This window comes from Elgaria multicarinata, chromosome 3, assembly GCF_023053635.1.
Source record: "Elgaria multicarinata webbii isolate HBS135686 ecotype San Diego chromosome 3, rElgMul1.1.pri, whole genome shotgun sequence".
Classification (NCBI taxonomy): Eukaryota; Metazoa; Chordata; class Lepidosauria; order Squamata; family Anguidae; genus Elgaria; species Elgaria multicarinata.
Genome location: NC_086173.1, coordinates 91,710,616 through 91,771,563, shown reverse-complemented (window position 1 = coordinate 91,771,563; position 60,948 = coordinate 91,710,616). Strand labels below are relative to the sequence as shown.

Here is a 60,948-nt window from a genome sequence, read left to right as displayed (position 1 = left end):
TTACAGAGCTGCTGCCTCAGCAGCGAAGCCCGACGCTGGCTTGCTACATTCCTGTTACTTAACAGACGCCGATTCCGCCAGATCGGAAACTGAAGCGGCGGAGGCCTCAAGTCCTACGAGCAAAGCACAGGGAAGGCGACAGAGCGGCGCCCCTCTCCACCTGCCTTCTCCCCCCACTTCTCTAGTTTCCCTCCCCACAAACTCGCCCTCTTCCCCCCCGCAAAGCCACAAACTCCCCATTCTTCCTTTCGGAGGTTACGAAACGCGCTGGGCCAGGGCTGTTTCACAACAGGGGCGGGCCGAAGCCGGCAGCCAATGGGGCGGTTCTCCGGTTTCATCACATGGGGCCGCTCCAGATTTTATGTAATATTCGGAGGAGGCTTTTTCCTTTTAATGCGTGTGTGTTCGGTTTTGTTTGTTTGCGCGCGCGCGCGTGTGTGTACGGAAGCTAACAACAAAAAAAGAGGTGGGCTGGGCTGGGCTGATGGAAACGATGCTTCGCCGTCACGGAAAAGTTATGGCTCGCTCTGTATCCTGTTTTGTACCTGTCCTCCTCCTTCCCCCTCCCCCACGCCGTCACCACTCCCCTCCTCCTTTTGCTAAGTAAGAAAAGGCTCCAGCCTCCTTCTACGCATCCCCGGGTTGGCAGAGGGAGAGGAGGGCAACCGGTGGGAAACCCAGGAGCCCAGAGGCGGGGGAAGAACTCGGAGGACTTCTGTGGCCATTCTGCGAAATGGTCACAGAACCAACCCGTCCGCAGTTTCAAGAGAGAGAGAGAGAGGAAGAAAAAAGGACTTAAACCCTCCATCAAAGCCCCGGGACCGACATCTCTCCAGAAGTTCACCTGTCACCTCCATTTCCCCAACCAACCAGAAGCCGGATACAGCGAGCGAGGTTTAGGGAACGCTGAGTAGGGAACAAAGGACCCATTCCTTTTTGAGGGTTCACATTAGAATAAAATGAAAAGAACTGTCTGGATGGATGTTAAAGCAGGATAGTTGGATCTCGGTGTGGGGTGGAGGGCAAGAGCTTTGAGCCGGCGGCTTTCCTGGAAAGACCTCCCCCCCCTACTTTTCCAAGTGTGACAAAGGAGGCGGAGTAGATGGCCTCCCCTCGCCGCTCTCCCTCGAGAAATAAAGGAACGTGAAACCGGAGATCGCTTTCCTGGACCCGGCGACGGCTTCTCGATCCGTTTGAAGAAGGTGGGGAAAAAAAAAAAGGCCCCTAACAAAGCCGGAAAGTTCTCCGGCGAGAACCGTGCCGCGCTGCCCTGCGGCTTTAAGAGCTCGCTGCCACGCTTGCCGAGAAGGCACCCAAAGAAGGCAGGCTCGCCCATCCCAGCCGCCTGCAAAGTGTCCCCGGTCCCGGCAGGGGAAAGGACGGCGCGGAGTTCGCGGCTGCAAGCGCCGAGGTTGCTCCCGGGGACTCCCCGCCCCCCTCCGCCCCCCTTTCTGATGTCCCTTTTCCGAAGCGGTCGCCCTTTGCACGTTGCCCAGGGAGGATCTCCGTAGCCAACCCGCCTCCCGCTCCGGCTGCAGCCCTGCCGCCCCTCCGTTCTCTCTTACCAGAGCGGCAAGAGCCATGGAGCTTTTCCGCTGCTCCTCTTGCCGCTTGGTCCTGTGGGACCCGGTGACTGTGTCGTGCGGCCATTCCTTCTGCCGCCGGTGCCTGGACGAAGATCTGCCTGCTAAGTGCCGCCTTTGTGGGGGAAAACTCGCCCTGCTGGGCTCCAGGACGGTGGCCAGCAACGTCCTGCTCTCCAACTTGTTGGAAAAGTGCTTGGGGAAAGACGCCAAAGTGGCCCGGCTGAAGATGGGCTTGCAGGAGCTGCTGAGGACCCGGGACTACCGGGGAGCTCTGAGGACCCTTCAGAAGGCGGTCGGATTGGGTAAGGATGGGATGCTCCCCAGAGATGCTTAGGGTTGGGGTTTTGGCCAAGGTAGCGGTGGGGAGAAGGCTGAGCTGATACGGGGCTAGTCGGCTTCTGGATTCTTGGGATGCAAGCCAATGGCCCCCTACTCAGAGTAGACCCATTGAAATAAATGGGATTTCGGTTAATTGCGAGTCACTTAAGTTCCATTCATTTCATTGGGTCTACTCCAAGCAGGGCTAACATTGGATTCAAGCCTTGCATTGGGAGACACCCACCCCAACAGTCGCCGGGTTATGCAACTTGTCGCCATATCGCACAGGCTGCATTGTATAAGCGGCAAGGGACAATTCTTGATAGCAGTCTCCAGCTGAGTTACTCGCTTCCTGTTCTTTACTACAGCGGGAGACTTTACTTTCAGGGGCTGGAACTGAATTTTGCATGTGCCACTTCTGCCTCTCATATCCCTGACTGGCAAAAGGGATATTGTATTTGATTTTCTTCAGATAAAAAGTGTTCACTACTACTTCTTTTAAGTTTGCTTCTATTGCAACTTTTGTCATGCATATATCAATGATCAAGACACTTCTGATGGCATGGCAAAATTACTTATGCAACCAGTTTTTTTTAATAAATAAATAAATAAATAAATGTCTTCCTCTGCCTATATGAGGCACTTCTGGAACTTTTCAAAGTTCAGCTATGCAACTTGTACTGTCAAATTTGTTGTTCTGCGCAGAGGGTCTGTGGTCACCTTTTAGCTTATCTATATTCATTCTACACAAAATAAGGCAGGGCAGATCTTTATAGGAGTTCAGGATTATTTCTCAGTTTTGCAGCTTTGCTTTCTAAACAATTTTTTAAAGTAAGTTAATGTGTGGTGCTGTGTCATACCCAAGGCTGTGAGGATTTGAACCCAGCATTTTGCCTGCTGCACTAAAACACAAGAACAGAGTGCTCAATTGCAACTCCATTTGTTCCCTACAGAAGACTTTTTTCTCTTCTTGATTGAGCTTTTGTTCCTTTAACAGTTTCCTGATAGGCAGAAATTCAACAGATGCTGCTTTCCTAGTATGGAGATGCAATGATGGGGGAAACTGCACCTAATGAATTTGCTTGACATGTCTCTATTAAAAGCGTAGTGTCTCTGTCAGGAAAAAAGAGAGAGAAAGAGAAAATAATCAGTATTGTCTTCCAGGGATCAAGGGGCATCCTCCAACTTATTCCCTCCTTAATAAACCTAAAGCATAACGTAACACTTGCATTGAAGCTGGCAAAATCCAGGGTCACCTAGACCTTGTAGGATTTAGGAGTGACCTGAGTGTCCATGCTTCACTGATTGAAACCTCTCTCCATGTGGAAATGTTGAAGCTCTCTTGTTATTCATCACCTCTTGACAGCCTGTTATAAAACACCAAGCTCTGAGTTTGCAATGACTCAGAAAGGGAGTACAGGTGTTTCAAAAAACAGGTGAGACTTATACACTAGAATCTTCTTATCCAGCGTCCACTGCTCAGTTTTTCCATTTCAATTTGAGGGTTCTCCCAATGGTTAGGGGTAGAATCCCCCCTGCCCATTTGCTTTTAATTGAAGAATTTACAGAGATGTAGAGCTACAACATAGCCTTTATCTGGCACAAATTTACTTGCACAGTCATACAAAAAAGGTCTCAAAATTTCAGTCACTTACCAATTACAGTTTTGTTTCTGTACAATAAAAGTTCCTGGGACAAACCCCCCCCCCCAATCCTCCCAAATCCCAACTGAATTTTGTGTTTGGGATATCTTTAGTCCCAGACAACATAATGTGTTGGGTTAAAATATTTTCCTACAAAAAATGATCCGGAGAAGCAAAGCTTTATTTTGGGAAACTAAAAACAGCCTTGGACAAACATTATTAAAAAAATGCATTGCTTTTTCCCATTGGAGTGCTTTTTTGTCCCAACCAGTGGATTGTATAAGGAGAAAAAAAAAGTCCCACTGATCCAGTTGTTTTTGTGACATTTTAACTATCCTGAGATACATTTGAATGTGGCTTGGAGTACTAAAATATTCCAAAATCTGTCTAGGAAAGTTTCTTTCTTTCTTTCTTTCTTTTTTTTTTTGAAGGATTATTAAATATATGCATTTACCTCAGATTAAGTCCTATTGAACTCAGTGGGACATATATCTGAGTAGGCAAGTATTGGGTTGCACTGTAATTTAGCACTTAGAGGGTGGTTTTGAAATCACAGCACTAAGATTTTGATCACTGTAATAACTAGTGGGCTGTATGAAAGATAACCCCCTCACTTTGGGTCATAAATTTCTTGTCAGGACTTGTATGTAGACATCATGTTCTGTTTTTCAACAAGAAATGCATAACTAGGCCATGAGGATTTCTTCAGGAATTAGCTGAATGTTTATTAAATGCTTCATAAGGGAGAGAACTACTTTTATTGTGTGTATACATACTCTCTGTTCTCCCAGTGGAAACAGATCTGAAATTCAAACTCTCCAAATCTTTTAATTCAGCCATAGGCAGGGGCTAGGATGTTGTTGGACTCCAACTCCAGTCATTTCCTGACCATTGGCTATGTTTGCTGGGGCTCATGGGGATTGGACTCCCCATCTTTGCATAGAGGATTCATCTTCCTGTGTCTGTAATTGTCTAAAAGTGCACGTTTATATGCATCTACTCAGAAGTAAGACCCATTGAGCTCACTGGGTTTTACTTCTAGGTAAGTGTGTAGCGTAGACTGGTCCCAGGTCACATAATTACTTATCTGTCATACATTTTTTTAAAATTCTTATATAGTGTTGAGAAAGACTGACTGACTGGCTTCCTTGCCCAAGGTAGCAATCTGTAGTATAGCACAGGTGATATTTGCTCAAATGTAAAACTCCTCACCATGTCTGCCAGTTACTAGGCTGAGCTGATAGTTACATACTTAGCTGAATGTTGCCTCCCTTTTTTCTCATGCTGAGACAGGCAAAAATTCAACAGGTGTAGCTCTCCCAATCACTGCAACTTCCTGCGAGGAAGGTTTGCACATAGTTGAATTTCTGCATGTCAGGCTGGGAGTAGATAAATGGAGATAAATATCTCTAAATGGAGATAGCAGGGAACTATATGTACCTAGCAATAAAGTGCTGTTTTATCAGCTTACATTTTTCACCAATAATTGTAAAGGTCACATAAAGTACAATAGCATCTTCAAAACTCAACAAACCAGCCTTTAGTTGTTTTCACAGCTGCATTTATTATTCTATTGTTCTTCACTTCATAATTTCCTTCTGTTATTGCTTTGGTTTGTGGTAGCACCAAGGGAACTTGCATCTCAATAAACTAGATAGACATAATTTACAAAAATGACAAGAAATACAATCGGTATCATCCAAGGATTTTTTTTGTTAAAAGTTGCTTGAATATTTGTTCTGTTTTCACCCCCCCTTCCCTCCATGTTTTCCTGAAGACTAAACTTCTTTTTTTTAAAAAAAGTTCTACTTTGGGAACTTTTTGGACTATCATTAACTTTAGCTACAAGTAAATCATTGGCATCTTTTCTGTCTAAGCTGCAATCTAATATTTGCATATACAAGTGAGTAAGCCTCATTGAACACAATGGGGCTTACTTCTGAGTAGACATGCACAGGATCGCACTGTTAATTTCTGAAGAGAAAGGAGTACGATTTTACTTGCAAAACCCAGAGAGCTTCAGCTATTGGGCGGTTTAAAAATGTAATAAATAAATATAAATAGCTTCACCTAAAGTTTTTGTTTTTAAAATGATATTACATCTATTTAGATCACATGTACATAGATTTAGTTTGAAGTGTACCCACATGGCCTTGTCTTATGTCTTTCCCAAAAATATTTTGTAAATCCTTTTGGTAAAGGAATGATTCCATCAAACTATATCCAGTGGTTTCTGTGTAAGGTTTAAATCCTACATCACACTGGTACTTGTATAATGATTGGATGTATAATTGTACTTGTATAATTGTTATGCCTTATATAAATTTTAGATCACACATGGTAAAAAGTGTTTTTGAGGAGTCCATGACTAGATGCTTAGATCTTTGACAAACAAATTAATGGACTATTCTAGCAAAAGACTATTAATCTTAGAACCTAGAGGATGGAAGAAAGTTCTGAAAAGGTGTCAAATTGTGCTTAACTAGTAGGCAGGTGTCACTAAACCCCAAGTATAATAATAGATTTTGGCACAGGAAAAAGCATTTTAAAATAATAAGAATGAGAATAATATATTTCATCCCCATAGATAAACCATCATAAAGATATTCAGAAAGAACTATTTTGTAGGGCAAGTTGTAACTATAGTGTATTGCAAACCAATGATTATAGACTGCAGTGGCAAGTGGTGGTAGACAAAGAATGAGTGCAATAAAAATTGATTCAGAAAATGGAATGAGAGCTACCCCATGTGCAGCATAGTTCAGTGGAGAACCCATAGTCTTTAATTATATAAGAGACATCTTAGCGCACCAACAAAATAGCGTTGAAGCAGCTTATTGCATTTCTGATATTCTCCTTTCCCCTCCATTTTCTGCCAACATGGAAGACCATGCCTGCCTCCAACTGTCTGAGCATTTTCATGTGCTCAGCAAACTCATGGGAAGGAGAGGGATAAAAGTAATTCTCAGTGCCTCCATTTCCAACTTCCACGGAAGAGAGCCTGCTTGCATGAGAACATAAGATGAGCCATGCTAGATCAGATAAAGGGTTCATCTAGTCCAGTATTCTGTTCACACAGTGGCCAACCACGTGCATGTGACAAACCCATAAGTACAACATGAGTGCAACAGCATTCTCCCACTCATGTTCCCCAGCACACTGCCTCTGATTTCAGAGGTAGCATATAGCCATCAGAACTAATACCAATTGATAGCCTTATTCTCCATTAGTTTGCCTCCCCTTTAAAGCCATACAAATTGGTGGCCTTCACTACATCTTGCAGAACTGAATTCCATAGTTTGTGTGAACAGTATATACACTCAGGGATCCTGCCTCTTGCCCAATTCTTGATTGGTTAGCTTTCATGCATGTACAACCTTAAGATGAAGTGCCTAAGCAGGGGGGCAAAACCATATTGTGCCGGTGGGTTGAATTGCCCCTCACCGAGCCCTCCATGGATGAGTGACTAAAGTGTGTGTCTTTGAATACATTGAGTGTGTTTGTGGAACAATGCTTGTTCCAGCAGTCTGCTTCACCTGAGATATACATTGGGAGCGTATTGTTGATGAGGTCTGTGGGTACCAGGGTGTTGTTGTTATAAGTCCTTGGAAGTACTAACAACTTTCGGACTGCTGGATTCTACCATTGAGGGTTGATCATGGGCAATTGTAAATGTCCAGCTCTAAAAGTATTTCTGTGAACTTTTTTGGCAATTGACTTTTAGATGATTTAGTTTAAAGTTTCCAGGTGTAAAGACAGATGCAGGGGTCACATTTTTAGCTGATTTATGCCAGGGGAAATGTGACCCGTAGCACACTGAATACAGACTCCCTGTGTTCCATGTCCCTCATTCTTTCAACATCTCTGCAATGGAAACTGCTGTTGTGTAATCACTTTCTGCAGCACTGATAGGTGAATCACTTACTGCAGTACTGATAGGTGAATCACTACAGCAAATGCAGCCATGTGCCTTTTTTATTATTATTGCAGAAATTAACTTGGTGGGGGGATTCATTTACAGCCCAAGTGCCATACAGGCTAACAGTTCTAATTCCTTTCCCTGCATCCCTGGTGATATAAGTAGGGCTGTGTGTCTCTAGCCCCAAACCCAATAGGTCCTGTCCTTAAGCACACTGAGCTGATAGGCAGTGTCATATTCTGCTGAGCTGCATAATTGCATGCTTGCATAAGACTAGGTTTGAAAAAGAGAAATTGGCATGCCTCTGAACAAAGGGAAAGTTGGCTGAGAGATGGCAACTATTTTATTGTAAGTATGAAGGGGCCAAATCTGGTTCTGCGGGGTCTAGGTTTCGAGTGTTTCAACAGTGGGGTAATAATCAACTCGACAGTTGTCATGCTCAGCTGACTCATTCATCCTCTGTCCTCTCCCCCCCTCCTCCCACTACTATCCCATCAGCCATTGCTGCTTAAATAAATTGATCCTGCCACCTGGACTAGAGTGGCAGCCGCTACTTTGACCGTTATTTCTTTGCAACTCTGTGGCTGATGAAATAACAAACAGTGGCTGAGGAAATAACTAGTGCTGCCCTCCACACAACATGATAACCAATGGTGATGACCAACTCTGCACAATGCTTGTGTTGGTTATTTTGGCCAAATAACCAACTGTTGACCAAAAAACTCCCTCCACACAACACAATGGCCCATGGTGGGTTAAATAACAAACCGTTGACTATTTAAACCACCTTTGGTTATTGTGTTGTCTGAACCCAGTCTGAGAGTATGATGCTAGTGATCACAACTCTCTGAGTGTCAGCCCAGTCTTCCACAGGAGAAGTATTGGCAGCCAATGACTTTCTTTAGCCTCTTTTCCATCTGACTTGGGAGAACCCCAAGGTTTGCAGAGGTACAACCCATCTTTAGGTGAAAGGCTCTTGGGTGAATTCCACCCCCATAACCCAGTGAGAACGGGCATGCTTACTGGGCACAGAAAGCTGACTGTTTGGCGGTGGCGGTGGAGTGGGGGAATGGAAAACCAGCCGGGAGGAGGAATCAAATGTAGCGGCTGGAATACTGGCTGGGCAGCACTCCCTCTGGTAATATTTTGTTGAAGCTCCCAGTAAATAACCAAATGTTACTTATATAATGTTATTAATACATGTAGTCAGTGGAGGCTGGTGGCTCTGATGGCAGGGGGGCAGTGAATCCACTTTGCACCTTGGATAGCTCCTTTAGAGCTATTAGAGTTCTGAATGAACCCCAGAGCAGATTCACCACCCCACTGAAACAGGATCCACCAGCCTCCACTGCATATAGTGCCTCTTGAAAACCCATTGACTTTCCTATCTTCGTGTATTAATACTGATTTCTGTCCCCATGCCCTGTTGTGTATATCATGCCTACTCACTTACTCTGCAGTCCTAAGCACCCTTATTGTAAATAAGCTTTGATCTCCTGCATACCACTTCATGGGATTGCACTGTTGACCTGGCTCTGGAACAAAGGTTTTTCTGAAAGCTCAGTGATCACAGAGAACTGGGAAGAAATAATTCCATAGCCAGAAGCTATAGCACAGCCTCTAGTGTGTTTGCACATACTGAGCTTCTTGTGACATTTATTTTATTTAAAATTTTGATTTATTTAACATGATTTTTTTCGGCCAACTCTTAAGGGTACAATCCTACCAAGGATAAATCTAAGATGGCTGCTTCTTGGGTTTCCTAATAGTGGTTATTGTAGCACAAAAGCAGGTGCTTGGAAAACGGGTGCTCTGTGAGGAGGGAACTATACAATGTGCAACCATCTTTTTCTTGTCCCTATCTGCCCTATTGACTGGCAGAGGACCATCACAAGTGAAAGCACATTTGTCATGTGTCCTAACTATAGGGTCAGTGCCTCTAATTTCCTAAAATTGTCTGGATTCCACAACCACCTGGAAATTAACACACAATTGCTCCTGGCATCTGTTTCCCTGTGTGTGGTTTGAACCCCAGCTGGTTCTGGTCAGTGGTTCTGTCTTGTAGGTTTATGCCATCTTACAGTCACTTGGAGTGTTGAGTCTTTGTACTGCAGTTTCATCAGCAACAGTTCTGAAGTGATCTGCTTCTTCCTGTAGCTCCAGACGATCTTATGCTGAGGATGTGTCGATCAGAGGTGTATGTGGCTTTACAGCGATACCCAGAAGCTCTGGAGGATTTGGAGGTGGTGTGCAGCCAAGAGCCAGAAGAGTGTGAGGTGAGTAGAGTTTACAGATTTGGGTTGTGGTCCAGGGAAATATGTATTTACCAAAAGAGAAGCTGCGAGATAGGGCTGGGATTTTGCAAAAGGCTAAGCTTGAGCTGAGATGCTGGAGCTCTCTGATCAGGTGGAAAGGGAATGGTTTCCTTCATGGAAGTTCTTTATTTAATTGATTGGATAGCCCTTCCCCTAAACCCTGAGGTAACAATGTTGACACCATAAAACCTATTAGAATGATTGAAATCACACTCCTTCCTGTTCCCGGTCTACCAAGAGCCAACAAATGCAAAATGTTTCACACTGCTTCTAGAAGATTCTCAGAAGGAAGCCATTCTACAGCTGAGGGGCAGCCACCATCTACACCTCTCAGTATGCACAGAGTCCGATAGTAAACTTAAGGGAGTTTGCATGGAAGATCTGGCGGTCTTTGAATTATGGTGGGAAATGTACATGAGATCGTAGTGAAATCAAGCCAAATCATGCCCCCTGATGTATCAGACTACATCTCCCATCTTCTCCAGTCAGTGTGATCTTGCTGGCTGTGGATAATGGAAGTTGTAGTCTGACAATCTGGAGAGCACCAGGTTGTGGGTGCCTGACCTATAGGTATCTACGGGCAATAGCTGAAGGGGCCATCACAAAAGGCAAGAGTGCTACCCCGCCCCCGGTAATGGGAGCACTGAGATCTTGAAGGTCTTCCTTTGGGCCTACTGCCCTTGTGTACAACGTTGATTCCAGAGACGAGCAGAGTCTTCATCTACACACCAAAAGCACTGCTTAAGTATGTGAATTCATTGAAACATTTCCTAAATGCATCTTTTGCATCCCTTGATGTTTTTGTGTATGGAAGAGTTTGCTGTAATGCTTTCCAGGGTGAAAGACATCGATGGGGAAGTGTATGTAACAATATAGATCTTGCAATACTAAGAATATTGCAAAATCTAAATCCCACTATATTATTTTTATTTTGATCAGGGCCAATTCCCTCTGCATTTTCAGGTAGATCTCTTTTTCTTTCCCACTTCTGATTTCTTCATAATAGAGAAGTTGGGGCTATACCTTTGCATTACAGAACTTTAAGCTAGTTCACGATACCATGGAGTTGTCATGCTCCTCTCTTCTTATGATTACATACAAAGAAATATAGATTAGGGAAGGATTTTAGCTCCATGTAGGGTGCATGCCCTGAAGCCACAGTATCAATGAAAGGGGTACATAGATCATCGCCTTGTAAACTTCTATCAGAAAACAGGCAGTTTTGGCCCTGAAGAGCAACGGCGGATGTGTTCACTCATTACTGTGAATCTCACTTTTAAATATCAGCACCTTGCCTATAGCCTGGTGCAGCTCTTCATGGGTAATCCCGAACTTGGAAATTATCCTGGTGGCTTTGTGGGGTGGATCTTGTTCGGAAACACACTAACCAAATCTGTCAATGAAGCATTTGGTTTCAAGTGTGGAATGTAAACATCGCATTATGCTAATGGGTTCATCTGCCAATTTCATATTATGTTCAGTGTGCCTAGACAACTCTATTGGGTTTAAGAATAATATATATATATATATTCTCCCCACTTTTAGAGCTGTCTGGCTTCCTGTCATATACAATCTTTATTCAGTCGATCTCATTGCTTCTATGTAAGAAACATAGTAAGACAGAAAGCTAAGAAAAAGCTGGAAGAATAGGCCCAAATGGTTAGGGAGCACATGTTGTGGAGGTGTGCTGGACATCAGCTAGGTAATTGTCTCTGGTTTCTTTAATTAATTAAAGGACTACTTTTGAAAGCCAATTGGGAAAGTAATGATAAATCATTCCATTGAATTAGAGTAAAATTACCCTTGTTGTGAGGGTAGTTGAAATTCTCTTTCTGTATTGTGTTGATGTTGTATTTTACTCTTGGAAGCATATTTTAATTTATTTATATCACACCTTCCTGCCCCCCTCCCAAAAGAAGTCATTCAAGGTGGCGATATATTTTAATATAAATTATTTTTACATTTATGCCAGGGACTTGGAGTGGGTGACAATGCATGTGAACAGAGTACTACTCTTGGCTGATAGATTTGTGTGGCACTTGCGCTGCCATTTAGACATGAAGTTAAGACCATTTGGTTCACCAATATTTTTAACTGATTTACCCTCTTGATGTTTTATTGGGTCTGTTGATTGCTACTCTACTGATATTTGTTTGTTGCTCAAACAATTTTTTTTTTTAAAAAAAATATAGCATTGTAATTCAAGATTTTCTTCTGTCCATTACTTGTTTGGAGTTTTTCCTTGGAAAAGAGACTTAGAAATAGTTTAAACAGAACTTATAAACAGGAACATGTATTAAGGTCAGATAACTCCCTTTCTGTAAAATCCTAATCTAAGATTGTAAAAACTAATAGAAAAGACATGCATTTCAGGAAACCTGAAAGCTTCTGTTTAAAACCATTTGTTATTTCCTTCTTCGCAGGGCTTTTTTAGGAAGGGGAAAGTGCTCCTGGAAATGGGGAAACAACCAGAGGCCCTGCTGCAGTTCCAACATTGCCTCACACTGGATTCCAGTTTTCATGCTGCTCAGTATGAGACAGAAAAGGTAAATGCCCAATGGCCATTTAGCTCCGAATTATACTTCTGGAGTTGAAATCAATTGGTTTCAATGGCAAGTCCTTGGACTTGGCTTTCCGGGTTCCAACAAAGTACGATGAGATTGGTCTTCTGTTATAGACCATATAATGTATAGGTCATGCCAGGTCAGATTGCTCAAAACAGGGAATGTTAACCTGTTTTCTCATGGTTAAAGCAATGGAAATTTTCTTTGACCAATCATAAAACCAAATTGACACTTTAACTGAATTGGCACTTTGTGTATATTGCCCTCCACCCCAAGCATTTCTTCTCAGATGGTTTGTTTTAGGGGTATATGACAACTGTTGAGTAAAATGGCATATGTGATAGATGACTGCTAATATATATTTTACTAGGCATGCTGCTAGTGAACTGTTAAGAGTTACAAGAATGAAAGGAAAAACATTTTAGGATGCAATTCTATGGGTTGCACCCTTGATGGTCATAAGACCCCAAACTTGAAGGTTTATGATCATCCTTTGCTGGGCAGGAGGAGCAGTGGCAGTAATCATCATCACCTCCTTTTCCTCCTGCCCTGCATATTTTGCTAGGTGGGCTACTTTTCCCGTCTAGCTGGGCTGCTTCAGAGGGAGAGGAAAGGAGGCCCAGGGAGGCCTCGGGATAACTTGTATCCCAGCCTCTCCAGTCTCCTCCCTTCCCCACTAACCAAACACCCCCTTCCCCCCTTTTCTGAGGTTGAGTTCCTGACCTCAGAGAGCAGCCAATGCAGTTCTTCCTGTGCTGGCAGGGAGGGGGAGGAGTGGGTGCTCCTGATTCCTCCTTCCAAGGTTGGAGCCCTGTCTTTGACCTAATATGGGAGAACCTGAAATATCTTATTGCCCCTCAGATACTGTCTAGGAGCCATTGAATTGCTCCTTCCAAAAAGAAGTTTTAGCTGTAGCGTCAAAGACTATTGAAATCTATGTTCGGCTAACTTAACAAATATCCAACTGATGGTATTACTTAAAAGCCAAGTTCTACCTTGCCGTATCACAAATGAAGTAACATGTTTTCTTCTTATCAGATTCTCATGAATGATGCGTCCCCTCTTCCAGGGACTGTTGTGGAGCTAAAGAGTGACATCAATCAGAACTTGAAAGGATCTAATTCAGGGAAAGAGGTAACTTTACTTGTTTGTCTTAAAGGAGAACCCCTACAGGTAAGCAACACGGGATGGTATCTCTACCAATGACAAGGATGCTTCCAGATGTAGGTGTTTGTTCTTTTTCCTTTTTTATCATGCTATCGCCCTGACTCATTCATGGAAACTTAAAGGGACAACCTGGCCTCCCACTCTTAAGCCTCCTGTGTTATCCCACTACTTCTGTCATTTTTCTTGCCACTGAAAGTCCATTGAGGAAAAGAAGATGGAATAGCTGCACACTGTCTTCTAATGGCCAGGGCTTGGGCGACTAGGGATGAGCGAATCAGGAAGACTCACACTTGCCAAATTTCTCCGAATTCCACCCTGAAACTTGTTCGTCTTGAGTTTGTTTCAGATTGCAATCTTTATTCCCACCCACTCACCCTTTTCATGTGAAAATCCATGCATATTTCCCCAAATGTACTCTTCAGTTGTGTGCTTCTTTGAAATGTGCACATTCCTCCCCATTGTATTTGTGGAGCTAAAGAGTGTATTTGTGCTCATTTTTCAAAAGTAAGCATCTTTCATGTGCTTTTTTCAAGTGTATGCATGCCGCTGAACACATTTCAGGTTTGGTCTGGGAATCACATTGCGAGCTCAGAAATGCATCTAAGTACGTGTGCTTCCAGAAAGTGCAAACTAGGTCAATCCTGGATCAAAACCGAACCGAAACAAATTTCTCATACATCTCTAGCTAGAAGCCTTCCTCCTGGAAGCACTTCCGAGTCAAGTAAAAGGAGTAATGCAATGGAATGTGGTTATAGGGGCCTTCACTTGAATCCTTTCATGCCTTGAATGAGGGGATCATGGGCTGCATGGGCTTCCCCTGCTTGCTACTAGAACTGCACGCTGCCTCTCTCCTCCCCTGGCAGAGTGCCGACTCGGTTGTAGGCGCTCTCCGCACATACATCTATGCATGCATGTAGTAGTATTTATCCACAGACCTTTGTAGAAGGAGGGGGAGACAATGCATGGTTCTAGCAGTAGGTGCCCCCCCCCACAGGGCCCTGTGAACTCTTCCACTTTCACTGGCCTGGTTCAGACAACACGCTAAACCATGCTGCTTAACCACAAAGTGGTAAAGGGAATGCGTTAACCTTAATGCATTCCATTAACCATTTTGTGGTTAAGCAGCATGGTTTAGCGTGTTGTCTGAACCAGGCCATTGAGACTGTAGAGAGTTTGTGTGGAGATACCTTATGTATGTGTGCATCATATGGGCCAGTTGCCCAGTGTTGGAACAATTGCTTTCTACATCTGTCCCCTTTGAATAGGATCTAACCTCATTCGAGAGCTGAGGGTCTTATAGAAAGCAGGATAAGTAGAAAAGTACCCCTAACAGGGTTTTATATTGCAATAAAACACCTGTATTTTGCATGTTTGCAAAATACAGCAATGTTGGATACCTTAATATTTCAGAAATATAAATAAGCTTTTAGAACTGACATCTTATTTTCTTTCATGTGTATCTCTTTCTCTCCTTTTTCTCTCTACTCATAGTCTTGACTCTTGGGCTGTTCTTGAAAGACGTGTTTATCATGTTGCTTTTCTTAAATAGGACTTGAAGGGAAAAACGGAATTTTTTTTGGGTGAAACTGCATCTGATCACACCCAAGCAGCACTTCCTGTGTCAGACTGGTTGAGGCAGAAACCAAGCTCAGGTTTTTCTGCAAAGAAAGAAGGTGGTGAGAATTTTTCTTCTTCAGCTCACTTTCATCCAGTCCTGTAAGTAGGGATGTCACAAGCGCCTCCCACCCCCTGGACCCAGGCGGGAGATCCTGGCATGAGCATGGACCCCACTTGAGCACCCATGAAGCCCCTAGAGTGGTTGGCAACCACCCATGTGCCCAAACTGCACATTCCCCCCTGCATCAATGGCAGCTGCCATTAACGCAAGGGTAAAGGCGTGAGCAGAGCATTTGTGCCTTTCCTATTGCTTAAATGGGGCCTTAATGGCCACCATTGAAGTAGTGGGGGGGGGGGAGAGTGTGCAATTTAGGGAGGCTCCGGAAATGGCACAATTCCCTCCGTTGTGTCAATGGCGGGCGCCATTGATCCAGGGGGAGATGCACAATTTTGGCACAAGGGTGGCTCGCTGCTGAGCACTTGCTGGGGTAAGCCAATGCCCAGAAGAGGGGGACAGACAGCGGTGGGTGAATTCACCCACCCCTACCTGTAAGGGGCCTTGGTATTATAAGTATAGTTGTCTAAGCTGCATCTGTCAATTTTTATAGGCTGTATTAGGCACAAAGTCCTACTGGAGGAGCAAAGATCTACATAATTTGTGTGATGAATCTAGCAATTGTTTATCAGCCGGATGCTATTAAATTTGTTCATCTAGCCTTTCTGGCATTGTGATGCTGCACAATTCAGACACCATTACTGTCTCATCTGCCTCTGCCCATCCCATCACGGTACTGCCTGAAGCAGGCCGTTTCATCATGAGGGCAGGCCCCATGAATCTCAGTTGAGAAGCATTTGTATGCTCCTAAGATAGAATTGTGTACAGTCCAGGCATCCCAGGAAATAAGTCCTGATGGCTATATGCTACCTCCACTATTAGAGGCAGTATGCCTCGCTACATTGGTTGCTGGCAACATGAGTGAGAGTGTGCTATTCCACTCATGTCCTACTCATGGCCACTGTGTGAACAAAATGCTGGACATAATAGACTCTTTGTCTGATCCAATATAGCTCTCTTATGGTCTTATGAGAACATGTTATTCTTAAAACATATGGCAGATACTATTGGATTATGCAAAACTGATTATTGATCTGATTATGTAGAACAAGTTTAATGCGGAAGTTATGAGTCACCTCACATCACGTCTGGCATGTTTGCAGAAGGTTAAGAATATAAGAAGAGCCATGCTGGATCAGACCAAAGGTGCAAGATAGGTGAGCATCCCAGATGAACACAAAGAGAGAGAATAGTTTCAGGATGTTAAAAACAAATTTATTGCTGAAAAGCCTGATGCATTTCGGCCTCTTGCTTCTTGTTAGGTCTTCTTCAAAGCAACGTAACAAAGTCTGCAGAAATGATTTACAAGAGATTGTCTTGTGTTATAAGCACTAGTGACTAGGTGTTTATAGCATCCTGAGACTATTCTTTCTCTTTGTGTGGATCAGACCAAATGCTTATATTTTCCAGCATTTTGTTCCCGTAGTGGCCAACTTATAGGAACCCCATAAGTAGAACATAAGTGCAACAGCACACTCATGCTTGTATTTTTCAGGCTGGAAGTATTATACAGCCATCATAACTAGTATCCATTGATAGCCACTCTTTGATAGATTTGTCAGGAGGCAAACCTCATAGGGCAACTTCACACATCATGCGGAGACATATTTGGGTTTGTGACTAAATTCACATTCAATAGGAAACCAAAGTGAATCAGAGTGCCCTGGGTTGCCCAAGTACATGCATTTCATGCTCGCTCTTAAAACTCAGGTGTACAGCTCAAAAGATGTAAAGTGTGAATTGGCCTTTACTGATGCAATTTTGCTTGGCTCTTGGGTGTAATATGGCATCAAGGTTGGCCTTAAGACTGCTAATCTGGTGGGACAGAAAAGACATGGCTTCCTTCTGTCAGATCTGTGACTTTGTTTACTGAATCTTTCTGTACCTTGGATTGTCCAGTACAAAGCAAAGTTGATACAATCTACAGCTAAAGGTGGGATACAGGGACAATGTGGTCAGTATGGGATGTTCAGCATCTTTCTCTTGTTCTTTTGCTAACTAGATCTGGAGGACAGAGCATCAGCAGATACAATAGGAACAAAGCCCACTGAAGATTCTCTGCTAGACCTTGAGAGCCTCCTGAGTACATCAGACTTGGAATGTTCTCTTTGTATACGGTCAGTTTGTTAGCAGGGTAGCTAGAAGGACTTTTGGATAAAGGCTCACCTGCTTAGCTTGGTGTGAAAACTTGTTTAAAGGCCTTGCCACATTCTTGTAGGAGCAATATGTTTGGCAGACTCCCAAATTGCACTCCTGCACCAAACATTGTCCAATATTCAGCAACATTTGAAACTACCTTTTCCAACAACAAGGACAACATCAAGTCCTTGGAATATTGCTTGTTTAGTAATCCAGTCAAACACAGTAGTCATGCTGTCATCACTAACATTGCTACCATTGAATCTTGCATCTAAGAGATTTGCAGCTGTGCAGACTGACTGTAGATCTACAATAGTGCTTTTTATTTGTATTGAAGTGCACTGATAACTGCTGGGGCATATCACACATTCCATATACTGCTTTTCTAGCATTATTTCCCACTTTTTATTTCATATCATCCAAAAATACCACAACAAATTTCCCCTTGCCCTCCACATGTGAAGCAGGAAGGAGATGTTGTGTAATTAATGGTGCAATCCTATGCATGTTTAGACAGAAACAACTCATGCAATTCCCAGGATTCTCTAGCCAGCATGATCCAGTTTGCATGCAAGTACCTAGAACACTTATAGTCTCTGGCTGTGAAATGATTTGATACTCATTTCCCTTGAAGGTTTGTACTTTAAAGAGAGAGGGAGAGGTGAGAGCTTTGGAGATCAGCCCTAATGGCACTCCTACTTCTTGTCAAGCTTTAAGAAATATATTGCAGGTGCTAACAGGAAGAAAAGAACTCCTGCTACATCATACGATGGTCCAAGGATGACCGAGTTGATGGTGGTCAGTTTTTTAAGCTAGTGTAGAAAAATAGGGAAACCATGCAATGACCAACTCTTGTTATGCAAACCTATTTGCATCCAAAACTTTAGGGAAACTATTCGTTGTTCATCTTACTTAATAGCTAGTGAGGAATCTGTCTTCCATTATTTTTTCCTAGTTGTCCTTTGAATTCTAGTTAGTTGATTAGGTTTCAAAATTATTCAAGGCACTGTATTGTGAAGGTGAATAGGGAGCTTCATCCCACGTACCTGTTTCCCTTGAATTATCCCTTACAGCACTAAGCTGTCACCGTTGTTGTTGCTACCAGGTGGCAAGATCCTTTGCATACCAGGAAATGGGCTTTAGGGGAAAAATGTAAAAAAAAACATTAAAAATCAACGGATGACCCAATCCAATTCAAATTTGGTATGCTTAAAGCTCTCCTTAATATCTATTACTGTGCCAATTTTGATGTCTTTATCTTTAAAGCTTACGCAGATGTAAGCATTTGTTTAATTTTTCTTCAAATACTGCTCCTGCGCCCCAGTGGCTGCTCGGATGATACGCTCAAAAACTAGTAGCAAAATATGGCAAGCCTTTTGCCTTTATAGCACAATTAAAGCAGGATGCATGGGAGTACTTCACAATAAAAGCTGATTATAAGCTGGAAAACTTTGGAGTCCTTTGCACACAATTCACAGTGATTGCACAGTATAACGCTGGTGTGATAAAGCTCTACATCTCTTCTAAGACTTACCTTTGCTCTTCAGTGCTGTCACCTATCCTTGCAGTGGCTCATTGAGATGTTGTCTGGTTGTTTCTCTGTAACCCCTTTTCTTTCAAAGAAGGAGACTACACGTAACATTTCTAGAGCAATAATTATATCTGAGCATATAGATATACTGCCTGCCTGCTGTCAGTTTTTTCTCCATCATGCTACGTATCTTAGGACATTGTTAACAGGGATAGGTCCCAGGTTTGATCCCCAGCATCTCCAGGTAGGGCTGAAAAATCTCCTGTCTGAAGCTCTGGAGAGCCATTGTTGCCAGACAGTGTCAACGATACTGGCCTAGATGGACCAATGGTCTAGCTCAGTATAAGGCAACCTCCTATGCTCCTATGACTATCCATTTTTAGATTAATCTTTTTCAGCTCACCTTTTCTCCATTAATCAAGGAAATGATGGAGAGAAATGAAAGTGAACTGATTCCTGAATGCTTTAGGAACCCTCTCTCTCTCTCTCTCTCTCTCTCTCTCTCTCTCTCTCTCTCTCTCTCTCAATCTCTCTGTGTGTGTGTGTGTGTGTGAGAAAGAGAGAGAGAGAGAGAGAGAGAAGATTTAAAAGCTTAATTCCATCTAGCCTTGCCAAAAGGCTGATGCTAGAGTGGATTTATGCCTGTAATTAGACAATGTCTTTATTGAATTACCAACTTTGTAACCAAGGATCATCCACCTAAACTTTATTTAAGGGCAATTGTTTGGCCCTGTGCCAATGAGATCAAAGCAGTGGTTCTGTGGCATTCAGAATGGAGAAAGGACTAAGGAAAAGTGCTCCATATTACAGATGAAAAGGTATTGCTTGCTTGTCATGGCTTCCTGTGTCTGTGAGTGGCTGAGATTGTTATCCTATACACACTTACCTGGGAGTTCATCCTATTGAACCCAATAGGGCTTACTTTTGAGTAGACATGTATAAGCTTGCACTGTAATTCTCCTTCCCTCCCCAAAAACAACCAGGACCCCAAAATGATTTATACCAATCAATTATAGGGAAGCTGAGCCTTTTGAACTTCTGAAAATTATAAATTAAAAACATGCTTATAAAAAAACATTTCTCCCAATATTGGGACACAGAGAGGCAGATAACAAGTGCTTCTCATGTAGCTCCCTGGTCTACCACCAGAACATCCCTGAAACTCTTGGACATGCCCTCCTCTTGTGTTAGAATACATGAGGAGGTAGATTATCTGTTCCATGCACAACTGTCTGGAAAAGTCTGCATCGTGCCACAGATAAGCTGCACATTAACACATGGCTCATGAGTGTGATTCTATACAACACAGGAAGTTGTGGCTACTAACGCAAAATGGCAGCATTTATTCTAATGATTCCTCTTTAACCAGATGCATTCTCTTTCATGGGACAATTCATTCTATGTCAACACTGCTGCAAGATACTTCTGTAGGTACAACCTTGTCACCTCAATCGAACCTAGCCCTGTCTTCTTCATTTTCTAATCTTCCTCAGTCCTGACCCTCTGAGAACCCACTAAGGGTCCTCCATCCTTGTCTGGAAGATAGTCTTGTCTGGAAGATAGTCTTCTGCAGTATGCAAACTAGATATATGATACTAAGATAGTTGTTAAGGGCTACAGGTGCAAAATACAAAGGCCTGAGTTGTGGCCCAATCACAAGGAAATTTATGCCCAGTTTATGTCGATACGATTCCCATGGTATGGCTGCACAGAGAGCTTAGTAGGGTCCCCAAAGTTTTGGGGTCAATGGACACGTTTGGAATTTTGAGAGAGTGTTGTGGGCACTCTCACACAATAGCTATCATGGGGGTTTGCCATTCATAAAATGGCTGTCATGGTGGACATGGCCAGTCACAATACTCTCATTTCCCAGAAGGCAAACTGGTGAAGCTAAAAGAAAAGTCACCTGCCCAAGGACCTACATACAAAACAGAAGTGGAGTCTGAGCTCTGAAACACAAAACTGCTCTTCTGAACCCAAATGGAGACTATGTTGGAGAATAACACTTCACTTTGCATCATGCCAGTCCTGTTGTTGTTGTTGTTGTTGTTACTACTACTACTACTGCTACAAAAGACACCTTAAGAAATAAAATAAAAACAGGAGGGGCAGGGAGCCCGGTTGGCACCAAGAGAAGTGTCCACGGGCACCACATTGGAGACCCAGTACCTTGCTGGTTTAACTGACAGGTTTGACTGTAGGACCCTTGTGGGCTGATTAGTCTGTGCAATTGGCTTCCTCTCTTCAGCATCGCAGTGTCTTGGAGGAAGCTTTCCCATGCTCACGGTGGGGTGTGCCAGTACACAAGAAACTGTTTTGAGTATGCTGTTGCATGTCGATGCCAGTAGCTTACTTGGCCCTCCAGTTGTGAAGCATGGCTGGTAAACTCTCCAGGGACTGTCTCAGTTGTGCCACCTGCCATCATTTATCCTGCAATGTCAGTGCACAAATCTGGGGCCTCATTTGTGCCCAGTGAATTTTTTGGGCCCCTTCCCAGAAAGCTTGTTCTATTTAAATGTATTGCCAACTTTAAATGACAAACCCAACAGAAGAGATATCAATCAAATAAAAGGATACGGAGGAAATCCTGAATCTCCTGCTGAATGCTTGTCAGGGGTTGGCATTTTTTACAAATTGTCTGATGTGCTGATGCTGTCAGGTGAAAAGAAAGGGCAAATTTTGTATAAGATGTGGTTATTTCAGTACACGCACATCCCTGAAATAGCAAAGATGTGAGGCAAATATAAATAAATACCCCCTTCCTCATAAAAACTTGGAAGTGTGCAGAGGAATTTCTCTGGATTCCACCAGAGTGAGCAGCTGGCCCATGTGCATCAGGGGCCAGCAAGGTCAGGCAACTGGCAAGAGCCCATGGGCTCAGAAGGGCACATCCCTGCCAGCCCAAAAGAGCTTACACTCACTGCCAACCATCAAGTGGAGATCCGTGTTGGGAGTGGGAGAAGAGACTGGTTGACATTTTTCTTCAGAGAGCTGTCTGTCACCAAATGCTTGGCTCTGAGGGACTCCTTCCTCAGAGCCAAGCATTGTGAAGACTGGAGAGCTGCCTGTCCTCTGTTTAGACAGGCCATGGAGGGCTGTTCTGGAGGAGTGGTGTCCCAGGAGATGGCCCACAGCACAGATGTGGGTTTATGATGATGTTCCAGGTAGTAGGACTTCAAGTATGTGTTCACTTTAGCCAGCCTTGTTAGTCTCATGCTGGTAACAATGTCCTTTCCATGGTGGCATCTCCTCTTCAGCTATATCAATGTTGGAGTTCATCACTGCCGTGTATTGCCAAAGTCTGTTGGACAGATAAAATACAAATGAACACATTTCCTAACAACCTGCTTTATTGATAGCTATAAATTTTTTTGCAATTAATACTAATCACATTTCAGAAATAAATCTCTGCATGTTGTTGGACCTAGCAGGTGAATCCAGCTATTGAATCTCCTGCAGATGGGTGTATTTGTTTATGCTGTTAGTGTATCAAACTTGCTTGCCCCTTGGCTGTTCATAGCAAACTTGCTCCACTGTGTATTTAAAATGGCAGCAGTCCCTATAGGTAAAACTTAGACTCCCAGTTCAGGACAAAGCTGTCCACCAGCTTTGAAATAGGAGTTCTTACCCTTTTGTTTAAACTCTCTCTCTCTCTCTCTCTCTCTCTCTCTCTCTCTCTCTCTCTCTCTCTCTCTCTCTCTCTTTGTGCTTACATTCCAGTCCTTTGTGTTATATCACAATGCAAACCATACTAAGCCCCCCAGAGTAGAAGGGTGTGCTCCCAATTTAGTTGTGATCTTGATATTTTTCCATAGATAGGCACGTGCCTACTGACGGATGGTCTCTTTCTCCCTCTGCTTGTTCTGCAGGATGTTCTTTGAGCCTGTGACCACGCCTTGTGGCCATACTTTCTGCAAAGAGTGTGTGGAGCGTTGCCTCGATCACAGGCCCAATTGCCCCCTTTGCAAGCAGAGTCTTCGAGAGGTAAGGTGATGGGCATGAAGGAAGGAAGCCCCCTGGATCTGTATTAGTTGCTTCTAATTGCCTGGAGATTGTAGATTCTGGCTTGGATCCAACTTCCTCCTTCCACCAGCAGAACAGATTCTGCTGGTGGGATGGGACTTTCTTTTCCTGTCTGCTCCCCTGTGGTCCCCTGCATGCCTCCAAATTTGCTGTGGGCAGACCCCCAACCCTAACAAGCGGATAGGGGGCTGCTGTGGGGAGGAGTGGATGAGGTCGTCTCATTCCACAGCTGGATCTGTTCCGCAGGAGGAGGTTGGATTGAAGCTTCTCTCTTTTCATGTTGGTAGGGGCATTCTTTGTCCTGCAGTTCCACCATTGAGTGGGATAATTAGTAGTAATTGCAACATATTGCTAAAGTGTCCTTGGTTAGGAAAGGCCATCTATGCTTCTAACACCGGTGTAAAAGGAAACCATTTAACAGGTTCAGCTTTATGGCAGCAATAGCTGCACCTGCCAAGACATCTGCAACATCATAATAATCCAGTGATTGTATTCATAGGCACAAAACCTTTAATTTTTAAATAAGGGATGATATGAATAGGGGAGGAGGGAAGCTAAAAGGGGACAGGAGGAGTGCAATGATGGAAAAAATGCTATTCATATTGTATTGAAAAATGAAAATAAATAAATCAAGCCATTCACAATGACCAAAACCTGGCAGTCCTAAGCATCCAGACCACCTGACAAGAAGTTCTTGGCTCCAAGTGCTAAAGCAGAATGGATTTCATAAATGTTACCAGGTATGACCTTGCATAGATAATCAGGCAGAAAACATAAGGGTAACACCCAACTGGAATGGTTTACTTAGAGAAAAGGTATCTAAGGGGACACATAATAGAGGTGTACAAAATTATGGAAGGTGTGGAGAAAGTAGATAGGGAGACATTTTTTCTCCCTCTCTCATAATAGTAGAACTTGGGGTCATCCCATGATTGGTGGGAGATCCAGGACAGATAAAAGGAAGTACTTCTTCATATAGCACATAGTTGAAATGGTGGAATTCACTTCCCCAAGATGTAGTGATGGTCACTGTGCCACGACACAGGCCCTTTACAACAGGCCTGTCATGGACACTCCTTGCTCAAGCTAAGTGCCACCACTTTATGAGCCTGAGGTGAGGTACAAACAGCACCTTTCTACAAACTATGTGGAGAAAGGGGTTAAACAGGAATAATTTCAGGAATAAAATAATGCGCTGTGAATTATATGTGCTGATGGTGAATTAATGTCAGAACGGGTGTTATATGTATATAACTGCAGATGATAAATGCCAAGGAGCCGTGTGGGATTTTTGTGGTAGTAAAACAAACTGAATAAAAATTTATTTCAATGTTCACAAACTTTGTTTCATAATAAAACTTTTCAGACCCTTGTTAAAACCTCTCATCCAATCCTTTCTCTCTTCTCATACATGCTTTCCTTTCTCTCACACCTTCACTCTTGAACTTTCTTTATTATCAGGACTGTTTAATCAAGACCAACTGACTATCTGCACACTACACTCAAAAGACAACCCTCTTTACCCTGATCCTCTAATTCTCCCCTCGAACCAAAGTACTTTAAAAACACACCCCTATCACCTCAGTCATTCCCTTATATACCCTCCTCCCCCCTCCTAAGATATTCAATCCCCACCCACTCAGGTCAACATTCTAAACACAATAGACTTACAAATCCTAGACATATATTAGGGAACTGACTTGTGGGGTATAACGCCACGGTCACCAATTTAGATGGCTTTAAAAGGGGAATGGACAAATTCATGGCTGATAAGGCTATCAATTAGGGCTCTGCACCACCTCGGGCTAAATCCCTGAAACAGAGGTGAGCCGAGCTGATTTGACCTGCCTCAGCCCAGATGTGAATCAGTACTGGGTTGGCCCTGAGGTGCTCCAAGGCTGAATTAGACCAGTACAGAAACCTCAGGACGCCATGGGCCAATTCAGAGCAGCACTGGGCCGCTTCCCTCCACCCACCTGCCTGAGAAAGCTGGCACAAGGCTGTCCATGAGTCCATTGGACTTATCTCCCGCTCCCCGCCACCACCCACCACTGAGACTTATCTGTAAATTGCATCCTCCTCCCAGAGAGCCAAGCTGCATTTTATAGTTAAGATCAAGGTGGCTTTCTATTTTTATAATATCTATGGCTGAAACCTACAGCAGCCATAAAGAGGAATGGCCCTTTTTCGACTGCCATAGTTTGTGGCCATAAATATAGTAAAAATAGAGAGTCACCATGATTTTAAATATAAAATGTGGTCCGGCTCTCTGGGAGGAGGATGTAATTTACAGGTAAGTCCCAGCAGCAGCAGAGAGGCTTGAAGGGAGGGGGCAAGGGGGCTGCAAGCATGGAATGGGGAGTCAGGAGTCCCATGGACTCTTGGTCGGCCTTGTGCCCAGCTTTCCCATGGACTCCTGATTGGCTTTCACCCAGAAACATGCAAGGCTGAGTCGCTTCATGGTGGGGGCGGGGGAGGGAAGGAATCTTGCTTTGGTGGCAAGTCAGGCACCTCCCAAAGTGCCCTGAGTCAAATTGGGGCCATTTTAGAGGCTCTGAAATAGCCTCCAAGGTGAGTTGGGGGGCTGAGCACAGCCCTACTATCAATGGCTGCTAGTCCTGATGGCTATATGCTACCTCCAGTATTAGAGGCAGTAAGCCGATGAGCACCAGTTGCTGTGGAACATGGGAAGGAGGAACATGTGCAATTTGTGGGTTTCCTGTGCACAGCTGTTTGGCCACTGTGTGAACAGAGTGCTGGACTAAATGGATCTTGGTCTGATCCAGCGTGGCTCTTCTTAGGTTCTAAATATGTAACGTCTTTGGTTTCTTCCAGTATCTGAGAGCTGGAAAATACAATACCACAGTGCTGCTGGAGGAGCTTATGACAACTGTCTTTCCATCACAACTGGCAGAAAGAAAATTGGTACACCAGGCTGAAATGACAGAACTTTCGAAGTAAACAGAGACCTATGTACCTGTGCCTGTTGCCTGTGTGTGTCACGCACACATAATATTGGGAAGGGAGAGATGTCATGTCACTATAGTTTGAAGTAATATCATCTACAATACTATACATATCTATTTGGAACTAAGCCCATTGAGTTTTGATGGGATGGCTCCCAGGTAAATTTGTATGAGATTGTAACTCTAGGGAACTACATTGTAGTACAGCCTTCCCAATCTGGCACCCTTCAAATGTTTTGGACTACAATTCCCAGCATTCCTGTTGCATATGCTGATTGGGGCTGATGGGAATTGAAACTCCAAACATTTGGAGGACACCAGGTTGGGGAAGACTGTCACAGAAAGACTGTCCAAAGAAAAAGGGGCCAATAGTAGCATTCTGATAATTATTTTATTCTTATTCTTGCATTTATATCCCACTTTTTTTCCTCTTGCAAGGAACCCAAGACAGCTTACACAGTCCTCTTCATTTATCCTCACAACAACCTTGTGAGGTAGGTTAGGTTGAGAGTCACTGGCCCAAAGTCACCCTGGGAGCTTCATGGCTGAATGGGGACTAGAACCTGGATGTCTGGAGCCCCAGTCCGACATTCTAACCCATACATGAGACTGGGGCAGGATCTACACTACTGCTTTAAAATGGTATAAAACAGTAGTGAGTGACAACTGTTGAGGCCCGGAATACAGCTGGTGGGGGAGCACTCCATATACAGTGTTCAACCCAAAAAACAATCCTTATTTTTTGTTAGTATTGTTTACAATATTATCAGTGAGTATATAGAAATTTTGTAACTTTTTGAACTAGCAAAACACAGACGTTGCATAAGGAATTGAATTGCAATTAACTGAAATCACAGGAGGCTCAATAGATTAATAACCTTATATTTATTCTTGTCCTGCTTGTGGGTTTCCCTGTGGGCAGCTGGTTGGCCACTGTGTGATGGACACATTGCTGGACTAGATGGACCCTTGGTCTGATCCAATATGGTACTTCTTATGTTCTTATTGGAATGCCTCTACTGAGTCTTAGCTATTAACAGTAAGAGCTTTACGCTACAGTATTTTTGTATATTTTCGCCGCCTCTTTTTCCTTCACCCCATCACCTTCTGTCTTTGGCCCCATCCACCACTGGAAGATACCCCTCAAGTGCTTCTCTGATATTGAGTTCAGCTCTAGGGTGGGAAGAAGTTCCCCACATGTCCAAGAGTACACTCATAAATGGGGCCGGTGATATCTCCTACTGTAATGTGTTCCTATTTATCCGCACTGGGAACATGTGATCACACTGCTTCCATCTTCTTCCTGCAGCCTGACCAAGAATATCCCCATCTTTGTGTGCACAATGTCATTTCCAGGCATTGTGTGTCCCCTTCATGTGTTTGAACCTCGCTACCGTCTCATGATGCGAAGATGTCAGGAGACTGGCACAAAGATGTTTGGCATGTGCATGTTTGAGAATGGGAAGAGGTAAGTGGCAAGGAAGGCATCAGATGCTGGCTGTGGGATGCTGGGAATTGTAGGATTCCACCCCCACCCACCCGTCTAAACATGCGTAGGTATGTGCCCTAAATTGCTTTTAAACTGAATTGGTTGTGTTTGGTTTTCTGATTGGAGACTTGTTGATTAATTCATTTTAAAATAATATATATATTTGTCTGGTTTTTATATTGGATTTGTTTATTTTTGATGTTGTGTCCACCACCCTGGGATCCTGTTGATGAAGAGTACTTTATAAATTCTAAAAACAAATAACCAAAATAAATAAATCAAGCTGAACAATGAAGATTAATTTGCATTCCACTGAAGCCCTTCTCACATGCTCGCTCCATGTGTGGGGCCCATGGTGGAAGGTAGAGTGGGGCCGTGCCTCCTGGTGCTGCACGCCATGCCTGTCCTGCACCCCCCCCCCATCTGCACATTTAGAGTAGAGATCTGCTGCTCACGCATGGGTGCCCCATTGCAGAGGTCTGCACTCCACATGCAAATATCTGTGGCCAGCCAGGAGACACAGCCCCTCTTTATGTGCTTTATGTGTCTCACAGGGTGGGGCAACCGCACATGGAGGGAAAGTGTGCATAGGGTTTATGGCAGTAATTATTCTGGATCATCTAGTAGTCCTAGAGATACATTGAAGATGTATTGCCTCTCTGCTATAAGTGGATGTTTAGTAACAGTAACACACAAAAGACACAAGTAAGGGTGTGTGTGTGTGTGTGTGTGTGTATAAGGTTGTCATCAACAAAGTATGCATTAAATAAAGGCAGTTGTGTTGGCCATAAGAAAAAATCTATATTAGTGTAATACCTTTATTAAGGCAACACAAAGTTCACCAAAACTCTTCAAGCTTTTGAGATCTCCACATCTCTTCAACAGGCAACATGTTACAAAAGGTTGATGGGGGTGGGAATAGGAGTGGGGAGAGGCAGTTTCACAGGATGCTGTAGCCGGGATGTCTTAATTTAGTCAGAGTCCTAAGAAGATATGAAGGAGGAAGGTTTGCAGATGTTCCACTTGGGCTCTCCCAGGTGATGCGATGGTTTCCCAGTGCCCTTTGGACCACTGGGAACAAGAAAACAGAAGGCAGTAGACAGTGACTGCATTCATTTATGAGGGGCAGGTTTACTAGTGTTGAGTGGCTGCATCTTGGATGAGTCAGGGTGGTGGTCCTGCTGTGTCCAGGCAAGCCACAAAACCATCTCTTCTCTCTATCTCAGCTTCCCATCTCCAAAGGAGATGACGACGAGAATGACTTCCAGCTTTGCCAAGAGGAACAGAAGCCCTACCGGGGATGGGTGGGAGATGAGGGGCACACATGCTTTGGGAGAGATAATAGCCCAGGATTTGAGTCATCAAACCATGTAAACATAGCTCCTCTCAATAGCATTTTCCTTCTCTTCAGTTTTGCTGACTTTGGCTGCATGCTTGAGATTCAGAAAATAGTATTCCTGCCTGATGGACGATCTTTAGTGGACACAGTAGGCAAGCGGAGGTTCCGGGTTTTGAGACGCAGCCACCGGGATGGCTACAACACTGCTGATATTGAGTACTTGGATGACAAGAAGGTGGGTGGTTCCGTGTGAGTTGTCCTACAGAGGCTGTGGTTAACTTGGAACAATACACCAGAGGGAATGAAAGTTCCTCTGCCAGAAAAAGCATATATTCCATTGGCTTTATAGCATACAGGTCACCTTTGGGGAGATGTAAGGGCCAAGGCTCAGGGGGAGAGCACCTACTTTGCATGCAGAAGGCCCTGAATTAAAACCCTTGGAGATCTCCAGGTAGAGCTGTGAAGACCCCTACCTGAAACCCTTGGAGAGGTGATGCAAGCCAGTAGACAGTGTATACAATACTGAGTTAAATGGACTCTGTAGAAGGCAGCTTCCTATATTGCTTTGTGTGGTGCATGTGATAGCTATTCATGCCACTGAATGTCTAAGAGCACAACCCTGTGCATGTTAAGATGGAAAAAAGTCCTACAACTTTCCTGTCTCAACATGCATAGGCTTGCACCTTAAATGGTTGCAGTGATAGATGCTTCATTTTGGTTGAAAGTTCTGTGCAACAGAGATGCAAAACAAGTGAGCCCCAAAACTAAAGAATTTCAGCTGATTTATTACCCTGTCTTTAAACTATTAATTAAATTTAAATACATTTTGCAGATTAACCAAAGTGGCCTTTTGGAATATTGATAGAAGTGAAAGAGCTTACAATTAAAGAAAGAAAAGCTATCCCTTGTTGTCAGAAGGAAAGGCCATCTCTAAGTATGTCTTCCCCCACCACTTCCTTTTAAGAGTAATGCAGAAAAACAGAAAAACCGGAAAGGGCCTCCCTCCGAAAGTATGGCATTAACTTCACTTGTTAAAATTGTCCCTGCCAATTAATTAGCCAAAGCTGATATGCTGGTGGATGCTTGCAACCACAAAGGTGATAGCTTTTATCTATTTTGTATCTGTTGGTGGATGAGCAACCACATGGGGCTCTCCTTCAGGTAGCTGATGCAATTATTACATAGCCCTCCTTAAAATGAATCTTGAGATTATGCAGATTCAGTTGTGCAAATTAGCTGTTGCTCAAGCTATCTTGATCAAGAGTGTCCACAGGCATCTCAAAGTCATCAAAGAAAAGTGGGGTCTGACCTAAGGCCACACTTTCCCTGCTCCTCTGTGTATCTTGTAACTGTGTACCAACATCACTTAGTTTATATCAAGTGACTTGTGTTTATTCTTGGCTTCTTTCTCTCTCTCTCTTTCTGCTGTTCTGCTTTCAACACTGGGTCAAACCCTTGCACTTTTCCTTGCTCCATCGCCCACTCCCAATGTCTTCCTTCTACTAACCTCTCGGTGTAGGTGGAAGGAGAAGAGCTGGCTGAGCTTCAGAATTTGCATGACTATACATACCAGCTAACTGAGAGATTTTATGACCACGGGGACACCACCTTCAGACAACTCTTGATTCACCATGGACCTCTTCCTGAGAAAGAGGAGGACATCCAGGTATTGATTGCTCTCTCCAGGCATCTATAATTGGGAGCCGCCCATGTTCTAAAGCAGGTGTGTGGAACTTTAGGTCCACGAACTGAATCCAGACTGCCTCGGGCCCCAACTCAGCCCTCTGGATTTCCCAGACGCCAATGCCCACTTCCCCTGCCCCACCCCTTTCTTTTGACCTGGGATTTTGTGCATTTCACCCCATTATTAAAGGTTGAAATGCCTCTCTAAGGCTAAGTTACTGGCAGTAAAAACTATAAGTTAAAATATGATGGTGTTTTTGATATTTTGGCCTTCACTCCTGGCCACCACTGGCATGCCCCACCCCTACCCCACCCTGAGAGCTTCTCTGAATTGAATTCAGAGCTTGGGTTGAAAGACTTTCAACACTCGTGTTCTAAAGCACAATGAACCAGGATAAATGGAACTGTGGAATGCCCTCCCCTTGGAGGCCCGATTGGCGCCAACATTGATTGCTCTACCCTGTGCCTGTTTGGTGCATTCTCTTCCCCTTCTTATTGTTTTATTATGATTTTATTAGAATGTAAGCCTATGCGGCAGGGTTTTGCTATTTTATTGTTTTACTCTGTACAGCACCATGTACATTGATGGCGCTATATAAATAAATAATAATAAATTAAAATAATAATAATAAATTGCATTTCAACGCCAAGTAAAAACATGGCTTTTTAACAAAGCCTTTGATGGTTAAACTCACTGGCACATTGTTTTAACTGTTTTAACTGTATCTATTGCTTTTAAATTATATATTGTTTTAACTTGGATCATGGTTTAATTTGTTTTTAACTGTGCATATTTATTGTTTTATACTGTATGTTTTTATCTGTATGCCGCTCTGAGATCTTAATTTATTTATTTTATTATTTATTATTTTATTTTAGTTATTACATTTTTATACCGCCCAATAGCTGAAGCTCTCTGGGCGGTTCACAAAAATTAAAACCATAATAAAACAACCAACAGGTTAAAAACACAAATACAAAATACAGTATAAAAAGCACAACCGCGATAAAACCACGCAGCAAAATTGATATAAGATTAAAATACAGAGTTAGAACAGTAAAATTTAAATTTAAGTTAAAATTAAGCGCTAAAATACTGAGAGAATAAAAAGGTTTTCAGCTGGCGACGAAAAGAGTACAGTGTAGGCGCCAGGCGGACCTCTCTGGGGAGCTCATTCCACAGCCAGGGTGCCACAGCAGAGAAAGGGCGGTGATATAGGGCAGGATATAAATGTTTTAAATAAATAAATATGTAAATAAATAAATAAATAAAAAAGCCAGAAGGTGAGGTTTTTGGAGTCATGGTATTCCCATTTAATTTCTGTATGTGCTGAAAAATCCCAACCCTTCGGATATTTATGCATGGCTGCAATGATGTACAAAGTCTCTTGGACTGTCATAGGTTTTGTAACATCCCATTGTCCACAGTCCCATTCTAAAAGCCTCATACAGTATATCGAATGCTCGCAGGATTACATATATGAGCCATGCTGACCATTTATCAGATACAGCATATTTGTGTGAGGTCCCAGTATGTTCACAACACTTCTTGATGAGAGCGGATGCTACTGCAGTAGCATTAACTCACACTGCAGTAATGCAATCTATTGGGCTGGTTTTAAAGGCACTGGAAAACATGCCACAGGCCATGAAATTGCAGTGGTTATTGCACTGCATCTCAAGCTCTGCTTTACTGGTGCTTTGACTTATTGATTCAGCCTAACTATGATACTAACATTCCATTCCATTGTGTTATGCTTTTCACACAGCTGATCCAGCTATTCATGCAGTGGGCCAATGGCCTGCAGCCAAGTAATCCTTTCAGTTTAGAAACAGCCATGATTTTTAAAGAGCCCAAGTACAGTACAACCTTCTGCATCCTGTGATTAATCTGTTCCAACTTATTGGGAGCTCAATGAGGCATAAGAAGTTAAGAACAGCTCTGCTAAAGCTTACTTACCTGGGAATAAATAGGGCTTATTCCCAGATAGATATGCATACTATTGTTCTGTCAGTAGAATCAGTGGTCCATCTAGCCTTCAATCCTGTTATCTATAGGTACCTGTTGATCTTGGCCAAATTGTGTAGACTAGGGGTGGGCGTGGCCCTCCAGATGTTTGGCTTACAACTCCTATCATCCCTCACCATTGGATATGCTGTCTAGAGCTGATGGGAGTTGTAGGCCAAAACATCCGGAGGGCCTCAAGTTGCCCAACCCTGGTGTAGACAGTAGTGCAAACGCACACACACACACTAAACGGTTGGGACAAAGAATCTTGACCCAGCATTGCCAAGAGTTCAACTTCCATTTAGATACCTAAATATTTAAGTATCCAAACCACCAAATTGTTCCCCGGTTCCTTTTATTAAATAGTTTTCAAAGGAGCTGACCATGATAGAGAAATAGATGGTGTGCTGTTTCACATAGCTCCCTCAACTATAGAAGCGGAGAAAAACCAGTCCATTTGTTACTTGCCAGCCAAGGCCATTAAAGTACCTTTGGTCCAAATATTTGAACCTAGACCACCACATTCACTCCTTGGGCATATTTGATCAGTTAAGCACAGTTTTACAGAAAGTTGGAGATTTTGTTTGTTGGTCTCAAGGGTCAACATAAGCTTCTTTTTGGTTTGTTGTCTTTACTTTCTTGCCCAAACCTGTCTCTTGCACAAACCTATTTCTGGAGTTTGTTTACAATATGTGCACACTGCAAAATAGATGAGCTGATCTATTCAAAGCCCTCTTTCCCAGAAACTAAATGCTATGGCTTCCCAAAAGACTGCCTCTGAATGCCTAGGAACTCAGCTGTCTGAGTTTTTAAGTTGCTTAAAAAATAATTTAATTTCAGTTTTTCTTGATGTGTATGTAGTTCATTGATTTGCCAAGGGTTTATTTTGCCTCATAAGCCGTATAAGTCAAGTGAGTCTGGTGTGGCCAAAGCAGTTCAGAGTTTTCCTGGTTTGTTTCGCTGCTCGTATTGGCAGGAGGAGCAAGTGGGAAGTATTGAACAGCATGCGCCAACTTGCTTGTTTGTTCACAATAAGCCAAAATTCTAAAGAATTCTGATGTATTGCTATTTGTGAACTGAGCCGTTTAGTCACACATTCAATATTAAAGAATCTACATGATGACAGGTAGTAAGTATTCTGCTGATGGAGGAAGTATTCCTTCATACTACTCAACATCCCTCAAACCAAATCTTGATGTGGTCAAATTTGCTATCTGCAGTGGTCCCAATGGGACTGGCCCTAAACTATTTCCTGTGTGCAGACATGGAATCCCTGCCACAATCTGTTTACATATTTTCCCATGCATATTTCTCCATTAGGCATCTCCAGATGGACCAGTTTGGTGTTGGTGGCTTATATCCATCTTGCCCCTTGACTTGACCCGTAAGTTGACGATCTTCTCTGACACATCCCTGAAGGCTCGTCTCACCCATCTAAAGCATATTCTGAATGTCATTCTGGAAAACCGCGACTACAATAGCTAATTTTCAGACTTTGTCCCGAGAAGAAGGTTATGAATACCATAGAAGGAAGAAATACAATGGGTTTATGCTATATCACACATCATTTTTCTCTGTGAAGTTGGGCTAAAGAACTCCGCCTGATATGATGTTTCTTTATGTGTTTTCTGTGTCCGGATTATTTTGTTTTATTGTAGAACTGACCTCAGCAATAGGCCATGAACCAGTAAAATGAAGCTGGTGTGCAATAGTAAAAAGAATCATTAGCAATGATACACCGTCCATAGGAGATTTTTTTTTTTAGGGTGGGGAGAGAATCTTCAGTTGACCTTGTTAGGATAAAAGAATACTGAGTCTAGATATGAAATCTGTCCAAGAAACCGGACTGACATGCCTTTTCTTGTGCTAAGCAAAGAAATCTCTAAGTAACTTATCACCCACCTGCAAAGCAAAAAGGAAATCCAATCGCAAAGGCTTTCTAAGTTTTATCCTCTTACTTCTTAGCGATATTTGGGTAGGATTATTGAAAACTCTGCAAAATGTATATTCCATTTCTCGAATTTTAAACCATTCCCCTGAAGCTGCTGTTAGCTGCAGAGCAGGAAAAGGCTAGGTACAATGCAGCACAGCCGTGATCCAAATTGCACCATTGGATGTTATTTTTTTATATAGTGAAAGAAAAATGTAGTGGAGATTAGATCATATGGGTCATGTGTAGCTGGGCTCTTGGACATGACGTGAAGTGAAGACAAATGCTGGAGAATAAGATTGTAGGTTAGAAATACTTCTATATGATAAGGGACTAACAAACATGACTTTGAAGTATGTCTCACTCCCAGGCAATGTAGTTAGGCTCAGGCTGCTCATGGATAAAACATTTAGCCTACAAAGGATGGCTGAAGAGAAATTTGAAAGAGAAAACAAAATTGTGGAATCCATTGCTATGGGATGGAGGGAAGAGCTAAAAGATGAGCAATCATCTGAAAAGTATTAGTCAAAAATATCTAGATTTTGAAATACTAGGATGGTTAAGTATTCAGCTATATCAAGTTGTCCAGTTATTGTGTATCCTGCTAGACAAATTTATAAGGGATACAAAAACAACTTGAAAGGCTAACAAATGTATTGTGACATGATATATTGTTGGAGATGGACGTGCACATACATGGGCCCGGTATAAGAATCGACTTCACAAAGGTGAAATGTCCTTCATTTCTTCATTTTTAAAGTGCCTCAGGATCCTGGTTTTGTTACAGCAGCCTAATGTGCCTACGGTTATAACATTTGCCCTAGATGGAATATTAACAGTTATTAGGTAGAATGCTCTTGACCCCCAGCACTAAGACTGTAGCATTGGCAAGGGAACAACAAAAGCTCATGGACTTTATTACAACTTTTGCCCTCTTATAAACTTCTTCAGGCATCTGGATGTTCTTAAATTCTTACCTGACCCTTCCTAATAACAGTTTACAATACTGGCTTGATTTGCTATTTGTCTGGCCTGCTTAAAAAAAGAACTCAAAGTTTGTTGGAGTCAGATAAAGCTTCTGTTTAAATTATATAGGTTTGACAGATTAACAACAATAAACATATTAGAATTAGTAACTCACAACATGTTTTCTGGATCAAGCAGAACCCCACCACTATATTCCTTGACCCACCGACCCCTAATAAAATATGACTAATTTGAAGAGAAAAGGGTGGGTGGGTGGGTGAGAGGATTCACCTGCAGATGGGTGAAAACTACCCAAAAAAGCAACTTTCCAAGAACATGACTAGAGATGGCTGCCATCTTTAATCAAACTGATACTGGTTTTCCTCATAGGTGTGCTCCATACACACTTGTTTTCCCGGAAGCTTCCACCCGGAAGACGCTTACGGAGCAATTGCATCTGGCAATTGAACCTAAACATGTAAATCACGATTTGCTTTAGAAATACACGGAACATTGAAATCAGACATTAAAGAGCACTTTTTATTTTTATTTTACATTTTATCTCCGTTAATTTTATTCAGCTAAGAAGAATCCAGACACAAAGACTTAATTTTGTTTTATTTTGAAGCTGATCCTTCTGTACACACATTGCGTCAGGTGTAATATGAAGGCTGATGAGTGGCTGCCTTCATTCAGATACGAGTTAATACCTATGACATCTAGGGAGGCACTTCCCCATCTTTTTGAGCACTACAGAGCTATATTAGTAGTTCAGCCCCAGCCACAATCCTATGTCTGAATGCCAAGGAAACAGTGCTTTGTGGAGAACCTTCTGGGCAAGCATGTCAGGAGCCTCATGCCTGCAGTGGGTGGGTCCACATCCTAGAGTGACCCCACTGCTATCATGTGGCCCCATGACAGGATTGCCTACATGGACACACACACTGCGCCTCTCCCACTGCAGTCAGCCTATTAAAAGCTTCCATGGGTACTAGTGTTCGGAGATAAGGCAGGGAATCTGGCAGTCTGGGTGGGGTGCTCCAGTGAGCCATAGGCTTCCCCTCCCTGGCTTGCAAGTATAAACCTAAGTATGTTCAGTACCAATCCATCCATTTTTGCATGAAAGAAATCAATCAATATAGGATTGGTGGCTAAATTGGAGAAATTTGGGGGTGTTGGGCTACTTATTGAATGGGGCGCCACCAGTTTGGGGGCTTCTGCAAATGCCATTTTCATACAACCTAAGACTCAAAAGTCTCTGAGCCAGGGAAAATCTTAATATGACATCTGTTCTGGGTATGGGAGGTTTACTTGGTATCTAGACTTGAAAACATGATAATGTAATCTCCCCAACATAACACAGTTTGAACATGTTTTGGAAAATGTAAGGAAGTGTGGGAACAATCAGGAACTGAAGGCTTTCCGGAACTTTTTTTCCCTGCATAAAAACTACATTACAGTTGCTCTGGTGTATGCATTGCAGTGGAAGAGAAGAACTTCTACATTGCCTAGTAACGTAGCGGAGGTGGGTGGGCTAGGGTGGAATATTTTGTCCAAGTGGTTTTTTTATCTTGTATTTCTTTCTATATTTATTTGGAGGCCTCGGGACAGATTCTTACATTGAAGTAGTGCGAAGTTTTGGTTTGGATTCTACCAGTTTCAGTATCGGTCCCAAGTTGTAAGTTTGGGTGAGTGGTTATAAGAATATAATTGAGAGTCAACCGTCTCTCTGCCTATTTTGTTATGCAGACATCAGCTGTTTGTTTTTCCACATACTTCCAAATGTCATATTTTAAAGCAGTTGAGTCAAACCATTCTTCTGTACAACGTGCCTCATTAAGGGGAAATAATAAGCTTCTGTAACCAAAGATGTAGAATGATGGTTAAAAGGGATGAGGCAAAGTTGGATTATGGAAATCCGCATTTGTTTCTTTTCAGTGTGCAAAAGAATCCCAAACCCATTTACTGATTGGAATAAAATACCCTGACTGTTGCTTGGTGGATATTTTAAATATGACTGGCCAGAGACCTCTGCACATGAGGTGGTATTGCAGCTTGGCAATCTACATTTGTTGAGTGTGCTGTGGCAAGTCATTCAGGGCAGTGATCTGTTGTCTGTTCTGACCCAAAAGATTCCTTCCTAGGTGTGTTTGACCATTTCAATCCAACTTTGCCTCTTGGATTGGGGGGGGGGGAGAGAAAAGGAACTCTTGTTACCATGACAATTAGCATTCAAGCCTTATGGGTGCTTGGCCTAGTCATGTGACCTTGGAATTATGGGTAAGGAGAAGTTAAGCTATCTTAACATGTGGGGAGGAGGATGAACGCCTCTGTGAATATATACCTGTAAGGGAAGGGATTTGCTGTTTCTTCTCCTTCACCTACTATAGGGAATGGGAATATGAAGGGAGTGTTTAAAGCCACTGACACACACACACACACACACACACACACACACACACACACACACACAGATTTCTCTTAAATGGAAAGTGCCTTTTCAAGGGTGGAGATTTAGGGCAGTATCCAAAGGGACTCTTACCCATTGAAATGAATTGGCCTAGTTTATGTAGGACTACTATTGGATACTTCCCTTGGTGACTCCAGAGCCAGGCCAAGTTGTGGGAGGAGGGTTTGTTTTGAAGCTTTACTAATCCCTCCCACCCACCTGCAATTCTCATTATTTGAGCTGCATAGTCAAAGAAGCAAAGAAACTCATCCTTTTCTTTTAACCTCACGTGGACTTCCTTCCTTTCCTTGTTTTCAAAGGCTGTTAATGTGGATGCAAATCAGCTTGTGCTCTCTCAGCTGCATGACACTGCTCATTATTTTGCGACGCTAAGTGAGCCGTTTCTCTTACCTGGCAGAAATGTGTTGGAATCACTCCACTTTGCCTGGAGTTCATTTGAATTTGTATCTTTTTATTCACTGCTGATCAAATTAATTTTTTTCCTGTCAAATTAATAAACGGTTGTGTTTTTGGAGCATAGCATTTGTTGTTATTTGGATTTTATGTGTATTTGTGTGTGTATATATGCACATACACATACATATTCCCTCAAGGGCACTAGCTTTCATTTGTAAAGGGTTTCATGCTCTGTGCCTTGCCCACAGTTTTCCTTTGTCATAGCGTACCAAAAATAAGAATAAAAGTAGATTTCTCTTCCTTGCTGTTCAAACCATTTGAATGTTTGTGCTGTCATAATGGAGAGATAATGCACAGATACACGAAGAACTGGAAGGAAGAAAATGTAGTAATGAGCCTAAAGTGTTCAAGGTGCATGTTGGGAGATAATAGCATTATGCTGTTGAAGTTGAATATTATGTCTTGTTAGCTTAAATGCTTCTGAATGTTTATTTTAGTGGTATTTATTTCAACATTTTAAGAACGTAAGACCCAGGCCAAGCATTCTGTTCAAACAGTGGCTATTGACCAGGGACCCACAAGCAGAACATGGTGCAACAGCACCCTCCCACCCATGTTCCCCAGCAACTAGTGTATATAGGCTTACTGCCTCCAATACTGGATGTAACACATAGCCATTAGGACTAGTAGCCATTCATAGTCTTCTCCTCCAACCCCCTTTTAAAGCCATCCAAATTGGTGGCCATCACTACATTTTGGGATAGTGAATTCCATATTTTATTTATTTATTTATTACATTTTTATACCGCCCAATAGCCGAAGCTCTCTGGGTGGTTCACAAAAAATTAAAACCACGAGGAACATAATAAAACAACCAACAATCTAAAAACCCAAATACAAAATACAATATAAAAAGCACAACCAGGATAAAACCACACAGCAGAAATTGATATAGGATTAAAATACAGAATTTAAACAGCAAAATTTAAATTTAAGTTAAATTAGGTGTTAAAATACTGAGAAAATAAAAAGGTCTTCAGCTGGCGACAAAAAGAATACAGTGTAGGCGCCAGGCGGATCTCTCTGGGGAGCTTGTTCCACAGCCGGGGAGCCAAAACAGAGAAAGCCCTCCTCCTAGTAGCCACCTGCCTTACTTCCTTTCCTTAACTATGCATTGAACTTCCTTTTATCTGTCCTGAATCTCCCACCAATCAGCTTCATGGGATGACCCCGGGTTTAGTATTATGGGAGAGGGAGAAAAATGTCTCCCTATCCACATTCTCCACATGATTTTGTACACCTCTGTCATGTCACCCCTCAACCTTCTTTTCCAGCTGTTGTAACCTTCCTTTGTAGGAGAGATGCTCCAGTCCCTTGATCATTTTAGTTGCCCATTTCTGCACTTTTTCCAGCCATACAATATCTTTTTTAGGTGTGGTAACCAAAACTGTACACAGTATTCAAAGTGTGGCCACACCATACTTTTGTACAAAGGCAGTATGATACTGGCAGTTGTATTCTTAATTCCATTTCTAATAATGCCTAACATGGAGTTTTCGTTCTTTACAGTGGCTGCACACTGGGTTGACATTCTCATCAAGCTGTCCCCAAAATCTCTTTCTTGGTTGGTAACCCCCAGCTCATATCCCATCAAGTTATACTTGAAGATGGGTTTTTTGTAGGGGTGTGCACGGACCCCCCCAATCCGCTTCACGCCGCTCCGCCCGTCTCCCGCTCCGCTCCGCGGAGCGAGATCCGGCTTCACCGCCGTCACTATATGGACGGTGGTGGCGCTGCCGCCGCAAGAGAAACCCCCCCGCCCCCTTACCTTCCTCCGTCACGGGATTCAATTGAGGCCCCGGTTGAAGCCGGAAGAGGCCTCAGCCTTCACTTCCAGCTTCAACCGGGGCCTCAACTGAAGCCAGCGACGGAGGAAAGTAAGCGTCCCTGCTCCCTTACCTGGCGCCGCCGCCGCTGCATGGATGGTGGCGCCAGGTAGGCCAGACCCCCGCCCCTGCCCCCGCCCCCTTACCTTCCTCTGTCGCGGGATTAAATTGAGGCCCCGGTTGAAGCTGGAAGAGGCCTCGGCCTTCACTTCCAGCTTCAACCGGGGCCTCAATTGAAGCCAGCAACGGAGGAAGGTAAGTGTCCCTCCTCCCTGCTCCCTTACCTGGCGCCGGCGCCGCTGCATGGATGGCGCCGGCGGCAGCGCCAGGTAGGCCAGGCCCCCGCCCCCTGCCCCCTTACCTTCCTCCATCGCGGGCTTCAATTGAGGCCCCGGTTGAAGCTGGAAGAGGCCTCGGCCTTCACTTCTGGCTTCAACCGGGGCCTCAATTGAAGCCGGCAACGGAGGAAGGTAAGCGTCCCTCCTCCCTGCTCCCTTACCTGGTGCCACCGCCACCGCCGCCACATGGATGGCGGCGCCGGCAGCGCCAGATTAGTCCCCCTCCCCCCCACTTACCTTCAGGCAAAGCTCCGGATTGAGGCGATCCTCTTCGCCTCGATCCGCAGTCCCCCTGACTCTCTTCGCCTCCGCCTTAAGGGTAGGCGAAGCCCCCCGCTCCGCTCCTGCTTCTCCGGTTCGAGGAGAAGCGGAGCACATCCCTAGTTTTTTGTAGGGCTGTGCACCACCTGGGGCTATATCCCCGAATCTGAGCTGAGGCAGGCCAATTCAGCCCGCCTCAGCCTGAACTAGAGGTGGTACTGGGTCAGCCCGAGATGCCTCAAGGCTGAACCAGATTGGCACCAAAGCCTCAGGTAGATTTTGAGCAGTGCTGGGCCGCTCCACCCCCCCACCAGCCTGCCCACCAGAGAAAATTGACCCAAGGCCAGCTGTGAGTCCAGGTTTACCGGATTTACCTCCCTCTCTCTCCCTGCCCTCCCCATTCACCTCCTGCTACCACTGCCATGACTTACCTGTAAATTGCATCCTCCTCCCAGAAAGCTGACCCTCTTTATGGCTGTCATAATTTGTGGCCATAAATATAGTAAAAACAGAGAGCTGTCATGATCTTAACTTTAAATTGCAGCTCAGCTTTCTGGGGGGAGGACGCAATTTACAGGTAAGTCCCAGTGGCGTCTCTGGGTTGGGGGGATGGGGAAGGGGGTTGAGGGGGCTGGGAAGGGGTGGTGAGGGGGCTGGGACCAGGGAATGGGAGTCAGGAGTCCCATGGACTCCTGGTTGGCCTTGTGCCCAGATTTCCTGCAAGTCACTGTGTGTGTGTGTGTGTGTGTGTGTGAATCTCGCTTTAGTTTTGGTGCTGAGCTGAGGCGGGCACCCCCCAAAGCACACTGAGTCAAACTGGGGCTGTTTGGGAGGCTCTGAAATGGCTTCCGAGGTGAATCAGGGGGCCCTAGCTTTTTCACTTTACACTTGGTTACATTGAACTGCACCTGCCATTTAGAAGCCCACTCTCCCATCTTGGAGAGATCGTTTTGGAGCTCCTCACAACACCCCTTTTTAAATCACCTTAAATAATTTGGTGTCATCGGCAAACTTGGCCACTTCCTAATTCCAGATTCTGATTTTGCAATGAAGTTTCTTTCCACTAGGTGTCATTATAGAACAAAGGACTTCTTCAGATACCAAGAACAAAAATTAAACACACTGGTGGTTATCAGCGAAAAAGAAAAAAGACTATATTTTATAGCCCTCCTTCTAAGCTGTAAGGTTTTGAGCTCCCATATCAAGTATATTTATTTATAGATTTATTTATAGATCATTACAGAACTAGTTGCGGTTACAGATGGGATAGTAAGGAAATAAGAGCAATTCTTTATATCCCGGTGCTTGCAATGTTCTGTAATAAAGGAGTATCTTTTGATATAAGAAACAAAAAACACAACAATAACTTTTGAACAAGGGACAGATCATATATGATGGGCAGAAGAAAGAAACTTTCCAGGAGCTGAGAACGTGCAAAGAATACCCTATTGTCCTGATCTAGCTGTATCAGGAGCAAACAGCTTTGCAGAACAATTGGTGTCCCCAGATGCAGATATGTAATTCCATTCAAATCCATCCAGTTTGCGTGGATGACTACCACATTTCTAAGTCTTTTCTCCAGAATGCTCATGGGGCCTTATTGTTAAAATAAGGAATAAGCAACAAATAAAACCACATGGCCGTACATTACAACAGACAATAAATAACCACTAACCAGAGGGAACAGCCAAACATAAGTTGAAATGATTTTAAAGAAAAGCACTGACTTCATTTAATATGTAAATGCACGAAGACCCTATTGATAGTTCTCAGAGTTCTGATCCGGTATTAGGGAGAAATCCAATTGGGGAGTGGAGTTTTGATGAGTTTTCCTAGGCTAAGTCCTATGGTCTTTGTTTCAGTTCCTGCTGAGGCATCTCACTCGATCCCCAGCAAGTCAGACCAGTAAAATATATTATTATTAATGTTGTGATTGTTATTTTAATATTGTATTGGTTTTAACTAGTTTTATGTATTGTATTTAATGTTGTTCTTCGCCTCGATCCAGAGGGAGAGGTGGGTAATAATAATAATAATAATAATAATAATTTATGGATTTTCTGAGAATTTTGTGCATTATTTGAAGGTTTTGCAATTTATGCGAATTTCTGAGCAATTTGCACAAATTTGGCCATAATTTTCACAAATTGCAGAACTGTTCTCCCTCCCCCTCCATGACTGTCTAAATTTTCAAAAAGTTCCTGGAATTCCAGGAACACCCTGCAGCTCAGCTCAAAGGCGTAAAGCAAGTCATATATGCCATGGAACTACGTTGAGCTAAAACCGAACTGGATTTCTCAATGGTGGACATGGTGAACTGGTATTGTGAAGACACGAGCAGCCCCTGATTTCCTGATGATAAATGGTAAATGTACTGTTAGAGGGAACAGTCAATCTCTTGAGTATGTAGGCCCAGGCCTTGTAGGGCAGGGATGCAGAACTTCAGGCCTCGGGAGAGGGGGGAAATCCAGCACTCCAGAAGTCCCAACCTGGCCCTCTGGTGTTCTCCCAAAGGCCCACCCCCTTCCCCAGGCTCCACCCCATTCCCACTGACCACCAATTGTTTGGTGGTTTCCCTACCTTTGTATAGTCCTGTCCCCCCGCCCTGTTCTAAAGGGCTGAAATGCCTAAGGCTTATTTGCAGTCAGTAAGAGATTCAAGCTCAAATAGACTGATATATTCTGTATTTTAGCCTTGCCCCTGCCTTTGGCCACACCCACTGAAATGCAAATGAAAGCCTTCCCACCCCCCGGAGAGCCTCTCCCAAATGGAATACAGCCCTCAAGATGGAAGAGGCTTCGCACCCCTACAGTAGAACTTCAAAGGTTAAAACCAGTATCCTGAATTGGGCATAGAAGCAGGCATTGAGTGATTGGCACAGGATAGCTTGGTGCCTTCTTATGCCTGTCAAGAGGAAGGCAGATACATGTTGTCCGAGTCATTTTCAAAGGCGGCTCCATCTAAAGCATGTTACAGTAAACAAGGCTGGACGTTACAAACAGCACGGATCGATGTGGCAAGGTTGTTCCTGACCAGGAAAAAAGAACGGAGCCTCTCAAGTGGGTGCTGTTATTTTCTGAGAAATGTACTGAGAAAGTTAGATATAAATTCTCTGATGGCTTTAAAAGGGGATTGGATAAATTCCTGGCAGACAAGGCTATTAGTGGCTACTAGTCCTGATGGCTATGTGCCACCTCCAGGATCAGAGGCAGTAAGCCTATTTACACCAGTTTCTGGGGAACCTGGGTAGGAGAGTGCTGTTCCACCATGTCTTGCTTGTGGGTCCTTGGTCAACAGCTGGTTGGCCACTGTGTGAACAGAGTGTTGGACTAGATGGACCCTTGGTCTGATCCAGCATGGCTCTTCTTATGTTCTTATGGCTCTAGCGCACATTCTGTAGTGGTGGTGTTTCGGTGCCAGCACCCACCTCTTTTAGATGACTGGCATCACTGCCCTAGGTAACTGAATCTCTCACTTTTTGGGTGGCTGTACCTCGGCAAAGACCTTGAAGCCATCACACATTCCTTTCATATATGAAAGGGCCAATAGGCCCTGCTTCAAAGCCACGGGCAAAGAAAACATTAAAGGCAGAATCCACAGGCTGCTGAGGGGCTGTCGCTTTGTTCTTCCATTTTAACTTGAGTCTCAGCTCCGTTCTCCTGAGGTCAACAGAAAAGAGAGAGCCTGGTGTGTGTGTTTTAATGCCACAGGCTTTAAAAGTGCCTGTTAAAAGAATTAAAGAAAAATGCAGCTTCCCATGCTTTTCCCCACATTACAATCAGGCAGACATTAATAGCATGGTATGCTTGGTTGCTTATCTATAATTACAGTAAGGCCTCTTCTCCTTCCCTCGTCTCACACTCCAAATAAATTACTTATGGTTTTTGTTTTGTTTTGTTTTTTGAATGCCAGGTAGGAACAGAACAACCTAATTTTTCTGTGGGTTGAGCTGAGGAGACAGGGAGTTTGAGTGATGGCAGGAAATTTTCCTCTCCCCTCTTCATCTCCACAGTAATCTTGGGATAAACTGTGGGTTAAATGTAGAGTGACCATATGAAAAGGAGGACAGGGCTCCTGTATCTTTAACAGTTGCATAGAAAAGGAAATTTTAGCAGGTGTCATTTGTATATATGGGGAAACCGGTGAAATTTCCTCTTCATCACAACGGTTAAAGCTGCAGGTACCCTGCCCTCTTTTAAATCTGGTCAGTCTAGTATAGCTCCTGCAGCTTTCACTGTTGTGATGAAGAGGGAATTTTACCAGGTTCTCCATATATACAAACGACACCTGCTGAAATTCCCTTTTCTATGCAACTGTTAAAGATACAGGAGCCCGGTCCTCCTTTTCATATGGTCACCCTAGTTAAATGTGACCCTCAAAAAGCACGTAGAACATAGAACCCATATTGAAGGGTGACCATATGAAAAGGAGGACAGGGCTCCTCAGTGGTATTGAAAAGGGAAATTTCAGTAGGTGTCATTCTTATGCATGCAGCACCTGGTGAAATCCCCTCTTCATCACAACAGTTAAAGCTGCAGGAGCCCTGCCCTCTTGACCAAATTCAAAAGAGGGCAGAGCTCCTGCAGCTTTAGCTGTTGTGATGAAGAGGTGATTTCACCAGGTGCTGCGTGCATACAGATGGCACTGCTGAAATTCCTTTTTCTGTGGAACTGCTAAAGATACAGGAGCCCTGTCCTCCTTTTCATATGGTCGCCCTAATTTTTATATTCTCATAAGACTTATTTTGCAAAGAAAACATAAGAAGAGCTCTGCTGGATTAGACCAAGGATCCATCTAGTCCTGCAGTTGGTTCACACAGTGGCCGACCAGCTGCCCACAGGGTGATCCACAAGCAGGACAGAAGTACAACAGCAAGTAGGTTGAGTTGCAGTGATATGCTAAGCATGTATACACAGAAGGTTCAGTGAGACTTACTTTCAAGTAGATGTGTTTAGGACTGTAGCCTTAGGCTAGGAAGGAAAGAAATAAGGAAGGTTAAAATCTGACTGTTAGGATCGTTGCATGGTCTTCCTAACGACTCTGCATCCAAGAGACTGGGGACAAATAGAAAAGAGCAATCCACTTCATGGCCTGTTTGTGGACTTTCAGCTAGCTTCCGAGGATGATCTTAGAACTAGAATCCTGGACTATATGGGAAGGTCTGATCTTGGAAGGCAGTTCTTAGGTATTAATGCAATCTTCCTCAACCTGGTGTCCTCCAGGTGTTTTGGACTACAACTCCCAAGATTGTAGTCATGCTGACTGGGGCTGATGGGAGCTCAAGTCCAATGCATCTGGAGAGCATCAGGTTGCGAAAGGCTGTACCAATGCAACTATTAACCATTTTGTTCCACTTTTCTAGAGTTCCATTTTTTAAAAAAACCACTATAGCCTTGATTAATCCTATGAACATTTACTCAGAAACAAGTCCCAGTGAGTTTAATGCAAGTAATGTATACAAGGCTGAGAAAATGACAAAGCTGTGTTTGTTTTTAAATTAAGATTTATATAAATAAAACACCATTAAAATAAAGTGTGATTTCCCTCCCCCCACCAGGGACAGTTTCCCCAGTGCTGCTCTGTATACCTTAATTGCCCCCTCCCTATTTAATTATAACTTGAGAGGAAACCTTGTGTAAGTGGAAATAAATTAATCAAATTTGTTTAAGCCTTTGTGCTGATGGCTTCTGAGGATCTCAATTAACCAAGTGTATTTGGGTGATGAGATTGTGTTTCCTAGATGGACTTTCTCTCTTTGAAAGAGCTGGAACACAGTCCTGCAGGAATGAATGAGAATCAGCTGTCAGAAGAGCGTTTTGATCAATGATGTTTTTGTTCCTTTGTTTGTCACTATAAATCACCATTACAGGGTACAAAAAATAGCATCTATTCACTCTGAAGCTCAGCTGAAGGATGCATGAGAGAAGAGTTTGGGAAGCACACTGAGTAGAGATAGTTGATGTGGCAGAGAGGATAGCCCAGCCTTCCCCAACCTGGTGCCTTTTGGGTGTGTTGCGCTGAAACCCCAGTTTGGGGTGATGGGAAATACAGTCTATCCTGTCTAAAGGGCATCAGGTTCAGGAAGGCTGGGCTAGCATGCTGTACTGTAACTGGTCTGGGGAGATCCAGAACCTTCCGGAGCATGGCATTTACCAGAGCACCTTAGGCAAGCTACTCTTTCTCAGCTTCAGTTCTATAATTTATCAAATGGAATTCCACAGCCCCTTCACAGTGATAGAGTGACCATATGAAAAGGAGGACAGGGCTCCTGTATCTTTAACAGTTGCATAGAAAAGGAAATTTTAGCAGGTGTCATTTGTATATATGGGGAAACTGGTGAAATTTCCTCTTCATCACAATGGTTAAAGCTGCAGGTACCCTGCCCTCTTTTAAATCTGGTCACTCTAGTATAGCTCCTGCAGCTTTCACTGTTGTGATGAAGAGGGAATTTCACTAGGTTCTCCATATATACAAACGACACCTGCTGAAATTCCCTTTTCTATGCAACTGTTAAAGATACAGGAGCCCTGTCCTCCGTTTCATATGGTCACCCTACACAGTGAAAACTGCAGTGGTGCCAAAGGAGAGAGAAATAAGTGTGTCTTTATCACATTGGTCTCTTGCATATGCTGGCCCTAGCCCAGCTAATCCACCTGTTCCACTGCATTTGATTGGATTGAGAATTAAACTGGGTGGAACATTACATGCTTCTAATCTAAGTATGTATTTGACATGCCTTGTTTTTGCTTTAAAACAATGGCTGGAGTGGTGTGCAGGGGCAATCGGAACTGGGACTGTGGGAAGGATGGTCCTGGTAAAATCTACTCCTAAAGCTGCTATCTGACTTCAGAGGGGAGCTCCCAAGAGCCAATGGTAGCTTCCCTCTGGGGGTAAATAGCAACTTGATGGAGGCAACAATTTTCATGGAGAGCAGAGGGCCAATCCCGACCTCTCCACTGTTGCTGGAGGTTTTTATTAAAAACAAAAGTTAAAATAAGGCACATTAAATCTAAAACAAAAAAAAGTTAAAATAAGGCACATTAAATCTATGCCAAGTAGGATATAACACTAAATGGTATATAGAATGTGTCCTGGGCCCCAACAGATGTCAATACCATTATAAACTGTTACAAAGCAGTCGTATAGATCCTGCCATAGTTTGGCCTTCACTCTCAACTAACTTTAGCTGGGCTGGGGTCGCTGAGTTGCCTTCTCCACCCAGGTGCCCTCCAGATGTGTTAAACTACAACTCCCATCACCCCCCTTGTGGCCATTTGGATACAGTGACCCCTCCACCCCACCTCTGGAGTCTTGTCCTGACGTTCTGGGCTGTTTTGTGGAGTACAAACTAATACAGAGACTGGTGAATTTGATTGGTTTAGTTTGGCTCACTTGGAAGTTAGCATTCCAGGCCATTCCGTTATGATCCAGATGGATTCTAGGCATTATGGTGTTCATAAAAATATAATAGTGCAAGGGCTTCAGCCCTAAAATGTTTCTATCACATGCCATTGTTTTTGGCATGGTTTTGTAAATAACGGGGCTGTTCCAATTTTTATATTGTCCCCCAAATGGATCAGTTTTGGACAATAAAAATTACAGGCATGGATGCCCTGATCCAGTTTGGGACCACTGCAGGGGAAAGAAGTTAAAGTCTTACTACCACCACCCCAGCCACGCTAACCTAGATCAGGCCACCTATGCTTTCTTTAGAGTAAGAACAGGGAAGTTCTCAGTAACATGAAACTTCAAGAAAGTAACTTCAAAGTAACATGACTGCAGTAAAGTAGACTGCAGCTATTCCATGTTCTTCCTCTGGCAGATCATGAAATCCATCTCATTTTTAATTTGATGCTTTAGGGTGGATTCCTGCATTGAGCAGGGGGTTGGACTCAATGGCCTTGTAGGCCCCTTCCAACTCTGCTATTCTATGATTCTATGTAGGGCTGTGCACTGCCTCAGGCTGAATCCCTGAAACTGAGGGGAGGTGGGCTGATTTGGCCCACCTCACCTCGGTCTCAAGTCAATTCTGGGTCAACCCGAGGCAACCAAGGCCGAAGCAGATTGGAGTGGTGTTGGGCCCTCCTTCTTGCCCTCCTGGGTAAGCTGACGCAAACCCAGCTGTGAGCCATTGGATAAGGTGGAATTTGATGGCCAGTTGTTGGTGAATTATTATTATCATCATCATCATCATCATCATCATCATCATCATCATCATCATCATCATTTTATTACATTTATATCCTGCCTTTTTTCCTCTTGCAAAGAACTCAAGTTGGCTTACATGGTCATCTTCCTCCTCTCCATCTTATCCTCACAGCAACCTTGTGAGGTAGGTTAGGTTGGGAGTCAGTGACTGGCCCAAAGTGACCAAGTGAGTTCCCATGGCTGAGTGGGAACTAGAACCCAAATCTCTTGACTCCTAGTTCAACACTCCAACCCCTACACCACACTGGCTGTCACTGCATTTGGGATTGCAGAATACAGGATGGGGAGGGAAGACTTGAACCACAATCTCAGTAAAAACAAAACAAAACCCAACCTTGCATGGCAAGTAGCATTAAGAAAACAATTCCCATTGGTGCCAATCACGATGTGGCACCAGTCTACAACAAAGCGAGAACATTTGTGGGGCCCCAGATGCAATCTGATTGGTTTTGAGTTTCCCCAAAGAACCATTTCTAGCCTTCTAAGAAACAAGCTAGCATTTCATTTATTCTTAATTTATGGACTCCTTGGGCTGTAGGAAGGCAGCCCACCCACTAAGGCTGACGAGAACTATCAACTGAGTGTTAGTCTGTTTTGGCAGGAGAATGCAGCCTGAGCAGAGGTTCTGTGCTGCTGCTTCTTGCATATATGAGTTTCTAGGGAAATATATAGAGTGTAGAGGTAGAAAAAAATAAGAATTCTTAAGCAGGCAAAGGGTTTCTAGCTGACAAGCAGGAAAGAATGAAAAACAGGCAGACCTTGACCTCGCAAAAGACAGACTTAAGGCAAACTAAGTGAGCTATCAGCTGACCACAGCACAACATAATAAGGCATGTGCTTAGTTCCCTGCGGCCTCCCTTGGTCCCCAAACAAAATATGTCCACAATACGTATGCTATGTAGGTCTGAATATCTGCGATAAGCAATATTATGATGTTGAGAAAATGAACTAGCATTGGCATTTCCGTGTCAATTCCCTTACTCGCACTCGATCGATAGCAGGAAGTTTGTACAGGTGCCCTGAACTCTGCAGAACCTACCTGATGAAATCACCAATAGGATTCAGGGGGAGCAAGTCATATTCATAGCAACATCAGATGAGGGAGGGAAATCGCGTTTCCTTACCATTGCTTTTCTCCCTTCTTCTATCCCATGATGCTTCCTCTTTCTTCACACAGGGGAAGAAAGAGGAAGTAAACAATGATCATGTGGCCCATTCAGTGGTGGTTTTTATCGCATTGTTTTTTCTGCACACAGCAGGAAATAGCGGCACATTTTGCTCCCCCCGCCACACACAAAATGGATCTAATGGGGTCTTATTTGTGGAAAGAAGACCAGAAGGAGCGGGAGACACATGGGAGGTGGATGCTGTGATCAAAGGAGCCACAAAAAAATATTAGTGGACAGTAATGAGTGATAAAATGCTCATCTGATAATGCTTTTACATTGTTCAGGTCATATCCACATCCATGCTTATTCATCCAGACGAGTGGAAATCTGTAAATGCAGATATGACCTAACTAGGGATGATTGTGACATTCCTTGGTCTCTGATGTGACCTTGACATCGATACATTAGCAATCTGCCATCCTTCCATTTTATATTTTCCCACTTTGTTGAGACTGCTGTGCACATGCTAGTGTGCATGCTCACATTAAATTTTGTTTTTCACAGTGTGCTTTTCAGTGATGGGCATAATAAGCACTTGTTTAAATTGGTGATATGAATATGGTAAGAAAAAGACACAAATCGACCAAAAGCACTGAATATGTGGAAATTCTGACAATTGCTTTAGAAAGAAATCCACTTCAAATTGGAGGAAAGGAGGAGCAGAACTTGGTACAGAAGGTACCCATGGAATATTAATGCCACAAAACAGGGCAACTTCCTAGAGGTGATGTAAACTAGACTATGGGTTGGATCCAGATTTAGTCATACTTAGAATAGACCCATTGATAACAATGGCATGTTAGTCTTGCCTAACTTAAGTCCTATTGATTTGAATGGGTGTACCCTAACTCTCACACAATCTGCTCTAACTCTCTATATAAACCAAGAACAGTGCTGGATTTAGGAACAAGCCAAGTAACCTATGGCTTAGGGCCTCATATTATGAGGGATCTCTAAATATGTTGGAGATAACTAAGATGTAAGATAATTAAGATGAAATTGCTTTGGCTTACATTTGTTGGAAAGTTCAAATCAACTACTTTATTAGTCCTTTTATACACATCTTCAGAGAAGGCTATCTTACACTGTTTAACTAAAAGCACTCCCTAACACTGGGTGGTACCCTTTCATTACCCTTCCTATTATAATGAAATACATGTTTCCCTTTTATTTTTATGGTAAGGGTCCTCTGAATCTCACCATGTCTTAATCTGGCCTTGACCAAGAACTGATGTTGCTACTTGTGACCTCAATTTTAATTTGGGGTTGTGGTGGTGATGGTGATGCCACAAATGACAGTAGGTTTGTGTGCCACAGGAGAGGTTAAACTGTATAATGAAAAATTATGCTTCCATGGTAAATGATTGATCGGTATCCCCTATTACAGTAACATCATTGTAGGAAGGATTTGGGAATGAACCAGAATTCTCTGATGCAGCCCAGATGAAGCTTCAGTTTTACCAAAAATGCAACGCCTAGGTTCATTCTTGATCCTAGGCTGACAGAAGCCCTGAATCTGAGAGACAATATCAACCAGGCTTTCATATAGATTCAAGAAGGACACTTGCCCATTGTCATGTCAACAGATTGAGAAAATACATTCCTATATTTTTGCATAAGAATGAAAGGTGCCTCTAATTCGAAGTCAGAAAAAGCACAGATCCTGTTCACCAGTTATAAGTTTGGGAAACAATGTGCTAGTGCAATTGCGGATGCTCAATCTCAGGGGTGGTGCCTCCTCTCCTTCAGGGGTAATCTGTCAGGAGTTGCATGCTATTAGGGGGATGGGATCAGAGCCATCAATGGGTGAATCCAGAGCCACAGGGGGAATAGCTAGAACCAAAGTGGACAGAGTTTACAAAGTGGGTGAGACATGAAACTAGGCTGATGTCTAAATGAAATCCTTGGGCCACCTGTTCCCCATCCCTGTTGTTGTAGTTGGGTTTCCACTGTTTTCTGTTGTAAGAAAATATGGGTGGGCAGGTCCTCTTGAATACAGGTGGACAGAAGGTAGATGTCCAGTTGTTTTGGACCAATTCCCAGAAGCCCTTGCCAGCATGGCCAATAGTCAGGAATGTTTGAAGTCCAAAACATCTGGAGAGCTACATTCTACTAACTCCTAATCTTGAAGAAGCTTTGCATGCTAGAGATTACTCGGGCATATAAAAGGAATTTCTCTATGAGAGTGTGGTTGTATTTCATACAGGTCATAGAATCCTGGAACCCTAACTTCCTTTCACTTGGGCCTTAGCTAGACCTAAGGTTTATCCCGGGATTGTTCCAGGGTCATCCCTGTTCATGTAAATGACACACAGGATATTCCGGGAGCAGGCAGGGACGACCCCGGGATAAACCTTAGGTCTAGCTAAGGCCTCAGTCTTGGGAGAAGGAACTAGAACTGTGCATTTTATATGTGCAATTTTAGGTGTTTAGTATCAACCCCCACTGGTGGTGTAATTTTAACAGAGTAATGTTTGGCCTTAGCTTTATTTCAGGGTAAACCAATATAATTAAATACATGATCCTCTATATCTGAACTCAGGTGAGACTTTTCAGGGATGAAGAGGCTGTCTGCTTGGAGTTGGAATAAGGCAGAAAGTCAGAGCTCCTTAGACACTCCCTTGGAACAGTAGCATTCAAGATGTGGACTGATTGATTATTCTGCATTGAATTTCACTTTGAAAAGCAGAGAGGAAGCTGGCAGTGCATTAAAAGCTTCCCAAGTTCCTTAAAAAAAACAAAACCTTGGCAGGCAAAAGCCACCCTGAGGAACCCATTTTTCAAATTTCTGACACTTACGCCTTCTGTTGCGAGGACACTGTTATCCAGCCGTTCTGACTTTCACTCTCAGCACATTCTAACAAGTGACAGGCTTGACCTGGAACAAGCAATAAAAGTTTGCATAACGAAGGAGAACAGAGCTTACTTCTGTCAAAGCGGTACAGCAACATACCAAAGGTTTCCACGTCTCCTTCTGCCATGCAAGCTGGTTCAAGTTTTTGGTTTGAGAAAAGATGCCCATGCAGAAACAATGCTCTCCCTCAGGCGCATGATTAGTTCAATAAAAATAATTTTGGGATGTGTGGTAGGGGAAGGAGCCAAACAGCAGGACACAGAAGAGTATCATGGTGGAGCATGTGGTAAGACAAGAAGGAACAGTTGCCCACATGATCACAACTAAACAAGGAGACTTACTTCTTTTCGCTGTTAATCCTGGGCAGAGTGGTGCCTGTCCTGCATCAGCCAAATAGCTTTAGAGGACAGAGCAGGGTGAGCTTTGCGTCATTGGGAGAATGGGGGGAAGTTAAAAAGCTGCGGTTGAGGACTTGGAAAGACAGATAAAGCCTGTATTACCCCAGCGCAGAAGCATGTTCTTGGACACAGAAGCAAGCCACTGAGATTGCGGCTTGTTTATTTAGTTCTTTAGAACTCAATGGGAATCACTGAGAAGAATCAAGTCCCATCTTTTCTTCACAGGTCTCCTCCTCCTGCTGCATAGCCTATCTGATTTTTAAAATCCTACTAGTTTTTCCCAACTTGAGAGGCCTCCAGCTGTGTTGGAATCCAATTCCTGTCACCCTCAGCTAGCAAGTTGTAGTCCATCACATCTGGAAGGCACTAGGTTGGGGGAAGCTGCCTGAGAGTGTGACAAAGAGATAGGTGATCCCAGGAACTGACTTTGGGAATAGGATCTCAACGAGCCTTCTTCCATTAAGAAGCTCCCATTTCCAGGAAACAAATACTAGCCACTCCCCGTGACTTTGGGCCACCCCTTTGGTAAAATCCCCCTGATGTCTGTGCATTCAGTTAAACATGCACTTTCTCTTGTACAGCTGTATGGATTTAGGGGCTTCCATGCAATTGGGAACCCTAAGTGAACAGAGTTTATGGTTTCATGGAAACCATGTGCATTGATGGCGCTATGTAAATAATAATAATAATAATAATAATAATAATAATAATAATAATAATAATAATAATACCCCAATGCACATGCTGTTCTATGCACATAGTGGCCCTTGCCACACATCCAACAGAACACATTTATGTCGGAGTGTGTGGCCAAAGGCAAATGCTAGCATCAGGGATGTGGCTAGTTGGTGTGGCTAGTTGCTTATGCATGAACTCTTATCTGAAGAGGGCTCTATTCTCTTTGGGCATTTCTACATGAGGCTTTTAACTCACATCTTTACCATGGCTTCTGCTTCCAGATTCTTTGTGGGATTAAGAGTAGCTCCTCTATGCATGCTCTTTTCTGGAGCCAGAACTACACCAAGCAGGACATGACACTTTGAAAATGGTTTGAAAACTCCAGTCCTGAGCCCCAACAATTGTCACTACTGTTATAAACCATTTTAGCACAGTAGTGTTGATCCTACCTGGGTGCCCCCTTTCTCTGCCTTTCTAAATGTTTCATAATACAGCCACTACATGAAGCAGTGGTATAGCGCAATTGCACAATTATATCAGACTCTCATTTCACCATTTCTAAATAATAATGGACTTTCCTCATTAGGGGGAAAATGATCACGATGACAAAGTATGGGAGAGGCCCTGGAGGATGACAACATCATGTAAAGGACATGCAACTACTGTGAGGGAGGTGCAGAATGATGAGTGCAGAATAAAAGCTTCATGTAGAGAAGCTCTTTGACAGTGTGATTGATATGCTGCTAGGCATTGTTAAGCCTTTTATATAGCAATTGTGTACGATCAACGATACTTTTCTGCAGCTGCACAAATGTTTATTATGGGTTTTTTGCACCCATGATGGGAGAGTACTGCACCTATACATCTCAGCACTTTATGTGCCCTGAAAGAAAAGAGCTGGCGCAAAGTGATACAACTGTAGAGAAACTGAGGACAGAAGAGGAAGGCAGCTTATTAGAGCTGGCAAAAAAGGGTGCTCAGCCACCCTTTTCACAGGCAAATGATCCTCAGACTGGCTTGGGTTAGGAGCCCTTTCGTACCATTCCCATCTCAGCAGGCACCATTGCAAACTGATTCACATCCCAAATCCTCTCTGCTGCCTCTGCTAAAAAATAAAATAGAGGCACGTAAGGAAACAGCAGTGAACTCAACTTCAAGCCTTTTCCTTAAATGCATAGCTATGAAGATTACTGTGCAAGGTCACACTTTTCAATTCATATATCAAAACTATAGTCTCCTCCCAGCTCTTCTCTTCTCATGCATGCAATGGAGAGGGGGGAAATCAAAGACCAAATATAGAGTATTTTAAAAGAATATGTGTGTGTGTGTGTGTGTGTGTGTGTGTGTGTATATATGTATGTTTGATTTAAATCTGAATATTTACCTAATATGAGCTCTTTGGATTTGTAAATTTAAATAGGACACAGTGCCAGGTGCTCCAGGAAAGATAAGGGGAGTTAGAAGGTGTATTTTCAATGTAAAAATGGAGTTAAATTAATCTGAAGCAGTTCTTTAAGAGCTCAATACTTAAACAGGATCGAATTGCTGCTGCTATTACTATCCTTGTCCATCACTCTCTTTATGAAAATAGAAGATAGTTTTCTTTAAAACAAAAGGGAACAACATTTATCACTTCCCATTTCCTTGCTGTTATTAAAAAAGGAGAGAGTAGACATTTCATAACCTTGTAGGCTGAAGGTCAGTTTTAATGAAGCTGCATTAAAGAAAGCACTGTGGAAAATGTCCGCAGGTAAGGGCAGACACAAGAAATTTAGGGAAATAGGTAGGGGAGGCTTGAGAAATCCTTGAAAAGCATGTGAGGGAGGAATGGAGAGCTTAAATGCTTTCAAAAACATCTGTTTCTGAGGTGAAACACTGAAGCTGCTCACTGTTTTCCTCTATTGTTGAAAATGATAAGCAGCTGAGCTTAGAACCAACACCCCATGAAGGGAAGTCTTGGGAAAAGAAATGGGCCTTCAATTGGTGCCTGAAGAATGCTATAGTTGGCACCTCCTGAGTACCAGTGGGGAGGTCATTCCATAGGTTGGGCGCCATCATGGAGAAGGCCCACTTCCTGGTTGCTGGGAGATGACAATCTGTGGGTCATAGTACAATTAGCAAGACCACCTCCAGTGTTCTTAATGATTTCATAGGGCTGTATTGGAGAAGGTGATTTGCCAGTATCCTGGTCTTAAGCTGTTCTGGGCTTTGTATGCCAACAGCAAGACCTAGTACTTGGCTCAGTAGCTAATACGTTCATACCCCCCCTATCCCCCAAAAGACAGGACTGAGGTTCCATTCAGTAGGGGTGTGCATGGACCCCCCGCTCCGCCCCGCGGGCCAATCCGAAAATTTCGGATCGGCCCGCTCCGCTCTGCGCTGCTCCGCCCATACTCCTCTCCTCTTCGCTGCGGAGCTCCGGCTCCGAATCGGAGCTCCGCAATGGAGGGGAGTGGCGCCAGGTAAGGCCGGGAGAGGAGGGTGGGGGGTTTTTTTTACTGGGACCGCGGGCGGAGGCAGGTAAGGGAGAGGAGAGCGGGGGGGGGTTTACCGGGCCCTGCCACCATCGCCGCCCGTGTGGCGACAGTGGCAGAGCCTGGTAAGGGACCAAGGGGGAGGGGGGCCTTACCTGCCTCTGTCCGCGGTCTGTCGGCTTCTTCAATTGAGCCCGCGGTTCAATCAGGAAGTCTGGTTGAACCGTGGGCTCAATTGAAGAAACCGATGGACCGCGGATGGACGCAGGTAAGGGAGAGGAGGGGGGGTTTACCGGGCCCTGCCGCTGTCGCCGCATGGGTGACAGCGACAGCGGCAGGGCCCGGTAAACTCCACTTACCTTTCTAGCTCCAGATCGAGGCGAAGGATCCGCCATCACCTCGATCCTCTTCGCCACGCTCCGCCAGCCCCACAATCCTCTTCGCCTCCGCCTGAAGGGCAGGCGAAGACCCCTGCTCCGCTTCTAATTCGCCGGTCTGATTAGAAGCGGAGCACATCCCTACCATTCAGTAATAGATCTGAAGCTAGGTGTAACATTCAATGGGCATTGAATGATTTATTTTTAAAAGAATAGTAAGATTGTAACTGGGGAAGGGGGTTACAGTGCAACATTCTGTTGCAGATTCCATTTGTAAAAAATGGAATAGCAGAAGCGTGATGAGGTGGAATGAAGATTAAATGTCAAAATCAAGGTAGAAAGAAATATATATTCAGTAGGAGTATAGCGGGAAAGGACATGATCCTGCTGCCAGTTCTTGAAAATGGACTCTGCTACTCAAGTTTAGCATCATTCAAGTCTGACAAAGCAAGGTAGAGTCCTGTGGAAGCTGGCTTCAAGTGGGAAAGCACGGGATAGGGAAGCCAAGGGTTTAGAATTCTGGGAGGCTTTCTATTAGCAGAGATCAGAAGATAAAGCAAACAATTAGGAAAGGAGAATTACAAGCTGCCCATGTTCTTCCTCGATTCCCCCTCCTTCTCCTGGGCTACCCATCTGTTCTTGACATGGCTCTTGGCTAGCTTGACTGACAGAATGAAGACAGCTGCTTGTCACGTCAACAACGAAATCAGCAGGAACATAATGGGGATTGCAGGGTGTCACAGAGCATGGCAAACCAAGCTGCTAAGCATAGAACATGATGGCAAAGTGAAGAGGTGTCAATTTTGAAAATAAAGAATTGGCTGGGTAGACTCACATTCCAGAGGAACTTGTTTGCAAAGGCTGATTGGGATGTGAAGAAATAGGTACAGAGAATCTCTGGCTTATCCAAGAGGAGGAAAGCAATAATTTCAACCTTCAGACTGCCACGACTAGCATTTATAGTGTTCCTTCCAAGTTTCCATTTATGGAGCTTTTCAAGTCAAATCCACAAGCTGCCTTTAAAAAGACAACAACCCAGCCCTCAAAAGAAATGAAAGAAGAAGTTTGTGAACAGCTGTGGAGTAGGAATCTTCCAGAGAATATTCATTGGCACACACTCTTCTAGATCATTTTATTTTGTTATCAGTGGTTCAGCTAGGTCATTTTATACCCTGCTCTTATGGGGAGTCTCCTTTAGATGCCTCTGTGTATTGTTTAAGATCTTAAACACACAATGAACATTTATCTTCTCTGCCCTTCTACCACTGTTCCATGCTTGACAGCAGCTTCTGCATTCCTGATATGTTAGAAGAAGAAAAACAACTACCTTTTTGCCAACCATGATAAAAAGAGCAATAGTCTGAGCATTACAGTTTCACGTTATAAACACGCATAAATCATAACACCATCATGACTAGTGGAATAAAATGGAGTTTTCTGCTGCTGTTGGACACATTTACTCAGGAATAAGCATCATTTTCTTGTAGAAAAGGATTATATACATATTTAAAGCATTTAAAAAATGAAAAAGGAAAGCACATATGTAACCATGTACATGTTTGGGTAGCTGCCCCCTGACTATAAAATACTTTAAAAATAAAATAAAATAAAGGGTGCTCTGGTGAACAGTAGCAATCCCATTCGGCCCTGGCATAGCCATGCCAGCCTAAATGCTGACACCAGGCCTGTTTGTCTCTAACTTATCATTTGTGTCTCTCTGGGATTGTCTCTCTTTGCTATTCTGCTGACTGTAAAAATGATTTGGCTATGGACATATAGATGGAAAATATGTTATGCACCCCTGGCTGGGACCAACTTCAAAACATGTGCCTCTAGCCAACTTGTAAAGTTGTGTGTGAGAGTTATAAGCCCTTAAAGGTGGCTTATAAATAAATAAATAAATAAATAAATAAATAAATAAATAAATAAGCATGCAATGTTAAGGTGCTTACCAGGTTCCCACAGACTCGGTTAAGGGCTTAAATATGAAACTCCATGCCAGATAGATGAGCAGGGAAAAAAGCAAAAATAAACAACCCACATGTTTGAGCACTTTGAAAGAGTAGAAGCACTGGAAAAATTCTTTATGACACATTTGGACACATTTCCTCTCGCCCCTGAGAAAGGGAAGCCTTTTCTGAAACAGCTTGGGAATAATAAAAGTGGGTTTTTTCCCAGGCACGTGGGACTATTTTCTCTTCTGTTTTGGAGTTTATTGAAATGAACACATTTGAGTTCAGAACATGTTCCATTAAAGCAGAACAGGGGAATTCCAAAATAAGGATCAGGATGAGGGATTAATTTATAGCACAGTTTGCAATGTCAGTGAACACATAGCTGGTTCTCACCCAAGTTTTTCTTGATTTTGATCTTTGATCCACCTTTTCCCAATATCCACATTCAGCAGATTGCTGTTTGTTCTGTTTTATAGTCTAGGATATTGACGTAGAATAGGCATAACCCCCAGAAAAAGATGGTAGCAGTGGTTTGCAATTATAACTCCCAAGTGGTACCTGAAACAAAACGTTGCAGTATGGAATGCTCCTGTTCAGGGTTCAAGCCTACTCAACATGACTTCATCCAGGATTCTCCATTCCATCCCCTGCTTCCCCCTGATTTCCATTCCCCCACCCCTGTCAACAGAAAGAGCTTCATCACACTGGGGGTGGGGGAACATGCTCCCTACTGTTACTTCTTGGCCCGTGTTCTTGTTCCTCACTTACTTCCTCTTTCAAAAGAGAAAGTATTTATTTATTTATTATTTATTTATTTATTACATTTTTATACTGCCCAATAGCCGAAGCTCTCTGGGCGGTTCACAAAAATTAAAACCACAAAAAACATCCAACAGGTTAAAAACACAATTACGAAATACAGTATAAAAAGCGCAACCAGGATAAAACCACACAGCAAAGTTGATTATAAGATTAAAATACAGAGTTAAAACAGTAAAATTTAAATTTAAGTTAAAATTAAGTGTTAAAATATTGAGTGAATAAAAAGGTCTTCAGCTGGCGACGAAAGCAGTACAGTGTAGGCGCCAGACGGACCTCTCTGGGGAGCTCGTTCCACAACCGGAGTGCCACAGCGGAGAAAGCCCTCCTCCTAGTAGCCACCTGCCTCACTTCCTTTGGCAGGGGCTCACGGAGAAGGGCCCCTGTAGATGATCTTAAGGTCCGGGTAGGTACATATGGGAGGAGGTGTTCCTTCAAATAACTTGGCCCCAAACCGTTTAGGGCTTTAAATGTCAATACCAGCACTTTGAATTGGGCCCGGACCTGGACTGGCAGCCAATGAAGCTGGAAAAGGACTGGCGTAATGTGATCTCGTCGGCCAGTCCCTGTTAGTAAACGGGCTGCCCTGTTTTGTACCAGCTGAAGCTTCCGGACCGTTTTCAAAGGCAGCCCCACGTATAACGCATTGCAGTAATCCAAGCGAGAGGTTATCAGAGCATGGATAACTGTAGCTAGGCTATCACTGTCCAGATAAGGGCGTAGTTGGCATATCAGCCTAAGCTGGTAAAAGGTACAAAACGATCATTGAATCTGCTGTCTTAAATGGCACTGCTTCTCCTGCACACAGCAAGAGTGAGCAGCAATTCCGTGTTTAAAAATACATTGGACTTTGTGGAGAGATTTTTTTGTCGTGCAAGGAAGACCAGAAGGGGTGGAAGGCATGCAGGAGGCAGACAATGTCATGTGAGGGTCTGAGCAAACTCTGTGAGTGCCCAGTAATGAGCGTGCAATAAAACGCTCGTCGGATGGAGCTCTAAGTCATCATGCTGGGGCCATTGAGGCATGCACCGTCTGCACTGGAATGCTTTTCTGACAGTTTAATTATTTTTCTGTTAGTGTTTTGTACTTGCACGAACCAGGGGGTTCTCGCCAGCTTGCTGGTACCACCCTCTTGTGCATAGAAGGCACTGTTTTGGCTGCAAAAGGGTCCACATTCACACAGAATGAATTTGCTGTTACTTTATAGGATTAACAAATAGCCGTGTGGCTGAACTAATGAATCGAAGCCCAGGCAATGCATTTATATAATGCAAGTAAAATTCATAACATTCGCTCAAAACCCCATATGCAATAGTTCACGTGCTTAAAGAAAGGGCCTGTGTTTGG

The 60,948-nt window shown here is 43.4% G+C and overlaps 1 protein-coding gene across 1 annotated transcript; it reads left to right on the top strand.

Annotated features, from left to right (window-relative positions):
- The first annotated feature begins 506 nt into the window (after positions 1 to 506).
- LOC134394989 (LON peptidase N-terminal domain and RING finger protein 1-like) lies at positions 507 to 35,566 on the top strand. The gene is made up of 12 exons (XM_063120904.1): positions 507 to 1,888; positions 9,624 to 9,742; positions 12,205 to 12,327; positions 13,384 to 13,479; positions 15,062 to 15,188; positions 17,247 to 17,361; positions 22,784 to 22,898; positions 25,773 to 25,894; positions 27,213 to 27,371; positions 28,804 to 28,966; positions 30,251 to 30,397; positions 33,743 to 35,566. The coding sequence occupies exons 1-12, from the start codon at positions 1,582 to 1,584 to the stop codon at positions 33,905 to 33,907; spliced, it is 1,758 nt and encodes a 585-aa protein (XP_062976974.1). The 5' UTR covers positions 507 to 1,581; the 3' UTR covers positions 33,908 to 35,566.
- The last annotated feature ends 25,382 nt before the right edge of the window (positions 35,567 to 60,948 follow it).

Bases quoted from the DNA above. Each gene is read 5' to 3' on its own strand.
- LOC134394989 (XM_063120904.1), top strand. From the start codon at position 1,582: ATGGAGCTTTTCCGCTGCTCCTCTTGCCGCTTGGTCCTGTGGGACCCG. The intron at 25,895-27,212 runs GTAAACAGAGAC...TTCTTCCTGCAG, and splicing joins GAAATGACAGAACTTTCGAA to CCTGACCAAGAATATCCCCA. The intron at 30,398-33,742 runs GTATTGATTGCT...TTTCTCCATTAG, and splicing joins AGAAAGAGGAGGACATCCAG to GCATCTCCAGATGGACCAGT.